The sequence below is a fragment of the Colossoma macropomum genome, unplaced genomic scaffold (assembly GCF_904425465.1).
Source record: "Colossoma macropomum unplaced genomic scaffold, Colossoma_macropomum, whole genome shotgun sequence".
Taxonomy (NCBI): Eukaryota; Metazoa; Chordata; class Actinopteri; order Characiformes; family Serrasalmidae; genus Colossoma; species Colossoma macropomum.
In genome coordinates this window covers 15,720,152-15,792,240 of record NW_023494797.1, presented here as the reverse complement: position 1 = coordinate 15,792,240, position 72,089 = coordinate 15,720,152, and the positions used below count along the sequence as shown (strand labels likewise).

The 72,089-nt window shown below is 39.7% G+C and overlaps 2 protein-coding genes across 2 annotated transcripts in view; both read right to left on the bottom strand.

Moving 5' to 3' along the window:
- The window catches only part of LOC118817599 (B-cadherin-like), an 8,919-nt gene extending 7,744 nt beyond the window's left edge, over positions 1-1,175 (bottom strand). Inside the window, exons 1-2 of the mRNA XM_036584419.1 lie at positions 1,007-1,175; positions 656-773 (exon numbers count right to left, since the gene is read on the bottom strand). Coding sequence (XP_036440312.1) covers positions 656-773; positions 1,007-1,057 — 169 coding nt within the window. The 5' untranslated portion in view covers positions 1,058-1,175. The remainder of the gene's footprint in view (positions 1-655; positions 774-1,006) is intronic.
- Positions 1,176-23,756: 22,581 nt separating this feature from the next.
- Positions 23,757-45,760, bottom strand: LOC118817322 (B-cadherin-like). The gene is made up of 15 exons (XM_036583890.1): positions 45,754-45,760; positions 45,375-45,625; positions 44,619-44,759; positions 44,385-44,537; positions 43,412-43,556; positions 43,124-43,296; positions 42,892-43,020; positions 41,657-41,842; positions 41,317-41,561; positions 41,056-41,198; positions 40,750-40,974; positions 40,138-40,356; positions 24,772-24,902; positions 24,542-24,685; positions 23,757-24,299 (listed from the first exon to the last, which is right to left on the bottom strand). The coding sequence occupies exons 1-15, from the start codon at positions 45,758-45,760 to the stop codon at positions 24,087-24,089; spliced, it is 2,505 nt and encodes an 834-aa protein (XP_036439783.1). The 3' UTR covers positions 23,757-24,086.
- Between the last annotated feature and the right edge of the window lie 26,329 nt (positions 45,761-72,089).

Below are 72,089 nucleotides of genomic sequence, written 5' to 3'. Positions count from 1 at the left end.
ATACAAGAGTCTCCAGGTCAAATCTGATTAGAATCTGATGGCCATGACACCATGAGGCAAAAGACACCATAACTTTGGCTTTAAGTGCTGTTTGAGCTTTAATATTGAAGTGGTGAGTAAACATAACTGCTGATCATGAATAAGCTGCCATTGTGCTGGCAACTAAGATCATAGAGATAAATAAATCTGCTTCTTTACTGTAGTGATTCAATGGCTTCGGAAAACTTGTCAACTGAACATCCATGAGAAATAAATATTCCAAATAAGATAACCTCTTTATAAGATTAAATTTTATTTCAAATTAGCAAAATACTTGAGCAACCTTCTCCTATGGGACTACTGTTTCATTTTCAGATCAAATAAATATTGTGATGCCTATAATGTATCATAAAAATTAAAAAATGAAAGTATTGTAATGTTCTATTTTTGCCATTTTTTGCCCACCTCTATTTCTACATATTTTCAGACAAATTCATATAATGAATCAACTAAAAACAGTATTATGACCAAAACCCCATGGCGTCAGGACAAACCTGCATCAACATGTATTATTGGAGAAATGCCAATAAACCAAACTTTCACCTTTGGCGGTGTGAAATACCTGAGCTAAAGCTCACTTAAAAACAGTCTGAGTGCTGCGTTAGTGCTGCCGTACCTCTGCCGAGCCGTCCGCCTCTGTGAAGCTGCTCTCTGTGCACTTTGAAAATGTACAGCTCAGAATCAAATCCAGGTGAACATGGTGGTGCAAAGTATGCAAAGCCAGGCGAAAGTACCTTCATATGGAGAAAACGGTCTTCATTTATCTCAAACACAGTGATTTACCTTAAAAACTAGACATGTGATACAAGTTGTGAAGAGAGTGTATTTAGTTTGGGGCACCCTGTGTGTTTTTTGTCACCTATCTAAGTTTCCTGGACTTTAATTTGAAAAAAAGCTGTTTGTCAGGATGGCCAATTAAAAAATGAAGGCCAATGTCATGGTGCACAGGTGAAACAAAATAACTTACCTGCAGTAAAACGATCAGAACTCCCAAGCCTACATTCCTTAAAAACTCCATGTGACAAACCTACTCAAGTGGAAGTCCCAAATGTGTTTGCCCTCTGACTGAAACTTCTCTTGGGGCTAAGATGAGAAAATATGTGCCAGCAGACAAAGAAAGCTAGTTTTAAAATAAACAGCAGGCATTGCCTAACATACTGTTCAAGTATAGGCACAGGTCCTCTAGACTCCACCTACAAACAGATGAACTACTTAGGAAACATCACAATAATGCTTCGCTCGACTGAGGTGTTAACCTGCAAAACTTGTTTGTTAAAGTTTAGTCTGACTAGTTTAAATGTAAGGTTCTTATCCAGCCATATGCCAAGGTACTTGTATCAGTGACCCTTTCAGTTCAGTTCAGTTCCTTTTTGGAGTGTAGTTCCTTCTATTCTCCCCAGAAGGGAAATTTGTTTTACACCCAGATATACTAAACATATAACACAGCAAAATAGAAACATAATGTCAGCGACGTCAACAAAAACACACAATACAACTCATACAGTAACCCTTGTGTGGTGTTCAGGTCTGTGGACCCATTTTCAGTGTTTTCCAAAAGAAAAAGTGATGCATTTTATCATAATTTCAACCTCTTCTTGACTTTTGCTCATTTTCTGTGAAGAACATATAAAATGACCCATTTTCAGTGTCTTCACACTGTTCACCCCCCACACATTTATATTACATATTACTCTGTTCTCCTCCTACATGGCCTGCTGTTAGTGTGTGTGTCTGTGTGTGTATGTGTTTGTATATGTGTGTGTGTGTGTGTGTGTGTGTGTGTGAGGGTGGACAACAAGGACAGGCTGCTGACTGGCTACAGCTGCTAAAGGAAAACCGATGTCAAGCTTGTTATAATAGAAGAACCCTTTCTGGTGCTATTTAGATTCCTTTTCAAAAAAGTTCTATATAGAACCATATACAGCTCATTTCCCGTAAATATGAAGGACCCTTTCACAATGCAAAGAACCCTTTAATCATGCAAAGCTCTATACAGAACCATTTTCTTTAATGAAGAACCCTTGAATAACCATCTTTTTTAAGTGTGTGGGATCGGTTGGACAGTACAATGGTCAGATGAACCTAATGGAGGTTTCCTGGATGCTTCTTGGGCCTTTTTATAGACCCTCAACAAAGATCCAGGATTTTGTTTCCCCTCGTTGGGCAAGTGATGTGATGCTGAAAACGGCTGAGAGTCTTTCTCACATTACAGTGATTGAAATCTCTCATTATTTTTATCTTTGATGTATATATTGAATAAGACCGGACCTAGAACTGAACCTTGAGGATCACAAGCCAGTAGAACAGATTTATGGTGTCCCAGGGTCACACACTGGTGCCTATCAGAAAGGTCATTTTGGGTCCAGCTTGTAGCTCTAGCATCAAAGCCAATATTTTGTATGCTTTTTAAAAGTAGTCAAGTCAACATATGTAATATTTATCACTTTGAGATTGTTGCAAGAATATTCAATTATTCAACCCATTTCTAGATATTTATACTTGTTTTAGGTCATTTAAAGCAGCAAAAATATATTCCATTCCATTGGCAGATATTTTTGCTTGCTTTAACATGATTTCTTGAATCAAACAAAAGTTCTCTTGAAACAAGCAAAAATATCTGCCAATGGAATAAAATCATTTCATTTTTGTGGTCTAGAAGTAACTTATATGTCTTATAAAATCTGTGTCATTATGAGACTGTTGTATTTTACACATTTTCATTGGTCTTAAGTAATTTTATTGTAGTAGATTATTTAGCTTTTTACAAACGCTACATCTTCAAAGTTATCAAAAAACGGAAAAAAAAATCAATGGAGTAAAATAATTTCACTAGATAAAATGTTTACAATAAGTAAAAAGATCTAGAAATAGGCTAAATAATCTCTAATCTAATATTAGATATACTGGCTACCCTTTAAGGACCCGTGTTCTACATTTGTGTGTGACTATTTAAGAAAATCAGTCATAATTCATGTCTGCATTACCGTTTACCAACTTCTCTTTATTCCTCAGAATTTAACAGGCTGTATTTGATTACTGTGATTAATGTATGTAAATGAAGCATCTTCTGATTGGCTGTATTATGCCTCGTTCAAAAAAAGGTCCAGGCTGAAACACTCCTTATGACTTCATCATGAAGGGTGGGGCTATACTGCTGCATTGACTGAATATAGGATGTATGTAAATGAGTTGGATTTTGAAGAACTGTGAATTTAACATGGTCTGTTTTTGCAGTTTAGTTTCCACATATGGACTGTATTAACTGGGGAAAGAACAGAATGTTTTGAAACTTGAATCATGTTTACATACATTTATCAGTAAAGAGAGAAAAAATGGGCCCTTTAAGATAATTTCATTTGCTAAGGTTTCAGTTTACAGGATAGACCTGTGACGCTGTTTGTTGTGTCACAAACTGAACTCAGTGCTCACTTTCAGTCTTTAAACCTGGATCCACGTAACACTTCAGTTCCTAAGTTTGAACACCCCAGGTCAAATTACATTGTTTTTTAAGTGTTTGCCAGTGGTGCACAGTAACTAAGTAAATGTAATTTTTTTACTGTACTTAAGTAGTTTTTCGTGTCTCTGTACTTTACTAAAGTATTTCCATTTTGGGTGACTTTTCACTTTCACTCCGCTACATTTCAAAGTCAAGTGTCTTCCTTTTTACTCCACTACATTTTACAAAATCTGTCGTTCCTTTTGGTTTATGTGTGTATAAAAACGTAACATGTCAAAACAAAAGAAGCAAAAAGCAAGATCACCAATCAGGGCCCAGCATGCACTTAGTTTTGAGCTTGTTTTGACTTGTTGGACATACCAACCCAGTGCAAGCACATGGTTCAACGTCAGTGCAGCAGCGTAAAATTTTGGGAGTGTCTATTTAACATAAATTATGAAAGAAACTCCTGACTCTAACCTAACTAAATAGACTACAATATAGAAATATGTACATATGCAGTTGTGACTGACGTGTCTTTTTTCTGAATTACACAAACACTTTCATTTTATAGTAAATTTGTTTGTGCTAGTTTATGTTTATGAACAGAGACCTGCAGATGCAGTTTAGTAAAGGAAAACTCATTTGTGAATTTCAGTTTAAAGCAAGTTTTTATTAAACTTAAACTTGTAACTAAGTTGCAAATAAATCTTAAACTGAAACTTTGCTTGTTTGCAAAAAGTTTCAGAGCCACTCGGTTCTACCTAATGGAAACTGTTTGCCTTCTGTGTTTTGGGCTTATGATAATTTTAAAAGACATCAGCGTCAGACTAATTAATCACATTCTATTAAAAGATTGGTTTAATATTTTAGGAGTATTTTCACCTAAAATAAGTTAAGGAAGCAGGAGTCTTGTTATAAAAATGATAATAGGACATTAGAGCCATAATTAATCTTTTAGTACTTTTACTTTTGATACTTAAGTATATTTGAAGGCAAATACTTTTGTACTTTTACTCAAGTGGAGGTCTAAAGGGAGGACTTTTACTTTTAGTACTTGACTTGCCTGCACAGAGTCCTGACCTCAACCTGATAGAACACCTTTGGGATGAATTAGAGTGGAGACTGCGAGCCAGGCTTTCTTGTCCAACAGTGTCTGACCTCACAAATGCGCTTCTGGAAGAATGCTCAAAAATTCCCATAAACACACTCCTAAACCTTGTGGAAAGCCTTCCCAGGAGAGTTGAAGCTGTTATAGCTGCAAAGGGTGGGCCGACATCATATTAAACCCTATGGATTAAGAATGGGATGTCACTCAAGTTCACATGTGTGTGAAGGTAGACGAGCAAATACTTTTGTCAATATAGTGTATCACAGTACCACCCTGGAATTCACTGAGCTCCTGAGAGCGACCCATTCTTTCACTAATGTTTGTAGAAGCAGTCTGCATGCCTATGTGCTTGGTTTTATACACCTGTGGCCATTGAAGTGATTGGAACACCTGAATTCAATGATTTGGATGGGTGAGTGAATACCTTTGGCAATATAGTGTACCTGAGCCTGTGATAAGGTAGACAGTAATAAAGTAAGACAGTGGTTTGTGTTGCCGCTTTGAGTGCGTTCTGCTCTGTTAATTAGCTGTTGTGTATGTGGTGTTTCTTTGAGTGCTATACTTGTTGCATGTCCAAGATTATACAAAGAGTGCATTATAGAGTGTAGGTCTAATATTTGCTGTGATGTTGTAAAGCTTTAAATTACTTTTATGATTAATTAGATTTTTTTCAGAGCTTTTGCAATGGTGCTTTTGCTATATGTTTGGCTTTTTGTAGCCTAGGTTGTGCACAGCTATGGTTAAAGGCCTCAACAGACTTCTTGTGGAGACAACGTTTGCCTGGCTTCAGCTTTGTTCGGGGTGTTGCGCACATAGGGAATGGGCCCCTCTCCCTTCCTCTCTTATTTCCAGACAGATGATATCATTTTAAAAAGGACCATATGTTCTGTTCCCTTTTTTGAAAACAAGCACCCATATAAGTAGCTGCATGTGTTGGTCTGAAGGGGAACACTTTAGAATTGGCACAAATCCTCTCTCAGGTACTTTATAGTGCTTGATATGATACTGTTTTACTTTGTAATAAACATCTTATACAAGCAAGACGGTGTCAGTGGAGACTTCTTCATCATCTTCACATCATCGCTATTTAATAAACAACAAGAATTTGGCGTCACAAACTCCAGGCGTGTTGTGACTTGCTGCGTCGCCGTCAGCCTTAGCGCACTTTTTCCCGCACCAAGCCGGCAATTAAGGTGAGCTTTTTTTCACATGACGCTGGTATGTTCGTTGGGGCTGTTGTGTGTTTACTGTCTAGTCGCACATTAAAGAATTATGTGTGTGTGCATGCCATGCTGTGTTGATGTTTGGAGTGCTTCTCTGTTCTAAATTGGGTTTTATTGTGTTGTAAACGCTGCAATAAGGGGGGAGTATAATAGGGAAAAGGAAAGCTGATGTAAAAGTGTAAAATAACCTAATTAGTAACGATAAGGTGAGCTTAATAACACCATGCGAGATTAATGAAGGTTGGGCCCTTATCTTCTTAACGGTAAGACGTGTATATTAGTCACTGCATGGAAGCTGGTTTAGAGAAATAGTCAGATTAGGTTAAAAAGGAAAAAAAAAGAAAAGTAACAGCCCAAGGCCCTGGGAAATTAGATTCATGAGAAATTAGATTATTGGGAAAAAATAGGCAAGAAAAAGAGAAATAAGAGAGGTTAAAGAAAAGACAGAGATATGTGTTAAAGAGAAAGGAGAAGCAGATTTGGACCAAAGCCCTCTGGGAAGCAATTTTAGACAGGCCTAAAATCCTGGAAAATCACTAGGTGAATTTCGGGTCAGTTCTAAGGAACTGGAGGTGTGCAGTTTTTGCAAAATCAAAAGGTGTGGAAGAAGCAGGCCCTGGTTATACAGAGTCAGTCTCCGCTAAATCAACCATTACCACAACTGCAGTCGAAACAGGTTCAGCCCCAATCATTCCAGCCATCGGCGGTGGTTCCAGTTGCTGCCTACTCACAGCCAACTTTTGGTCAAGCACAGACATGGAGAGGAAGAGGTCGAGGAAATTTAGGAAGAGGAAGAGGAGGAAGGTTTAATCTGAATTTTCAAGAATCTTTAGAAGTGCATGGACAGTTGGGCCACTTTGCCCATGAGTGCAACAGGCCAGGAGGAAATTTCAGAGGAGGATTCAGGGGCCAACCAAGGCCACTCAGGGGACTGGTGAACCCTTACAGGGGTCCGGAACCAGGATTCTAGACATGCCCAGAGGACCCGAGAGGAGGACAAAATCACACTTAAGGATGTGATTTTAATGCAGGAAGCTGCTCCTGCAATGGATAAACAGTTGTGGCTAGACCGAGGTGCCACTCGAGATTCTAATGGTCTTTGGAGAAATCATGAGGGGCTGATAATAGCACCTCCAGACCTGTTAGGTCTGATGATTCAGGAGGCGCATGGGTTAGCTCATGTGGCAAGGGGGGAAGTTAGACGAAAGATTACAAAGGAGTATGGTTGTTGGGCACCATGCTTGCTTGAACAGATTGATTATCTTATAGGCAAAAGCACTATCTGCTTGAAAAATAATGTTCGAAGGTGTGTGATGGTTTCTCCTGGTCACATTCCAACTCCGAGGGGTCCTATGCGTGAGTTAGTTGTGGACTTTGTTGACATGACAAAACCAGTTGAAGGTAAGAGATATATGTTAGTCGTTGTGGATAGATTTTCACGATGGCATGAAGCTTGTCTGACCAAGCGGAAGGATGCTGAGTCGGTTGCCAAGTTTCTGTGTAGAGAGGTCATAAGCAGGTGGGGACTTCCAGATCAGATATCCTCAGATAATGGGAAATATTTTGTGGATAAATACGATGAAATTGATTTTGCAAAAACTGGGAATTAAACAGTGCTTTGGTGCAATCTATCATCCGCAAAGCCAAGGGATTTGTGAAAAAATGAATGTTGTTCTGAAAAATCGCATTGTTAAAATCTGCCAGCACACAGGTTTGAATTGGATAGCGGCACTTCCACTGGCGCTAATGGTGTGTCGCTCAAGTGAGCTGTGTGATTTGCATATGACACCTCATGAGTTGGTTACGGGAAGACGAATGCCAATGCCTTGTTTGCGTACAAGTGGTAAGGGTCCAAGCTTAGCCCTTTTGGAAGATGAAACTAAAGCCCAAGAGAGCCAGAAGAAAATGTGGAACAACATGCAGAAGAAGAAGAGATACATAAAGATCTCCAGAGTCAAAATCCAGAAGAGGAGATTGTCCATGTTGTGGACAACATTGATGATTCTGTGCACCTTTCTGATGATGCCAGAAATGACTCTGCAGTTAATGGACAGGAAAGAAAATTTGATGACATTGATTTTCAACATGTCCCAGAAACAGCAGAGCCTATTTGAGTGGAGTGCAAAGCGCCAAAGGATTCAAAGGGCTGTGATTCCACTGCAGGAGAATTCAGAGATTCAGTTAGACAAAGGAGTCCAAGACCAGTTCGGAAAAGGGTCAGACCAAAATGTTATGAGGACTAGGGTTGAAGTGACCTCAGGGAATTGTACTCTTTTAGCATTGAAGGTTACTGAAGGTATAAATGTGTTGCATTTAATTACGTTGGCGCCTCAGATGATTTCAACAACGTCAACTCCTTTGAAGACAGTAGTCAGAGCTAAGTTAGGAAGAGCGGTTCATCTCCATTGTCGATGTGGAAGATTTAATGTTGGTGGTAATAATTCTCCTAAGTGGAAAAATAGTCAGGGTAAAGATGTGTTGTTAACAGGACCTGAAGTTGATACTGTGCCTCGTCATCAGAGGAAGTATCTTTTGTTTAATGACTGGAGGAGGTTGAAAGGGATGATTGCTCACATTTTGTGCGTAATGTTACATGGGAAGATCAAGGGGAATACATATGTACTTATTTTGAGCCAGAGTTTAAATTTGTTCCATTTCAAAATGTGTGGAGAGAGGGTTATATAACTCGTACGGTAGTAGTTGTGATAAAAGATTTGAGTTCTACTGGAATAGAACTGTTTCTATTTGCCAATAAAACAGTGACGACATTTTTGTCACCTACAAAATTTGTAAATGAGACACAGACACCTGACATGACATCTTTGAACTTTAAAGAAATAGTAAATATAACCCAGAAACCTATGTTAAAAATAGAGCTTAGTGTGAATAGTAGTAATGAGATTTTTGAACCTAGAGAACAGAAGGTGGAAGAGCGTGATGCAGATTCATCTGTGACAGCTCAGAGGACTCTTTTAGACGTGGAAGATGAGTTTTTTGCCTTTGACTGGACACCCAAAGATGTGACTGACCATTATCATGTATTACAGAAGAGAGAAACTAAGTGGAAGGCATATGGATTTGATTCTTCGGTGTTACAAATCGCAGACCCATGGGCAGGTAGGAACTTCCAGCAGTTAACTCATTCTGTAAGGTCGGTTAGGAAATTGAATTGTCCATGTGTGGTGAAAGTTCCAACACCAGGCACATGGCCTTCAATTTTAGAGACGGTACCAGAACCATTAAGTGCTAAATGTCAATCTTATGCATTATCGTGGCTGTTATACCAGCAGCAATCAGCAGAAGATAAGGTGATGGCTCTGTCAGTGCATCTATTTAGACCTAAACATAATTGTTCTTGGTTGAGGGAGTTATCATATGTGAATTTACTTGATCAGCATGAAAATATGATAACACCGATCCCTGATCTGTTGGAAGTGAAATCTGTGAGGGGCTAAAGACTGTTTTTGTTCAGATGATATTCATAATGGGCCTGGAAAGTTTATGGGAATATCAGACTGTAACAACTATATTATGGACTTGGGCGAGCATAAATATGAGGCTATGGATGACTTGTATAAAGTGACTTTTCAGGTACCACATTGCAAACTGAGTAGAACTTTGATGGTGCAGAACCAAAAGTTGCCTGGGAATTTTAAGGATATTTGGTGGGTTTGTGGTGATAAGGCATATATTTCTACCATATGGGTGGATAGGATGCTGTTATATGGCAACGTTGAAGCTTCCATATGAGGTTTTTACTGTTGAGAAGGGAAAAGTATCTGATGAGGTTCAATCTGATACTATTTCTGGAAGTAGGAAGAAAAAGGAACTGGCACAATTTCATAATCTGGAGTCCTATCATTGGAGGATAGGTCTAGGAGAGAAGTGGGGTATAGGATTGTTTCCATGGTATGGTGTGGCCTTTTTTTCTGCAGATCACATTGATAATATTACTTATACCCTACAGTGTTTTGCAAATGAGACTATGAGAGGTTTTGAATACTTGTCAAATACTCGAAAGAGTCATAGACTGACATTGCTGAAACATGACATGGCTCTTGATTATCTTTTGGCCAAACAAGGTGGCCTATGCGTGCCTTTGAACTTAACTGGTGATGCCTGTCATACTTTGATTCCTGATAGTTCTGACAATATGACTAGTGTCACAGATGCATTGAAGCACATAAGGGATGCGTTTGGCCCATCGGAAGGAGCTGGATGGTCTGCAGGAGAAATTAGGACCGTTAGGAGCAGTGTTGGTTCAGATTATGGTAGCAGTTCTTATATCATTGAATGTGATGTTCTGTTTCTGTACGTTGTTGTTGACCTTTGCGAAGGCTATGGTATTGAGATGGGTTGGAGTTGTGATGCCTGGAGATCAAGTTCAGATGCCATTACTACATAGGACTGATACAGACGATGACGAGGAAGTGGTGATAGAAGGTGAACTGATGGAGAAATATCCATTTTGAATATCTACTCTTATTATAGTCTCTTACTATAGAGTGGGATGATAGCAGGGGGAAATGGAAAGGTGACTTATAACTTGGAATAATGTGAAAGTATGAGGAGCTGCAGTGTGATACATTTTTATGTCTTCTTATATATGTTTGCATAGTATTGGATTTTGTTCTATTATATTGTAATTTGTGATATTGATAGAGGGCATTTATAAGGTAGTGATAATCTTAGTAAGACATAATAGTTGGATCGAGTGTTTGAGTTGTTTACTGCACAAGTTAACTGCACAAGTACACTTAAGTAGTACTTAAATTTATAACACTGTTTTTGGTTTAATTGCTGATGTTTTCTGTTATGGGTAAGTACATTGGGATTGTTTTTTTTCTTTTCTCGGTGCTTAGGGATATTGGTGTTAGGCAGGGAAAGGTCCATTGGAAGATCCAATGGGTCGACCAGCCTGAATGTGGACATTATTTTGATTTTATTTTCTGAGGTTTCCATATGTATTTGCTTAAGTCATATCCATACATGATTTGTCAAAATTCCTCCTTTTCAAAGTGGGCTGGAGTACTTTATGTGGTCGCCTAAGGCAGAGGGACCATGAGAGAATTTTTCCTGTCTAGATTGTTTGATGGACATTTCAGGAATGATAGCTGCCTGACAGGCTTTTTCGCTCTCACACTCCATAAAGTTGTTGCATTGCTAAGGTTACGCTGTAGGAAGCATGTGTAGGAGGAACTGTTATTTTGTTACAATCGCAAACATGTATGCATTATTTTTTTGTTTTTCGAGACTTTGCGGAAGCCTCGAAGGGGGGAAATATGCGGTGTCTGTTCCATGTGTTCTGTTTTTGCAGGTTTGGAATGTTTAAGTTAGGGGGCCCCTGGTCCAAAGGTTTAAGGGTAAAACTCCCATATGGAATGGGCCCCTCTTCCTTCCTCTCTTAGTTCCAGACAAATGAGATCATTTTAAAAAGGACCATATGTTCTGTTCCTTTTTTTGAAAACAAGCACCCTATATAAGCAGCTGCATGTATTGGTCTTAAGGGGTAACACTTTAGAATTGGCATGAATCCTCTCTCAGGTACTTTATAGTGCTTCACATCATCTTCACATCATTGCTATTTAATAAACATACATACATACATCATCTAAACCGCTTATCCTTCTGGGTCGCGGTGGGGTGCTGGAGCCTATCCCAGCCGTCATTGGGCGGAAGGCAGGATACACCCTGGACAGGTCACCAGTCCATCGCAGGGCAGACAGGCAGACATACACATTCACACCTAGGGGCAATTCAGCATGTCCAATCAGCCTAACTGCATGTTTTTGGACTGTGGGAGGAAACCCGGAGGAAACTCACGCAGACACGGGGAGAACAGGCAAACTCCACACAGAAAGGACCCCGGTCGGGAATCAAACCCAGGCCATTCTTGCTGTGAGGCAACAGCGCTACCCACTGCGCCACTGTGCCGCCCTATGTAATAAACAACAAGTACTAATTAGTACTAAGCACCAAAACATAGGTTATACTATATTTATCTTCACAAGAGGACGAGGCTGGAGTTGCCTTCTGCAACAGGCAACATAAAACTGTAGAAGGTGTTTTCAGCTTTGCGCATACCTCGAGAATTTTGTTTTGCAGGAAGTATGCTGAGGCCTTAAGAAAGCAATATTACCATTACAGAGCCTCCCCTGAATTCACAGCACTACACCCCATGCTCAAAAAACCTTCCCACAGCTGTGGCAGCGTCCAAAAACTTTTACTACTGCTCTTGTCCTCCCTCTCCCTTCCTACTGCTCCTCTCCTACCCAGGAAGACTGTGGAAGAGTCAAGGAAAGGAAAGGAGCAGGAAAAACTAAAGGAATGAGCAGTTATGTGGGAATGGGACAACTAATCCATTTCAACATCACCAAACCTACCTTCACTTGAAAACACATTCCTAGAACACTGCATTTATGTTTTGTTTTACAAAATGCACAATGCACAAAATATTGAGATTGTATAAATAACAACAAAACATGGAATGAAAACAAAACATGGCCTCCTCTGTGTTGCTTGCTTTCTATGGGCATGTGCAGAATGGGTTGCACACTCTCATATTTTCCACCCAAAGACACTATGGTCAAAGCTGCAGCCCGCATGATTTTATGCGCTGCTGCCACACAATTGGCTGATCAGACAGGATGCAAACCAAAGAAATGACTGTGCCCTTTTTACGACAAGCTCAAACACATTCTGGGTGATAAGCCAAGCTGTCAGCTGTTGGAACTGCATGACCGGTCCTGTGGCGCTGGCGGAGTTGAAGCTGAAACCTCCAGGAGCAGACCTGCATTCGTTGGCAGCCATGATTGTTTACCTGTGTATGAGCGCGCCACATGAAGCATTGCTCCTTTGCGCATGCGGGTCAGTTTAGTAGCGTGATCTGTGCACACGAATGTCGCATATAGGTCACATTTAAAAGATATTGTGAACAGCCATACGAAAAAATGGATTTGGTGAGAAAATCTGGAAAAGCTTCTCTCATCTCCTGTCATACTGGGACAGCTGGTTAGATGACATCACCAATGTTTTAGGGTATCTGTATGCAGCCCCTCCCATCCCATTATCCCCTCTAATAAATCATGTGTCTACAGCCTATGAATTGCTTCTTGTTAAGATTAAACTTCAAAAGCTTTTTTGTTTTTTAATAATTGATGAAATCATAATGTAAAACTCTTTTAAGACCCCATTAATGTATTGTAAGGAGAGCCATTCTGTGTGTGGAAGGCTGCTGCACTGCTTTATCAGTTTAACAAGCACAACAACATTGGCTGGGGTAAAAAAACATCTGCCTTGTGCTGCCACAGAATATTCTAAAGCCAGACTCACAGAGCAGTTTGTTAGGAATACCTGTACACCTTCTCATTTAAGCTGTCTGATCAGCCAACCGTGTGGCTGCAGTGAATAAAATCATGCAGATACAGGCAGCAGCTTCAGGGAACCTTCTTATCAAACATCAGAATGTAGAATTCTTCAGCGTGTCTTTAATCTGAGCTGCATCTGGAAAACAAACTGGATTGGCAGTCAGTATGTCTCAGTATGTGCTAGTATAGGATAAAAAATATACACAAAATTGCAAACGTACTTTGCTTCCCTTTAAGCTTTAGCTATAACCACTTTTCTCACATCTCCAGCAGGAAACTTTTCCGCAAATGTAGAATAGTTTCTTGTAAAATGTCTCTTTCAAAGTTTGTCTGTCTGTGTCTCATTCACCAGCTTCTTGTTCAAATTTTCCCATTCCATCATAAATGCCACCTGACACCCCAGAATGTAACTGCTGCACGATTTAAGGTGGAACAGGAAACTGACTTCAGCTTCACACATTTTTAGTGTTTGACAGTTTCTTGCCGCAGATTAAACATATCAGGAAACCAGCTGGAGTGATTATAAACGCAAATAAAGTCTCAATATTATCGACATCTGTCTTAAATCTTTCTCTTTGCCTTTTAATTAGCTACTAGCTAGGCGAGATTGTTGTCTGTGTTGCTATGGTGACCAGCAGTCTAAGCGCCAGTCCTCAGGGTTAACGGGTGAATTAGCAGTTAGAATATTTATTGTTAAAAGTGTGTTAGAACAATTTTACTGCAAAGGAGGATTATTTTGTTTTTTACCTAAAAACCTAATTCTGCTGTGGATCCACAGCAGGGCAGTAAAAGAGCCATGTTGCCAACCCATGGTCTAGGGCATTATTACTGTTGCATAGCAATAACTTGTGTGTTGTGGAACTACTTTTTGGTGGAAAGTATTGTACATATTCAGTACAATTTTCAAGGCTTCTTTGATTTATTTTGTTTCTTTATTTTGCAAAAAGGGAAATTGAAGTGTTACAGTAGCAAGACATATAATTAAGCGATAGAACACTTTGTGACAACACACTCCGTCTCGTGTCCTATTGCTTAATTATATGTCTTGCTACTACTATGATCGTGCCAGACAAGCTAGTTTTAATATTTCTGTAACTGCTAATCTCCTGGGATTTTCACACACAGCATTCTGTAGAGTTTACTGAGAATGATGCAATAAAGAAAAAACCCAGTGAGTGGCAGTTCTGCAGATGGAAATGCCTTGTTAATCAGAGAGGTGGCTGGATTTGTTTGTGCTGAAAGAAAAGCTACGGTAACGCAGATAACCTCTTTGTACAATTGTGTTGAGCAGAAAAGCATCTCGGAATGTACGACACATTTAACCGTCAGGTGGATGGGCTACAACAGCAGAAGACCATGTCTGGTTCTGCTGCTGTCAGACGCAATACAGTTTATATCCGATTGATCGAGGTGAGTAATCCTATAAATAATACGTTAAATAGAAGAATAATAGCCATGTAAACGCCTGTATGCGATTACATTCCCAATCGGAACATGTAAGTATGCGCATGTGCGTCGCGTCATAGTAAAATTTTATACTGTTCAACATGGTGGACCAAAACTGGTCTGCAGAGGAGCTTATGTGTCTCAGAACACGATGTCTTCCTATTGCTGCTTCCTCAATAAGTACATGTGAGGTACACTTTTCTGAGTCTGACATCATTTTAAAGTAATTAAAAACACAAATGCGCCACCTGAAAACTCATCTCACTCTGACTGGACTTGATGTTCGCTGTCATGGTAACGCCTACTCTAAGCGGTACTGCACGCATGCATGTCTCTTTTGATCGGATTACTTGTGGTGCGCATGTAAATGAAGATTTTCCATCAGATTGTTGAATAGAGTGGGCATAAACACCATAGTCTAATCTGTAATCAGAATGTATTCAATCGGATTGGCAAAAATCTTTGCATGTAAACACAGCCATTGCTCGAATGCCACATCCTATCGGAGTATTAGTGTTGACCATGTGCATCCCTTCATGGCCACAACTTACCCATCTTCCCAGTGACTACTGTGTTGAATACATGTTTTCTAAGGTTATGCACTGTGTTTACTGGCAAAAACTCACTAACCAATAAATGTTTTATTTTTTTGGTAAGACTTTTGCATAGTTCTGTGTTCTGAACTGAGCTTATTACAGCCGCCAGACAGCTGCCAATGTTTAGTTTGACTTGTAATCAAAACAAGAACTGAAACTGGAATGATTTAAATCTGAAGTCACAAATCGCTGCTGTCATTTGAAAATGCCTGTTGCTTTTTACATTCTAGGTAAATTTCATGATGAATGGATGAAAGGAAACGGCCCAAAATGACTTGGAAAAAAGTCTGGTTCTATTGACTTACATTAAAAATGAAGTAAGTTCTTTGCTTCTCCTGTAAAGTTACCATTTTGGAGATAATGAGATTTTGTTCCGACAAAAGCAAAATGAATGTCATATATTAATAACCAGATTAAATTACTAATGCATGTTCTAATGAATGAAGAGGAAGGTAATAAAGCCTTTCTTCAACATCTGAATTTTTAGGAATTCATGTGTTAATTAAGTACAAGACCCCCCTGATGCACAGTGCTCTGGATTATTGTGTCTATTAAAGTCAACTGTTTTTTTCTGTAGCTCCATCCTCCATTTTGTCCCTCTGTGTCTGCTTCCCCAAGTAGTTTGAACTTACACTGACATCTTTTGCTACTAGTCCTCATTTGTGAAAGTTGCCATCATCAAAATTAAAACAATAAAATGTAAATGCAAACCTCTTTTTGCCTTTTCCTTTCCAAACATCTGTGCAAATATCCTGCCAAAATTGAAAATGAAATGAAATACCTACATTTGCAATTTCATTTTTTCACATAAGCACAAGTCATTAGTGAAAAAAATTCATTTAAAACAGCTACTTGTCATTTCATTTTAGTCATTATTCTGGTTTTTCATGGCCAAATCTAAAACGAAAAAGCTAATAAAAAAAAATACAAGCTTCACTTTGGCTTTGCCTTTGTGTCAAAACTAAAATCAAATGTTTACGTTCTTATTTCTTTTACATAGAAATCAGCTGCATATCTGATCAAATTAAAATGAAAATGTAAAATGGATAAATCAACAGCAAAGTGACAAAGTTCGTGATTCAGTTTTGGACACGCTTCAAGTGTTGGAATATAAAGGCAAATGCAAATGAACACAGGCGCCACCTGCAGGTGATTTACTTTTCATGTCCCACTTTGCTTTTTCATTTTCAAATTGACCAGCTTTACAAATGGCCACTTTGCTGCTGATTTATCTATTTTGTATTTTACATCATTTTACATTACCCCACATTTTTATGGTTTTCCTCATGTAGTACACCTGATTGAACTCATTAATTTGCAAACTCCTCTTGTGCTGGTTGAGGTGTGTCAGAGTGAGGAAAATACAATACTATGCAGAGTCAGTTCTCAATTCATTATAATCAAAGCACTGATTACTGATCGTTCATAATGAATTTATAAGGTTTGTACCCCCTAAAGTGATGAACCATTCACACTTTATTACTGGTAAATAAATCATTTATGATGACTTTACATTGTTTGCGCCCTCCTAAAGTAAGACAGTTAATTATTCTGACTTTATCACTGATCAAAAGCTAACAAAATAGTAGGGGTTATTCATTACATTATCAAAATAACAGTTATTCTTTAGCACTAGAACAGTGATGAATGATATGTACAATAAGTCTCATATAAATGGGGATATTGACAAAATTTATAGGAAAGGGTACATGAATATGTCAGCGTAGCACACTAAAATGAAGAAGAGCCAATCCAAACTGACTGCTGTTCCACAACTGTCTGTAAAATGAACAGAACTGCCAATTAATGTCATGGAAATATTCATATTGCAGCACGGTGGCGGGGGGGGGGTTGTTTTTTAGACAAGTTGAAGATTGAGTCCATGACTCATCTTCACTGAAAAACTCTGAACAGTGTACAAAAGAAAAAGGTAGAACACAGCTCTGAACCTGCGCTCGGCTATTTTTTATACTGAAGCAAAACATTTTACAAATGTATACATGTATAATAATATACATATAACAGTGTACACATACATTAAAACAGTTTCTAGGAGGATATATATATCTACACAAAAATCTTGAAGCACATATGTGCTTTAACAGTTTTAATAACTCTTTGTTTAAAGAAGCATAGCATTATGACCACCTCCTTGTTTCTACGCTCATTGTCCATTTTATCAGCTCCACTTACTATATAGGTGCACTTTGTAGTTCTACAGTTACAGACTGTAGTCCATCTGTTTCTCTGCATACTTTGTTAGCCCCCTTTTACCCTGTTCTTCAGTGGTCAGGACCCCATGGCCCCTCACAGAGCAGGTACTATTTGGGTGGTGGATCATTCTCAGCACTGCAGTAACACTGACGTGGTGGTGGTGTGTTAGTGTGTGTTGTCCTGGTACGAGTGGATCAGACACAGCAGTGCTGCTGGAGTTTTAAACACTGTGTCCACTCACTGTCCACTCTATTAGACACTCCTACCTTGTCAGCCCACCTTGTAGATGTGAAGTCAGAGACGATAGCTCATCTGCTGCTGCACAGTTTGTGTTGGTCATCCTCTAGTCCTTCATCAGTGGTCACAGGACACTGCCCACAGGACGCTGTTGGCTGGATATTTTTGGTTGGTGGACTATTCTCAGTCCAGCAGTGACACTGAGGTGTTTAAAAACTCCAGCAGCACTGATGTGTCTGATCCACTCAGACCCACACTTACACACCACCACCACGTCAGTGTTACTGCAGTGCTGAGAATGATCCACCACCCAAATAGTACCTGCTCTGTGAGGGGCCATGGGGGTCCTGACCACCGAAGAACTGAAGAACTGTTGATCAATTAACCTCAGTTGCCTTGCATAATACCTCTGCATAATCCTCCGGTGTTACAGGAAGATTATACTGAGTCAAAAACTCCTCATAGGAGAAAAGAAAAGAATCAGAATTAAACAACTGATCAACTGGTAGGATATTTTTATGAACTCCAAAAAGAGAGGTTTATGCTTGTATCAGACAACCTTATTGTTCCACATAAAGTAACTATGTGGTGAAAAATTATGCTAGTAAATTAGACTCCATGCTAAGAAGGCGATGAAATGCAAACATTTAACCAGGTATCAATGTTGTAACTGCAAATTACGAACAATTCCAGACCACCTAGGCTAGATAAGAGGAATATTATTCCAGATTGAGCAAGGAGTCCTAAAGAGCTCTCAAATCCAGTTAATTTTATTATATATTTATAATAGTTTTGTTCACACCCAGCCTTTCAGAATAAGAGTCCCTGTAAAAGAAGGCATAACAAATGAACCAAACAGCCTGAAATCAACATGTAAACCGTTCTCATTTCAAACAAACAGAACAAACATGCCTGACGCCACAATATTAATAGTCACACGATGCTCCTGAGAAACACAAACTCCTTACTACTCTTGAAACAGAAAAAGGTTTACTGCAAATATGTAAGCAACAAACCAAACAATTAATATACTTTACAATGATATCAGTAATAACAGCATCTAAAATCTGTTGTTTCACCACAGATAATCCAGTACATGTATGCATTATTTCACCAACTCAACTGTAAAAATAGGAAAAATATTTTAACTTTTTTCATTCTTGAATGAACGGTTCCATGGTGATTTTCACTCAAAACCCTATGGCTGCCTATTAGTTAACAACTACCGCAATTACTGCCACCTACTGGCGAAGAAAAATATCTGTAATTTCCAGTTGGAAGCAGTTGAAGAGTTTTGTTCCAACACGTTGTTTCAATTACTAAACATTTTGGATATAACAAATCTTTGAAAAGGATAACAGATATATAACGATAAACATATTTTAATTTTTCTAAAGGTATATATTTTTCATAACAATGGTATATAGCAGGGGTCTTTAATTAAAGTTCAATAAGGTCCAAAGAAAATTTCCTCAAGCAAAGGTCCAGAACATCATAATGTCTGACTCGAATTATGATTCAGTGCCATAGACTGTTCACTGAAGTAGCATAGTAGGTATATCAACATCTTACACAGTCAACAACTGAATGTCAAATCAAATAATGTACAATTCAATAATATTTCAACATTTATTGTCAGTTTTCTCTTTTTATAGAACCCCATGTAAAATAATCTGACTCACTTTCTTCTCTGACAGCTGTGTCTCACCTCGTCCCTCCCCTGTGTGTGGCGTCATTCACTCAAGTCTCAGTGCTCTTAGTAATGCACAGATCTGATTGGCTGAGTAGCATCACGTGTGATTTTTACAACGCATGCGATTGGTCCCCGGGGCGCTAAACCGGTACTGTAATGACTAGAAATGATACGCCGATTAAAATAGGACCACCCTATCAAAATAAAATAATTCTCCATAGTTCATCGGTTATATGTCCAGGTCTGCATAGGACAGTGTCTGAGTCTGGACTCGGACCGTGGTCCACCTATTAGTGATCTCTGGTATATAGTATATAATTCGCAGTTTTAATGAATTAAAATGCATATTTTCAGTAAATAAACACAACAGTTTACATCTATATTGCAACAGTGTTACACTGCACTATGATATAGGTAATAATATAAATTGCATATATAGAATGAAACTAACAGAGCTTCTAACAGCAGGTCAAAGTGGACTAACTTATGTTTAATTAACACATGAATTCCTGATAAATTCAGACATTAAACAAAACCTTTATTACCTTCATCTTCATTCATTAGTACATGCATTAGTAATTTAATCTAGTGGTTGTTAATGTATGACTTACTCATTTGTTCCTAAGTAATGACCCTTAATATAGAGTGTTACTAAGTAATTATATATAACTGCTTGACTTGGTCCTCCCTCATATCTATGTGTAAATTATTGACTTCAATATCAGCCTGCCTCTACATTTGGGATACCACAAGGGACCCACAGTTACTCGTCCTGGTCTTGGCATTTAAACGTACGAAAACATGTTACAACACTGTCCTGACCATGTGGTAGAAAGTATTTTGGTGCCATCTAGTGATGCAAAGTTGCTGTGTATAAAGGCAGTTGGTCACCAACCCCTCCTTCTTGTGTTTTAGCTTTAACTCTAATATAGCACACTTGATCAAGCTAATTTTTGAAGGCCCTGCTTGGCTGAAAACTGCAAGAAGGTAGGACAGTAAAAATCGGTGCTGTGGGCAGAACTCCTCTCATATCACAGAGTGACATGGCTTGATGCAGCCAATTACAAATGCCCTGGTCACATGAAAGACACCCTCTAGGAATCTTCTCATAGACTGGGACTCACTTAGAGCCTGAGGTGACAACGTCCAGGCTGTAGAGCACGGGTCAAACACAAGGCCCGCGGGCCAAGTCAGGCCCATGGCACAATCCTATTCGGCCCGCAAAATTATTTTAATTTTCTATTAATATTAGCTCATTTCACCATGATCGGCACTACAATTCCCAGCATGCACTGGGAACTTTGATTTAATCAAAGCATGTCATCCTGATCTTTGCTCGTGAGAATTAATGGGCTAGACCAGCGGTCAGCAACATGCGGCTCTTTTACTGTCCTGTTGCAGCTCCACAGCAGAATTAGATTTGAAGGTAATAATAAAATAATCCTCCTTTACAGTAAAATAAAGCTCTGCTGGTCGTTCAACACAGTTTAACAATAAATGATCTTAAACGCTGGAGTTAATGTAGCCTATATCTACATCGATAATTTGGAGACTAACGGACTTATTTGCTTTTATAATCACTCCAGCTGGTTTCCTGATACGTTTAATCTTCAACGAGAAACTGTCAAACACTAAAAAGTCACAAAGCTCAAGTCGCTTCTCGTTTACCAGCTTCTTGTTCGAATTGTCCCGTTCCACCTTAAATGCATGGCGCAGCAGTTACATTCTGGCACCTCAAGCACCATTTAAGGTGGAACAGGAAAATCCAAACGAGAAGCTTCAACCTGACAAAATGTCAAACGTTGAGAGACATTTTACAAGAAACTGTTCTACTTTTGATGTAATGTGGCAGCTTGCTAGAGGTGGGATTAGAACCCAGGTCGCCTGGATGGTATTTCAGAGGCCAACCAGGTGAGCCACCACAGGTTTTGGTAAGGTAGGTCCCAAACACTGAGCTTCTATACGACTGGAAGGTATTACTAAAATAATGTATATAACCGCGGATGCCAGGGCTCGAACCCACACCGCGCGTTAATAAACCGGTGCCCTACCATTGCACTATGGAGGTCGTGTCACGTGGTGCAGGAAGGGTTCACCTTTAAAGGGAACGCCGAAAACGGGTGGAAAACAAAAGGACGTATGAAAGCCCACCTGCTAAGGCTTAGGCGGGAACAAAACAAAGGACGCCAGGGGAAAGACTGGCTCTCTCAAACACTGAGAAAATGATAACTGAAAACCACTTTCCCAACAGAAAAGAATGCACGAAGGAGAACGAAAAGGAGAAAGGGGCAAACTTGTCCCTTCTCTAGCTTTAGATTTAGTTCTTTCTCTCTCTCTCTTTTGAGGACAGGTAAAGCAAGGAAAGCACTTTAGAGACTTGAGCGTAAGGAAGCAATGAGGGGAAGCCGCAAGGCTTAGCCCTCTACCATTTACCGGCTCAAAGCTCAAAAGCTCCAGCAACTGCGAACAAAGACACAGCAAAGTGTATCTTCTTCCCAGCCCTTATAAAGCCCACTGAGCAGGTGTGGCTCATTTGGGTCGTTGATTCCCCCTGGTGGCCGGCGGTGGCCTAGCCCTGGAGCCAACCCTTACATTTGAGGAACAGTTTCCTGCTGGAGATGAGAGAAAAGCGGCTACAGCTGAGCTAAAGCTTAAAGCAGAGCGAAGACCATCTGTGTTTTTGTTTATATTATATTTTTTAGCCTATACTAGAACATCAGCACATACTGAGACATATTTACAGCCAAGATGGTAAAATGGACATAAAATGTTGTGGCTCTCAAGGTTTGAATTTGTTGATAGGACAAACTGGCTCTTCTTAACATTTGGGTTGCCGACCCCTGGGCCCCCTGGGCTAGCCTCTCTCTCTCTCTCTCTCTCTCTCTCTCTCTCTCGCAATATATATATATATTGCTGCCTCGTATTTCCATTTTTCTGATGAATGGACCAAAAGAAATGGCCTTTTTAAAAAAGTCTGGTTCCATTGACTTACATTAAAAGTAAAGTAGTTTTTTTCTCTCTCCTGTAAAGTCATCATTTTGGAGACAACAGTGATATATTTTGTTTATTTGTACTGGAGTCATTATGTAGACTGACATTTTTTTAGCACATTGCTCAAAGCCCCAGCAAATACTGTAATAACAGAATGCAGTTACTTCCATTCTACTTGGGAGTGGTGTATTTTAAAAGAACAGGACAAAATAATATAATATGCTTATTCATGTTCTGATCACATACAGTACCAGATACACATTTGTAATCAAGCGGTAATCATGCATGTCCTTTCTTTGTCAGTCATTTCCATTTTAAAGTAATTAATTAAATGCAGTTGCAGTGACAGAAGGTAGAAGAAACTGGAGAGGAGGTGAAAACAAGCAGCACAGAGAGAGGAGGAGGTGGGAGCTGAAACAAACAGACAGTGTTGATAAGGTAGAAAAAAGTGCATACTTGTAATGACTTATAATGTGAGAATATAACTGCTGCTGTTATGACTGATGGAGATGATAAGTGTTTATAAGAATATTTGACCTCAGTATTTTCATTTTGCCTTAACTGGTACTGATGAATAAAGAACTGACAGGATTACTTTGAGAAATAGATTTGCAAATGCAGTTGAATACAGTAGTGTATTATAGATTTCCCATGTACAGATGGTTTGCAGAGGGGGCAGGGTGAGGTATCAGTATGGAAAATATAACTGGTGAGATTTATTTATTATTCATTTGAATGCTGATAACTCTTTAAAGTCAGGCAGTAAAGGCCAACTTTAAGCCAACTTGTTTATTAACAAAAAGTACTAAGCATTTGGCACATTTAGTGGTCAGCTGAACCTATGATGATCTAAAATGGACAGAGGTAGAACCCTAATAATTCCAAGGGGACGAATTGCTCTGGTACCAAACACAGACGCTTTTTATAGACACTTGCCCAGAGCGGTGGGCAGCCCTATCCGCAGCGCCCAGGGAGTCGTTGGGGGATTAGGTGCCTTGCTCAAAGACACCTGAGTCATGTACTGTTGGCTCTGGGGATCAAACCGACAACCTTCCGGTCACAGGGCCAGTTCCCTAACCTCCAGCCCATAGTTGTTTGGTTCTAAGCACCAATGCAGGAACTAGAGGAGACTGGCCACATTGGTGAGTAGGGAAGAAATAACTACAGGGTCTATACACACTCCATTTTGACCAATCTTTGCATTCATCTATTTAGGCCAACAGCCACACTGAAGGTGTAATAAAGGCACTGCTTTACAGAGGCTTCACTGAATTGATGCACACATTCTGTCTCGGTGCTATTTTTATTTTTTATTTAACCTCATGTCTGACAGAGGGAGAGTAATTTGCCTTGAAGAAAAATAGAGACAGATAAATGGTGAGCATTTATTTAATAATTCATCTGCATAAACAACTTACAAATGGCTACACATAAATGTTAAAGTACATAGTACAGAAAAGAATAAGGGGAATTACAGACTGGCTTGTTATATAAGAACAGCTAGAACAAACAGAGGTGCTTCACAAATTTTTCATAAAGCATTAACTGATTGCTTTGATTGTTAAATCTGTACTGCTTTGAAAACCGAAAGATCAGCCATTAATTAATTCAAGGGAAAAAAAATGCCTATATTGCTGTTCCAGTACACATCACACACTACAATAATTATAAAACTGTCCCATATTTACACTTAACCATTCATTCATCCTCTTCATGCCAAAGTAGAACTGAATCTAAAGTAGCTCGTCTTCTTCTCCCCCGTACATGTCAGCGAGCTTCTTGAAGCGTGGGCCCCACTCACTCAGGCAGTTGTAGTCCTGGTCCCCAGAGCTGGAGGAGTTCAGGGAGCTGAGAGAGCCAGCGTCTGATCCACCCCCCTCGTAGTCAAACACCAGCAGGGAGTCGTAGGGGGGAGCCATGGGGTCGTTGTCTGCCGCCTTCAGATTCTACAGTACGTATGTATGTAAATGTAAGTGCTACGTATACATTCATTTCACTATTAGCTAAATCTGCATTTTTTTAGTTCTGAAAAAAGCGTCATGAACTTAATTTCTAATTATGGCTTGCTACACACAAGAAATCAACCTTTTTTAATTGAAATGTATTACAATTGTAAATTATGCTTAAATTTCAGTATTTCAACAGAGAGAGGGGTAAAATGAAAAAAATGCAGTGTTTCACCACTTACATCATCAACAAAAGTGCCAATCTCCTCAGGGTTGGTGGGACGAGGCCGGTACTGGGGTGCAGGCATAAAGGTTGGAGCCACATCATCACGGAACACATCAGGACGGTTGTCGAGGCCCCTGTGCAGCACACTCAAGTCATAGTTCTGTGCAAATGGAAATCCATTATAAGAACATGATGGGGACCAATCGTGGATGAACAACAAACAAAACAAACATCCAATGAGCCAACCTGATCATCCTCTCCACCACCCTCTTCATCATAGCAGTAGACATTGTCCCTGACAACATCATCAGCAAGCAGAGGCTCTTTTTTCACTGTCCTCTTCCTCCTTACAAACAGGAGCAGCAGGAGGAGCAGCACTGCATGGAGAAGCACATTACACACCAAAATCAAATCCAAACCATCTAAAATCCAAGTACACCTTGTAGTTCTACAATTACAGACTGTAGTCCATCTGTTTCTCTGCATACTTTGTTAGCCCCCTTATTCAATGGTCAGGATCCTCACAGAGCAGGTATTATTAGGGTGGTGGGTCATTCTCAGCACCGCAGAGACACTGACGTGTCTTAGTGTGTGTTGCGCATGTTTTGTTGTACACATGTTTATTTCCTTTGTGTGTATTGGAACAACACAAAAAACAGAGAAAAAAGCCACAAAATTATTGGCTCCTTTTCAAAATTGTGGGTAAATAACTTTGTTTCAAGCATGTTTAAACTCACCTGTGGCAAATGAAGTATATTTAAAAAGGAACATTTTGATAGAAGAAGGTAAAAACACTTTCAGCATGAATTTGGGGCCTGAAGTTCTCTGTGTGCTCTGTGTGTGCAGGGGCTAGGAATGTGAATTGGGGGGCCCCTTGGTCCATTGGGAGAGGGCCTCTCACTTTCTCCCTTCTTCACTTAGGTCCAAATAGATGAGATCATTTTAAAAAGAACCATATGCTCTGTCTCCTGTTTCAACAACAAGAACCATATATATATGCTGTTGGTCAGTCTGTTCGGGAGGGGACATTTAGAATTGGCACAGATCCTCTCTCAGGTACTCTATAGTGCTTGATATGATACTGTTTTACTATGTAATAAACCTTCTACTGGCAACTCAGTATCGGCGGAGTTTTTCTTCACAACATCTAAACACCATCGCCACTAAATAAACAACAAGAATTTGGCGTCACGAACTTCGGAGGTGTTGTGGCTGGCTGCGTCGTCGACAGCCTCAGCGCACTGACTCCCGCTCCAGGCCGGCTATTCAGGTGAGCGCTGGTTTTTTCGTTGAGGCTGTTGGATGTTTGCTGTCTAGCTGCACCGTGCGGACGGTGTGTGGGGGCGATGCTGTGTTGATGTTTGGAGTGCTTCTCCGTTCTAAATTGGGGTTTATTGCGTTGTGCACGCCGCAATAAAAGGGGGGAGTGTAATAGTGAAAAGGAAAGCTGATGTAAAAGTGTAGAATAGCCTAATTAGTAACGATAAAGTGAGCTAATTAACACCATGCAAGATTAATGAAGGTTGGGCCCTTATCTTCTTAACGGTAAGACATGTGTATATCGGTCACTGCGTGAAAGTTGGCTTAGAGAAATAGTCAGATCAGGTTAGAAAATAAAAAGGGACGAGAAGTGAAAAGTAAAAGACCAGGGCCCTAGGAAATTAGATTAAAGGGAAAATAGTTTACTGGAAAAAAAGAAGTTAAAGAAAATAGAGAAGAGATGTGAAGAGTTAAAAAGAATAGAAAGGATAAGAATTAAAGAGAATAAAAGAAGTTAAAGAGCATAGAGATGATATGAGTGAAAAGAGAAATAAGAAAAGGGAAGAGAATAGAGATGATAAGAGTTAAAAGTGAAAAGGAGCCGCAGATTTGGACCAAAGCCCTCTGGGAGGCGGTTTTAGACGGGCCTAAAATCCCGGGAAAATCACTAGGTGAATTTCTGGGTCAGTTCTAAGGAACTGGAGGTGTGGAAGGGAAAATTCAATTATAAAGTTCCCACTCGAACACTAGTTGACGAACAGTGTCTGAAGCAGCTTTTTATTGAATATTCACACCTCATAAAGGGAGCATAAATTTAGAAGAAAAAGAGGAAAAGGAGTGGCAGGAAAAAGCATGCTATAGGATAAATGTTGTTCTTTGTCTTCTGTGTCTGTGAGAGAGCTGTGTGCTTCTGTGTGAGGGGGATTGGCCCCCCCCTTACCGGGAGTGTGCGGAGCTGGCTTCTCCGTATGCGTATGTGTGTGTGTGTGTGTGGTGCTTGACTTGAAGGTGCTCCAGCTGTGTGACTGGCTTTAAGCATGTATAAATGATAATTTGTATATGAACCTCTATGAGAGGGCATTTCTCTGATATCGTTAATACCATGAGCTTTCCTGGGGGACATTGTTAGATTTAAGATTTAAGATAAAGTTAAGATTTATGAGCCTCATAAAGAATAAGAGAACTTTATAAATTAGTATCCATGAGCCTCATTCAGGGGACTTGATAATAATAATAATAATAATAATAGGCTTCATGAGCCCCCAAGAAGGACGTTTATAATTTTGGAGATGAGTGGAGAGACCAGTGCGGATGTTTGTGTGTGTGGGTGAAGGAAATTGAATGAGCATGTGAGGTGTTAGAGTGAAATAAACTGAAATGTCTTATTTGATGATAATTTGGTGTTTAAAGGAGGAAAACATTTGTTATAGATAAAAAATGACCTAAGAGTGGGCAGATAATGGGCGTAAATCATATTGGTTAGTTTTTGTGTGGTCCATAATACCTAGTGGGTTCATTTGATACTTGATTCTGATCTGTTTTTTCCTTTGTCCACCTATGGTGTGTGAGGATTGGAGGGGACAGAGAGAAAGAGAAGAGGGGGGAGCCCAGCAGCTCCAGTGCTCACACGGATTGACCGCATGCCCATCTGGCTCCAATCTGATTAAGGCCAGTGTGTTTTATCCACAAAACTCTTTTTGACCAATACCTGCATTTTAAATATATGTATGTATACTTATTTATAGTCATTATTGTTGATATATATACAATCTGCTTCATTTATAGGCTATTATAAGAATATTTCTCTATGGGGGGTTAAAGAGTATAACTTTGTTTATATGATACTATGGGCTGTAGTTTAAGGGAAAAAGAGAGGTTTGGCAACAGACTGACTGTTCAATGCATTTAATTAATTAAGGGAATATACTTATTTGGTTTAAATTCTGTTAAGACTTGCAAATATGAGTTTTATTGTTTGTGCATGGTTTATTCTGATTTGAGCGGCACGGGGGATTCAACAGTGTGACTATTTGATGATTTAAGGTGCAGGGGTTTGAACATTGGGTGATAAATAGGTGATTGTCTTGTTGCAAATAGGAACACATCGGGTGATAGCTGGTCCCTTGTGGGTGTGTGATTACTTTGAGCTTTATATAGGATTAGATTTTTATTTGTTGGATATTTGAGGAAATTTTATTTGCAATTAGGCCGACTATTTGTGTGTTTGGTCCATATTATAGGTGGATTTATTGAAGTGAATTGTTAATTACATTAATGTTTCCGATTTCTTTGGAGTTGGCAAATTTCTTTCATTTTTACTGATGTGATAAATTAGTGGTTTGAAAAAGAGAGAAAGGGAGAAGTAATTTTAATACATAAATATATTAATACATAAGGGAGCAGTTACAATGTCGACAAAGGACATTAAAATTTCGAAAGTAATCACGCCTGTTGATGTAGTGCAGAAGAATAATCCTTTAGTTAAAGGCATTGCAAAGATATCAGAGAAATGGCATAAGCGTTGGTCTGAAATTGACCAACCATGGCCAGTGGAGGGGACCCTTAACCCAGATGTATTTAAAACAATGCAGGTGCTTGTGTCCACATATAAAGCAGATCAAAAGAAGGGTAAAAAGGGGGAAAAACATAAAGAAAAGAGACAAATAGAGCTTGGTATTCTCCAGTTGTTTGAAAACGAGGGACAGAAAAGGATAAAAGCGGCCAAAGATAAGAGAGATAGAGGTTCAGAAGAGATAGGAGAAAATGTAAAGGAAAGAGAAAAATTAATGGCAGAAATTAAAGCACCTTTCTCACATATGGATCCAGTAAAGAGACCCCCACCTTATGAGAAGGAGGTGAAGTTTAAGGAAATCTATCCCCAGCTCCCATTGATCAGCCCGGAAGGTGAATATCGCATCAGAGATGAGGATGACCGGATAATTGAAACAGGTCAAGCGGAAACAACTATAAAGATGTATCCAAGTTCCAAAAGTAAGAAGAAAATGGCACGGTTGGAAACTAAGGGTGAACTGAGGATCAGGAGGATGGAATCGGGAGATGATGGCGATCAAAGTGACCTGGAAGGGATCAGGGGTGGATATGACCCTGCAGTCAGGCGAATATTGATGAGAGCGGAACGGAGGGGAGATAAAACATGGAGGAAAGAGGACTTAGGAGATAATAGTTCTAATGAGAGCGAGGATGGAGACAGTGATGAAGACTCAGAGAGTGAGGGTCTTTTGTCTTCGAAAGGGTTTTTTTCCAGCGGCATCTAGTACCAGAATAGGAGAGGATAAAAAGAGAGCTTTAAGAGAGGTTGAGAGAAGTATAGATCAATGCCTTTCGTACTTGGATAAATCCATTAAACCAGAAAGCCGAAAAGCACTGGAGAACCAATTAAAGGAGCTGCAAATTCAGAAGAAAGAGTTGCGGAAAGGAGGCTCCCAAAAATTGGATGTGAAATATGCATTGTGCACAAGAAAAGGGAAGACACACAAGAAGATGTGTCCAGTGGTCATCCGAGGACAGAGCTTGGAATACAAGCCTTGACAAAACACAGATATGTCAGATATACTTGAGAAGTTACCTACTCTTCAGGATGGAGCACATCCTTGGATTTCAAAGTTGGAAGAGATTATGGTGGGAACACAGCCCGCAATAGGAGATATTAAGAGACTTTTGGCTAACCTCCTTGAAATCCCAGCCATGGAAGAGATTCTACAGAAAGCAGGACTTAATCGATATGTGGGCACTGCTGTGAATGATCCGGAGCTGTTTTCTGCAATTAGAGGTCGAGGTTGGAGAGCGCTGAGAGACACATTTCCGACAAATGTTCATCCTGATAATATTCTTATTGAGCCACTGGGACAGGAAGAAAATCCGAGGGCCTATGTGTCAAGAGCCCATCAAGTGTGGAGAAATGTTACAGGAAATGACCCGGATTTGAATCAAATGGAGCAGTCAATCTTGCGAGCCAAAATACAGAAGGGGCTGCCCCTACCAGTGAGGAGTAAACTGGCAGAGGTGGTTGGTCTTGGAAGTATGGCAAAGGGTGTTTATACGGATCACATAGCCCATCAAGTGGAGCTATATAGGAAAAAGAAACATGACCAGAAAGAACAGGACCAAGAAACCCTCAGAAAACTGAATCAAATACAACTGGTGGATAACAAGAAGAAAGAGAAGAAGCAGGCCTTGGTTATACAGAGTCAGTCTCCGCAAAATCAACCATTACCACAACCGCAGTCGAATCAGGTTCAGCCCCAGTTGTTTCAGCCATCGTTGGTGGTTCCAGTTGCTGCCTCCCCACAGCCAACTTTGGGTCAAGCGCAGACCTGGAGAGGAAGAGGTCGAGGAAATTTAGGAAGAGGAAGAGGAGGAAGGTTTAATCCAAATTTTCAACAGTCCTTAGAAGTGTGTTATAATTGTGGACAGTTTGGCCATTTTGCTCGTGAGTGTAACAGACCAGGAGGACATTTCAGAGGAAATTTCAGAGGAGGCTTCAGGGGCCAACCAAGGCCATTTGGGGGGCCGGTTAACCCTTATAGGGGTCCGGAACCGGGATTTTAGAGGTGCCCAGAGGACCCGAGAGGGGGTGTCAGCTGGTAGCATCAGGGCCGGAGAGAGATTCGACAATAAAGGTGAAGGTAAATAATCGACCACTGGAAGTGATGGTGGATAGTGGAGCTGCTTTCACCTGTATTCGGCCTGAAGAAGCTATACATCTCCCCATGTCTGGCCAATGGATTCGGACAATCGGGTTTGAGGGAGTGAAACAGCTGATTCCTTTCACAGAACCAATTGAGCTCTGCTATAAAAATATGAAGACGACTTTACCTATACTGGTATCAGAACATACACCTATTGCACTTTTGGGAAGAGACGCTTTGTGCAGATTGAACTGTACAATAAAGTGTACACCTGACGGCTGTCTGGTGGAAGTGCCAAATGATATTGCTTACCAATTATTGATGACAACGGAGACTGAAGCTTCTTCAGTATTTTGAATTGGAAATCTTAGTGCAGATTTTTTGGAGCCAGCTAAGTTGTGGGAGAAGTTTCTTGTAGCGAACATGCCTGATGCAAAGCTTCCAGAGTATCCATTTCATTGCACGCTCAAGTATTTCAAGGATGCGGCTCAATCAAACTCGGAGGAATGGTTGAGTTGTCAACCAAAGCAAGTTCAGCTTCGGTCATGCTGCATAATTTTGGGACCACAAGGAGCAGCTATGAAGATAGATAAAGATGATTATTTGGATAAAGGGTTTGACATTGAGAAGAGTGTGCCACATGTGACTTTGTTGGTGGCTGAAGAATATGAGCAGCAGCACATAGGAGAAATGATGACAAAAGCAGAGGAAGCTGTTTTTGAACCAGTGAAAGAGAATCTTGCCATCTGGAGGAGTAAGGATCAGCGGTTTGTTAAGATTATGATTACTGCTCAAGGACAGGGACAGCCACAAATGACACATGAGTCAATTTGCAGTGTTAAGATGGATTCAGACTCTTTGAAAGAAGAGATGTTGCGACAAGTTCCAGAATGTTTGTGGTCACGGCATAGTACTGATATTGGACTTGTGAAGTCAGCCCAACCAGTGAAAGTTGAACTTCGACCAGGAATCAAACCTCCTTGGAAGAACCAGTATCCACTGAAAGAAGAGGCAATCAGAGGGATTGAACCACAGATTGAAGGACTTGTGAAAGCAGATGTTTTAAAGATACCACAGAATCCTCAGAGTAACACGCCTTTGCTGCCTGTGAAGAAGCCGGATGACTCGTATCGCCTGGTACATGATTTGAGAGCGGTGAATGAAGTGGTAGCTGATTTTCCAGCAGAAGTGCCGGATCCGCATACTTTGTTAGCCCAAATTCCTCCAGATGCGACACATTTCACAGTGTTAGATTTATGTGGTGCATATTTCAGTGTTCCACTTAGCATAGAAAGTCAGGGTTTATTTGAGTTTACATACAATGGACAGTTCTATGAGTATAAGAGATTACCACAGGGATTTAAACATAGTCCTCATATTTTCAATAAAGTATTGAAGGATGATTTGGTAGGGATAGATCAGCTATTAAAAAGTACAGTAGTACAGTATGTGGATGACATTATTATTTGTTCACCAGATGAGGAAACATGTCATAAGGATTCAATTAAATTGTTACAGATATTGGCAGAAAAGGGACACAAGGTCTCTTTGAAGAAGTTGCAGTACTGTCAGGAGAAAGTAGTTTATTTGGGTCAGACAATAATGCAAGGACACAGAAGCATTTCTGATAGTCAGTTGGAAGCTGTTCGCAAGGCGCCTAAACCCAGAACAGTCAGAGAGATGATGACATTTCTTGGTATTGCTGGTTATTCTTCAGCATGGGTAGAGGATTATGCTAGTTTAACAGGGCCTTTGAGAGCTATGATTAAAGATACTGGGAATGCTCAACTTCATTGTAACCTTTCTTGGACACAGGATGGCCTTTTGGCCTTTGAGACGATCAAACAGAGGTTACAAGAGGCTCCAGCGCTAGCGCTTCCGGACTATTCTAAGAATTTTTTGTTATATGTGTCTACTTCTACTGGGGGTAAATATGCATGTGCAGTTCTTTGTCAGCCAACAGGTACGGGGACAAATCCTCAACCTATTTCTTATTATTCTGCTGCTTATTCAGAAGTAGAGCTGGGGCTACCGCTGTGCTACAGAGCACTGGTGGGAGTTTTTTTAATGTATGAGAAGGCATTGTCTGTCACAATGGGCTATCCAGTGACAATTCTTACCCATCATAGTCTTAGAAATCTTTTGAATTATGGCAAATACACATTGACTATGTCTAGACTTAGAGAATATCATAGGCTCTTGGAGCAGGAAGATGTTACCCTAGCAAGGTGCGTGACAGTGAATCCAGCTGAGAATTTGCCAACTCCAGAGGATGGTGAACCACATGATTGTGTTCAAGAAGCAGAGAAATACTCGAAGCTTAGATCGGATTTGCAAGCCCTCCCATTGCGTGAGGCAGACTTGGAGTATTGGACTGATGGGTCCTGTTATCGTGTGGGAGATAAATTGAGTGCTGGTTATGCAGTAGTAAAAGCCCAAGGGACTGAATTTGTCGTTGAGAAGGCTGGAGTAGTACCACAGCCTGCATCTGCACAGCTTGCTGAACTTGTGGGATTAACTGAAGCATGTTTGTTAGCAGAAGGTAAGCGTGTAAACATATATTGTGACTCCGCCTATGCTCAAAATGTGTGTCATTTATTTGGAGCGGTGTGGAAGAACCGAGGGTTTAAGAAAATGGATGGTTCTCCAATACAGCATCACCATCAGATAATGAAATTGTTGCAGGCTATGATGAAGCCTAAAGAAATAGCGATAGTTAAGTGCGCAGCACATAAAATGGATGTGTCGAAGGTCACACAAGGGAATAAAGCGGCTGATGAAGCTGCCAAAGCAGTTGCAGGAGCTGATAAATTGGGCAAAGTGTTTTTGGTCACTCATGAAGTAGACGTGGAAGACAAAATCACACTTAGGGATGTGATTTTAATGCAGGAAGCTACTCCTGCAATGGATAAACAGTTGTGGCTAGACTGAGGTGCCACTCAAGATTCTACTGGTCTTTAGAGAAATCATGAGGGGCTGATAATAGCACCTCCAGACCTGTTAGGTCTGATGATTCAGGAGACACATGGGTTAGCTCATGTTGCAAGGGGGGAAGTCAGACGAAAGATTACAAAGGAGTATGGGTTTTGGGCACCATGCTTGCTTGAACAGATTGATTATGTTATAGGCAAAAGCACTATCTGCTTGAAAAATAATGTTCGAAGGGGGGTGATGGTTCCTCCTGGTTACATTCCAACTCCGAGGGGTCCTATGCGTGAGTTAGTTGTGGACTTTGTTGACATGATAAAACCAGTTGAAGGTAAGAGATACATGCTAGTTGTTGTGGACAGATTTTCGCGTTGGCCAGAAGCGTGCCCGACCAAGCGAAAAGACGCTCAGTCAGTTGGCAAGTTTCTGTGTAGCGAGGTCATAAGTTTGTGGATAAGACGATGAAATTGAAAAATTGGGAATTAAACAGCGTCTTGGTGCAGTTTATCATCCGCAAAGTCAAGGGATTTGTGAAAAAATGAATGGGGTTCTGAAAAATCGTATTGTTAAAATCTGCCAGCACACAGGTTTAAATTGGGTAGCGGCACTTCCGCTGGCACTAATGGTGTGTCGCTCAAGTGAGCTGCGTGATTTGCATATGACACCTCATGAGTTGGTCACAGGAAGACGAATGCCAATGCCTTTTATTTGCGTACAAGTGGAAAGGGTCCAAGCGTAGCCCTTTTGGAAGATGAAATGCGAGCGTACGTTAAATATATGGCTAATTTGCATAAAAGAATATATACGTACGTTTCTGACAGGCAAAGAAAAGAGGAAGCTCAGGAGAGGCTTGATGAGCAAAAGAGGAGCACAGTGCAACCTGGAGACAAGGTGTTCGTGAAGGTGTTTAGAAGGAAGTGGTATAACGAACGCCGTGAAGGACCATTTGAAGTTGTTCGCAGTACGGGAACGGCGGTCCAGGTTAAAGGGTCTCCAACGTGGTATCATTTATCGCATTGTGTCAAAGCGCTGAGGGAAGAGGCGCCACGCTTACAGGGAAGAGATGTTGAAGGCTCAAGAGAGCCAGAAGAAAATGGGGAAGAACATGCAGAAGAAGAAGAGATGCATACAGATCTCCAGAGTCAAAATCCAGAAGAGGAGGGTGTCCAGGTTGTTGACAACGTTGATGATTCTATGTACTTTTCTGATGATGCCAGAAATGACTCTGCAGTTAATGGACAGGAAAGAAGATTTGGTGACATTGATTTTCAACATGTCCCAGAAACAGCAGAGCCTATTTCAGTGGAGAGCAAAGCGCCAAAAGTTTCAAAGGACTGTGATTCCGCTGCGGGAGAAATCAGAGATTCAGTTAGACGACGAAGTCCAAGACCAGTTCGGAAAAGGGTCAGACCAAAACGTTACGAGGACTAGGGCTGAAAAGACCTTAGGGAATTCTACTTTTTTAGCATTGAAGGCTACTGAAGGTATAAATATGTCACAGTTAATAACGTTGGCGCCTCAAAAGATTGCGACGACCTCAACCCCTTTGAAGACAGTAGTCAGAACTAAGTTAGGAAGAGCGGTTTCTCTCCCCTGTAGATGTGGAAGATTTAATGTGGGTGGTAATAATCCTCCTATGTGGAAAAATAGTCGTGGTGAAGATGTGCTGTTAACAGGACCTGAAGTTGATATGGTGCCTCGTGATCAGAGGAAGTATCTGTTGTTTAATGACTGGAGGTGGTTGAAAGTTAGAGATGATTGTTCACTTTTAGTGCGTAATGTAACTTGGGAAGATCAAGGGGAATACATATGTACTTATTTTGAGCCAGAGTTGAAATTTGTTCCATTTCAAAATGTGTGGAGAGAGGGTTATATAACACGTAAGGTAGTGGTTGTGATAGAAGATTTGAGTTCTTCGGGAATTTTCAGGGTGGCTACAAGAGTCACCACAGCAACCACTCCAAGAGTGAATATTACATTGAGGAAGCTTATTACTTTAGCTCCGGAAACAACTAAGAATGTTAATACATCAATTCAGGCTGTTACTTTAGCTACAATTTTGAAGGAGATGAATGCTACTACAGAGAAGATGACAATTTCTTCTTTTGTTACTGGGGGAAATATTACAAGTGAGGTTGGGCTAAGGGCAACCTATGCTAATAAAACAGTGACGACATCTCTGTCGCCTAGGAAAGTTGTAAATATAACACAGACACCTGGTATGACATCTTTGAGCTTTGAAGAAGTAGTCAATATAACTCAGAAACCTATGCTAAAAAATAGAGCTTAGTGTGAATAGTAGTAAGGAGATTTTGGAACCTAGAGAACAGAAGGTGGAAGAGCGTGATGCAGATTCATCTGTGACAGCTCAGAGGACTATTTTAGACGAGGAAGAGGGGTTTTTTGACTGGGACTGGACACCAGAGGACATGACTAACCAGTATCGTGTATTACAGAAGAGAGAAACTAAGTGGAAGGCATATGGATTTGATTCTTCGGTGTTACAAATCGCAGACCCATGGGCAGGTAGGAACTTATGGTTCCAGCAGTTAAGTCATTCTGTAAGATCGGTTAGGAAGCTGAATTGTCCATGTGTGGTGAAAGTTCCAACACCAGGCACATGGCCTTCAATTTTAGAGACGGTACCAGAACCATTAAGTGCTAAATGTCAATCATATGCATTATCGTGGCTGTTATATCAGCAGCAAGCAGCAGAAGATAAGGTGATGGCTCTGTCAGTGTATCTGTTTAGACCTAAACATAATTGTTCTTGGTTGGGAGAGTTACCATATGTGAATTTACTTGATCAGCATGAAAATATGATAACAGCCGTCCCTGATCCGTTGGAAGTGAAATTTGTGGGGGCTAAAGACTGTTTTTGTTCAGATGGTACTCATAATGGGCCTGGAAAGTTTATGGGGATATAAGACTGTAACAACTATATTATGGACTTAGGTGAGCGTAAATATGAGGCTATGAATGACTTGTATAAAGTGACTTTTCAGGTACCACATCGCAAACTGAGTAGAATTTTGATGGTGCGGAACCAAAAGTTGCCGGGAAATGTAACTATAGGGAATTTTAAGAATATTTGGTGGGTTTGTGGTGATAAGGCATATATATTTCTACCGTTTCTGATGAGGTTCAATCTGAGGCTATTTCTGGAAGTAGGAAGAAAAGGGAACTAGCACAATTTCATAATCTGGAGTCCTATCATTGGAGGATAAGTCTAGGAGAGAAGTGGGGTATAGGATTATTTCCATGGTATGGTGTGACATTTTTGGCAGATCACATTGATAATATTACCTACACCCTACAGGGTTTTGCAAATGAGACTATAAGAGGTTTTGAATACTTGTCAAATACTCAAAAGAGTCACAGACTGACATTGCTGAAACATGACATGGCTCTTGATTATCTTTTGGCCAAACAAGGGGGCCTATGTGTGGCTCTGAACTTAACTGGTGATGTTGTTATACTTTGATTCCTGAGAGTACTGATAATATGGTCTAGTGTCATAGATGCATTGAAGCATATAAGGGATGCGTTTGGCCCATCGGAAGGAGCTGGATGGTTGGCGAATGCTTGGTTGCAGGAAAAATTAGGACCATTGGGAGCAGTGTTGGTTCAGATTATGGTAGCAGTTCTTATATCATTGAGTGTGATGTTCTGTTGCTGTACATTGGTGTTAACTTTTGCGAAGGCAATGATATTGAGATGGGTTGGAGTTGTGATGCCTGGAGATCAGGTTCAGATGCCATTACTACATAGGACTGACACAGACGATGACGAAGAAGTGGTGATAGAAGGTGAACTGATGGAGAAATATCCATTTTGAATATCTACTCTTATTATAATCTTAACATTTATTTCTGTTACTATTTAGGGTATTTAGTAGTCTCTTACTATAGAGTGGGATGATAGCAGGGGGAAATGAAAAAGGGGATTTATAACATGGAATAATGTGAAAGTATGATACTGCGAATTTCACATTTACTTATAAGGTGTTAACCCATATGTGCTGTTTCAATTTGCATCTGTTGTTTTTGCAAAAGATACTGGTTGGTGGTTTTCTTTCTTTTCTTCAAGGACGATGTTGGGGGAAGACCACTGCAAGAGTGGCTGGATCTTTGGGGACCCCGATGTTCATGGACAATAAGATTGGACTGAAGGACTTTGAATAAGGACACTGTGATACGATGCCCAGAGTCAACACATCACCGACACTACACTGGGAGTCGACGCTGCTGAGGAGATGCAGTGTGATACATTTTTATGTCTTCATATGTATTTGCATAGTATTGGATTTTGTTATGTCATATGGTAAGGGGTGATATTGATAGAGGACATTTATAAGAAAGTGATAATCTTAGTAAGATATACTAGTTGGATTGAGTTGTTTAGTGCATGAGTAGTACTTAAATTTATAATATTCTCTTTGTTTAATTGTTTGAAGACGGATGTTTTCTGTTATGGGGTAAGTACATTGGGACCTCAGATGTTTTTTTCTTTTTTCGGATGCTTAGGGATAGGGGTGTTAGGCAGGGAAAGGTCCATTGGAAGGTCCGATGGGTCGACCAGCCTGAATATGGACATTGTTTTGATTTTATTTTCTGAGGTTTCCATATGTATTTGCTTAAGCCATATCCATATACAATTTGCCAGAATACCTTCTTTTAAAGTGGTCTGGAGTACTTTATGTGGTCGCCTAAGGCAGAGGGGCCGTGAGAGAATTTTTCCTGTCTAGACTGTTTGAGGGACATTTCAGGAATGATAAGCTGCCGGACAGGTTTTTTCGCTCTCACACTCCAGAAAGCTGTTGCATTGCTAAGGTTATGCTATAGGAAGAATTGTTATTTAGTTACAACTACAAATATGTATAAGCTACCTTTTTGTTTTTCGAGACTTTAAGGAAGTCTCGAAGGGGGGAAAATGAAGTATATTTAAAAAGGAACATTTTGATAGAAGAAGGTAAAAACACTTTCAGCATGAATTTGGGGCCTGAAGTTCTCTGTGTGCTCTGTGTGTGCAGGGGCTAGGAATGTGAACTGGGGGGCCCCTTGGTCCATTGGGAGAGGGCCTCTCACTTTCTCCCTTCTTCACTTAGGTCCAAATAGATGAGATCATTTTAAAAAGAACCATATGCTCTGTCTCCTGTTTCAACAACAAGAACCATATATATATGCTGTTGGTCAGTCTGTTCGGGAGGGGACATTTAGAATTGGCACAGATCCTCTCTCAGGTACTCTATAGTGCTTGATATGATACTGTTTTACTATGTAATAAACCTTTTACTGGCAACTCAGTATCGGCGGAGTTTTTCTTCACAACATCTAAACACCATCGCCACTAAATAAACAACACAAGTAACAAGTGTGGGCAATATAAAAATCACACCTGAAACCAGACAAAAAGGAGAGAAGTTGACTCAATCTTTGCATTGTGTGTCTGTGTGTGCCACACTAAGCATGGAGAACAGAAAGAGCACTTCAGAACCAAAATTGTGGAAAAATATCAACAATCTTTAGGTTACAAGTCCATCTCCAGAGATCTTGATGTTCCTTTGTCCACAGTGCGCAACATAATCAAGAAGTTTACAACCCATGGCACTGTAGCTAATCTCCCTGGACGTGGACGGAAGAGAAAAATTGATGAAAGGTTGCAACACAGGATAGTCCAGATGGTGGATAAGCAGCCCCAATCAAGTTCCAAAGAAATTCAAGCTGTCCTGTAGGCTCAGGGTGCATCAGTGTCAGCGCGAACTATCCGTCGACATTTGAATGAAATGAAACGCTATGGCAGGAGACTCAGGAGGACCCCACTGCTGACACAGAGACATAAAAAAGCTAGACTGCAGTTTGCCAAAATGTACATGAGTAAGCCAAAATCCTTCTGGGAAAACGTCTTGTGGACAGATGAGACCAAGATAGAGCTTTTTGGTAAAGCACATCATTCTACTGTTTACCGAAAACGGAATGAGGCCTACAAAGAAAAGAACACAGTACCTACAGTCAAATATGGTGGAGGTTCAAAGATGTTTTGGGCTTGTTTCGCTGCCTCTGGCACTGGGTGCCTTCACTGTGTGCATGGCATCATGAAATCTGAAGATTACCAAAGGATTTTGGGTCGCAATGTAGGGCCCAGTGTCAGAAAGCTGGGTTTGCGTCCTAGGTCATGGGTCTTCCAGCAGGTCAATGACCCCAAACATACTTCAAAAAGCGCCCAGAAATGGATGGAAACAAAGCGCTGGAGAGTTCTGAAGTGGCCAGCAATGAGTCCGGATCTAAATCCCACTGAACACCTGTGGAGAGATCTTAAAATTGCTGTTGGGAGAAGGCACCCTTCAAATATGAGAGACCTGGAGCAGTTTGCAACAGAAGAGTGGTCCAAAATTCCAGTTTAGAGGTGTAAGAAGCTTGTTGATGGTTATAGGAAGCGACTGATTTCAGTTATTTTTTCCAAAGGGTGTGCAACCAAATATTAAGTTGAGGGTGCCAATAATTTTGTCCAGCCCATTTTTGGAGTCTTGAGTGAAATTATATCATTTTTGGCTTTTTTTCCTCTGTTTTTTTTGTGTTGTTCCAATACACACAAAGGAAATAAACATGTGTATAACAAAATGTGTGTAATTGGAATAATTTTCTGGGAGAAATACTCCATTTTCTGAAAAAATTTCAGGGGTGCCAACACTTTCGGCCATGACTGTACATATATATATATGTACAGTCTGTATATGTATATATATATATATTTCAAGTGGAATAGAGCACCTTACCTAGCAGAGCCAAGATAGCCCCAAGTATTCCAAGTATCCCAGGCAGGCCAAAGCCTGCCACGGCCTTGTTGCTGCATTGAACGTTGTCTCCTGTGCAGTCACATACTGAAGCTTGGACGGTGTTGTTCTGGTAGAGGTTCATATTGTCATACACCCTCATAATAACATTGTACTGTCCATGTTCCAGTTGAGTCTTAAGCCTAAGGAAAATTCCAGTTTCTACACAAAAGAGGGAAGAAGACATACAACACACCACACACACAAACACACAAGCAAGAATTACTTTAAGTAGTTCAAATAAGCTAATCTTTTCAAAGCGCATTACATTTTAAAAAATATCAACAGTTCTAAAAAAATTGGTGATTGGGGCTAAGCAAACAAACTTGCAGTAATATTTTACAAACGTTGACAAAACTTTCTGTTCAGACTGAGTAAATAAAAATTGTTAGTGGATACCTGAAGTGTTGCGAGAACCACTCCAATAAAAAAAAGTGTCATGTGACCTTTTTCACTACATAAACCATTTCTATCACAAAAAAGAGTATTTGGTGGACACGTAGCTATTGAGGCCAAAAAATTACATTGCATTTCCAACAAAAAAGGAGGGCATACTTGTCTCATTCATCGTGGCAGTCCAGTTTTTCTTGCTGTCACCCAGGAGTTCCACTTTGTATGGAGCTGCAAAGCCAGGCCCATCGTTATCAGTCACAGACAGCAGCACTGGAGCTGACTGCTTATTGCACACTGTGATCACTGTCTCCTCAATGGAAGGAGCGTTATCATTCACATCCTTCAACTCAATCACAAGGGTTCCTGTACCAGTTGCTGGAACTGGATCTGCAATCATGTTGAAGGCTGTTAGAATAATCTACACCACTAAACATTTCCTTCTAATATAGCATGAGGAAAAGGGATCACCATCATCCATGGCTACTATCAGAGCTTTGTATGTGCCATCTTGCACAAAAGGAGACTCCCTGTCCATGAGGCTCCTCACTTTGACCAGTCCGGTCTCTCCATCAACACTCAGCCACTCAGCAGGATCAGAACCTACACGATACCTGCAAAACAAAACATGATACCAAATTACTACCTCAGGGCTTATGTACCTGAGTGAAAGCACAACACCCAACACCACCACACAGTGTGTCCATGTAGTAACACAGAACGATATCTTACGTCACTTTCTGAGTCTTCGCTGTGTCTGGATCAGTGGCGGTGTACACTGTTAGTTCACTACCAACCACCAAGTCTTCAGGTTTAGAAATGATTTTCTTCTCTGGATCAAAAACTGGAGCTTCATTCACATCCAGAACATTCACAATGACCGTGGCAGTGGAAGTGGGCAGAGGTTTGGCAAACGGAACATCGTTCTCCGCAACAACCAAGAGGGTGTATTTGTTATTGTGCTCAAAATCCAATGGCTGAAAAGACAACACAGAGCAAAAAGTCAGTGAATACAAGAACTGAGACCCCCACAGCCACATGAAATGTGAAAAGAAACGGGGGACTGTGCTACCTTAACAGTAGTGATGATGCCCTCCTGTTTGTTTGGTCCTGTGCTAACATTGAAAAATCCACCATTGTTGCCACTAACGATCCTGAACTTGGCTGTCCAGGCAGGAGACTGAGGGTCATCTCCATCAGTCACTGGCATCTTCACCACCACAGCTCCTACTTTATTCTCTGCGACAGACACGTTGTACTGAAGGACACATGCTTGTGTTAATACTACAATAAAAGTAACCACATCTCCTGGTTTGAACACACATGAACAGTAAATCAGATTAAATGCACTACAGTTACAACAACTAAATCAACATAATTGATCATTTTTGGAAACAAATCCTAATTAGGTGGCTTGAAATTTTAGATCCTCTTTTTATGTGATTTATTAAAAAGAGGGAAAATACAAATTGAGTGAAAAAAGTAAAAAATAAGATGTATTTAATCCAAAAAAGTCGGAAAATTCATGAAACTGAGCTTATCTGGCACGACAGCACAACTTGTGTAAGCATCTTTGATAAAACACTAAATCCACAGCAGAAGCTCATCACTGTGAGTAACTAAGATAATAAAACCTTATTAAAAACCAGTATACTGTGTCACTGCTTTTCAGATGTGTTACATCGCAAATACTAGGCTAAAACAACAATCAGCTGTATGTTAGAATAGTTGGTTAAGTTGTGCATTTCAGAAACCCTTTGCGTTTTGCTTTGCCATCACAAACAAAACAGATTTTTGAAGTCACTGAAAACATCAGGTTTTATTAAAGTATTTCCAACACACAGAAACTTTAAAAAGCTTGGCTTAATTATTAGATGGAAATTAATGTTTTTTCACACTGATTAAAATGGCAATTTCGAAGTAATATAAAAGATCTGTCTCCCTTAATAAAACCCCTTATAGTTATAAATGTGCAGAAGTTTATGATAAAAATATGATTTCATATTTGAAAGAGCACAGAAGTTGAAGTATTAGTTTAAACAAATAATTGTTTTTAATTTTAAATATTCACTGTTAATGACTGACAACTAATAGTCACGCTTTCTTATTGGTTAATAGAAATCCCAGTGGACTGATCAACAGATTATGGAAATAATCTTTACTTGCAGCTCTGAAATACACATTTCTAGACCGGATCAATAACCTGGTTAATGTTTCAGGATTAAACACATTTAAATAAAAGGCATTCAGGTCAGTTTATTGTAAATCGTACTCTCTGTAAGCCATGGTGTTTCATAACTGCCTTACCGAGTTCTTTTCAAACTGGGGTGCATTGTCGTTGCTGTCCGTTACAGTAATAACAGCTGTTCCAGTGACTACATGTTCTTCACCCTTCGAGTCTGCAGCAGTAATCTTCAATGTGTATTCAGGATATTTCTGTAAGAGATGATGTTCATTACACTGATCTTCTGAAACTGCTTTCATTTATTACCTCATTCCACATCAACTCAACATTTATTAATCTGATATCTGCTCTCACCTCTCTGTCCAGTCCTGTAGAGTTCACCCTGATTGCTCCGGTTTCAGAATCAATGACGAACATGTTTGGATCTGGCAGTTGTGGATTCTGACTGACGATGGAGTATCTGACATCAGCATTGTCAGTGTTGGGGTCATCTGCATCAGTGGCTGTGACAGTCATGAACTCAAACCCTTAAGAGAAAGAGAATGAAATGTTCAGAACACAGTGAAAGAACACCAATACAGACTATGATAAATAGCCGATCTTGGCCTCTTTAAACCTATTTAGTACACTTATTATAGATACCTATTGGTGAGGCTTCTGGAACACTGCCAAGGAAAGGGTCTTGGGTGAAGACAGGCGAATTATCATTCTTATCGAGCACATTGACAATAATCTCCATGGGCTCTTCCTCATCCTCACCATCAATTGCAACAGCATGGGCTTGAAGCTGGAGTTGGCAGAGAAAAAAATACAATTAAATGAATAATGCCTGGACTGATTTCTTGAGTTTTATTCAATTAAAGTTGCACTATGATTTTTTGGTGATTTAGAGACTGGAAGTGTTGCAATTGAATGCAATGTGTGGAAGAAGCTTTTGTGACACCAGCTGTGCTTTGGACACACTGCATTTGTGAAGTGAACTGCTTCGCTTGCTGCCTGGTGGCCAACTTGGGGGACGTGTCAATAAACACAAGCAGAAGTTGTAGGCTATTTCTGTGCCTCAATGCAGCCTAATATTGTTTTAAAAATATGATTTTTTCAGCTAGAGTAATTATTTCTCACTTCTATTACCCACTGTAATAATCTTCTGCTAGATGTGCACATGTAGCTTGACCTTGTGCGTGACACGCAGGTTCCGCAACAGCAATCTGATTGGTCTGTGCTAACCTAATTTGCATAAAGTTCGACCTACAGGAGAGAGCAGAGACAGTAGGGTGTGCATCAGCAGTTGCTGTGCTGGTTATATGTGCGTATCTCTCCGCACTATGATACGCTCAGTTTCACGTTAATTATCCAAACAATTCAAAGGGGAAAGAAAAAAAAGAAATTCAACACTCCCAACTTGAAATGGCATCCCGCATCCCTGTACTTTTCAATTTTATCAACAAGAGGAATCTTATGTCATTACATAATAATATGTAACATCTAATAATAATAATAATAATAATAATAATAATAAAAACAGTAATCCATAACCATATCAGCAACCTATGCAAATACAAGAGGAAAACAAGAACAAAAATCCAGCCAAACCAGCAGAACTAAAGTCTCTTACCACATATTTGTCTTTGGCTTCTCTATCCAGGGGCCTTGTAACATAGAGCGAGCCATTCTTTCTATTTACGGTGAAAAGTCCTTTTGGATCCAGGTTTGCTCCTTCACCAGTGATGTTGTACAAAATTTGAACCGTATCACGATTGGACTTGATCTGGACACAAATAAGGTACTTGGTAAAAAAAAATACAATAGTTGTAAGGACTGCAGCTTAAATTAGAGATTAATTACACACCTGCACTATAAACTTGGGGAAAGGTCCATGGTCATTCTCTGAGACGTACTGTGGTGGAATCACCCACTCTCTCTTTCTCCTCCTCAACCCCCTTGAAGACTTTGGAAACTCCAGAACTGGGAGAGCCGAGGAAAATTCACTCTGAAGAACAAACATAACATGATTCTGTAATGATCCTCAGACATGATTGTGTTTTTCTCTTTAATTTGAGTTATGCAAATACAAGCAGACACTCTCCCATGTTAACTTAACAAAAAGGACCTACACCAAAAAACACACCCACACGCATGAACATGTGACAACTTATTTTTCTTCATGAGTAAAAAGTTCCTCACATCTCAAAGCCTTTTGTTATTTTAATCATTGCCAAAAGCAATACCACCAGATCTCTTTAGCAGTATTCAGGGAGGGAATGTTCTCCACATCATTAAGACCAAAGTAACGCAGCCGTCACAATCTGAGGCACAAATCATGGGGTAGATCACAGCTCAGCTGCCCTCCATGTAACAAGGGTTCAGTTCCCTGTCGGTGCAAGCACACCCCGCTACACCAGTAAGAGTCCTTGGGCAAGACTCCTAATACTACATTCACCTCTGGATAAAAGTGTCTGCCTGATGTAAACGTAAAGGCGTGTGTCATTAAGTCATTAATGTCATTCAAAACTACGCCAAAGAAGCAACACATGAAAACACAATTACCAATAAGACTGTCGATTCCACATACATCCACTAGAGGTCAGACTAGCTTTAAGTATACCTGTGCAGGGCTGAGTGCCTCAGTGTCTTCCTGCTGGTGACGGTGGTCAGTCTTGGCCTCATGTTCTACTCTTACAAACGCAGTGTGTTTCTTGCCCTTGGAGTCCCAAACATAGACAGAGAACACGTTATGACCCTCGTGTAGAGTGACCTGTCTCTTCAGTATCACAGTGCCATCAGCGTCCACTTGAAACCGCTTGTCTGCAGAGTCAAAAACTGTCCTTGATCTTGTGCTGCAGTTGTTGAAAACAACTGGAATAAAAATGAAAGATAGAAACATTAAAAGACAAGAACAAGATGATGTCTTGGGATGGTCAGAAAGCATGCACTCAGATAGAAATCTGGACCACCAACCTTTAGTTTGATAACATGTACAATACTTCTCATTTTCAGTCACATATTACTCTTATGTCAGTTAAAAAGTACCTTTATACAAGAGTCTCCAGGTAAAATCTGATTAGAATCTGATGGCCATGACACCATGAGGCAAAAGACACCATTACTTTGGCTTGAAGTGCTGTTTGAGCTTTAATACTAAAGTGGTGAGTAAAATAATGGCTGATCATGAATGAGCTGCCATTGTGCTGGCAACTAAGATCATAGAGATAAATAAATCTGCTTCTTTACTGGAGTGATTAAATGGCTTCGGCAAACTCGTCAACTGAACATCCATGAGAAATAAATATTCCAAATAAGATAACTTCTTTAAAAGATTAAATTTTATTTTAAATTAGCAAAATACTTGAGCAACCTTCTCCTATGGGACTACCATTTCATTTTCAGATCAAATAAATATTGCGATGCCTATAATGTATCATAAAAATGAAAAAATGAAAGTATTGTGATGTTATATTTTTGCCATTTTTTGCCCACATCTAATTCTACATATTTTCAGACAAATTTAAATAATGAAACAACTAAAAAACAGTATTATGACCAAAACCCCACGGCGTCAGGACAAACCTGCATCAACATGTATTATTGGAGAAATGCCAATAAACCAAACTTTCACCTTTGGCGGTGTGAAATACCTGAGCTAAAGCTCATTTAAATACAGTCTGAGTGCTGCGTTAGTGCTGCCGTACCTCTGCCCAGCTGTCCGCCTCTGTGAAGCTGCTCTCTGTGCACTTTGAAAATGAACAGGTCGGAATCAAATCCAGGTGAACATGGTGGCGCAAAGTACGCAAAGCCAGGCGAAAGTACCTTCATATGGAGAAAACGGTCTTCATTTATCTCAAACACAGTGATTTACCTTAAAAACTGGACATGTGATACAAGTTGTGAAGAGAGTGTATTTAGTTTGGGGTACCCTGTGTGTTTTTTTTTGTCACCTATCTAAGTTTCCTGGACTTTAATTTGAAAAGAAAGCAGAGCTGTTTGTCAGGATGGCCAATTAAAAAATAAAGGCCAATGTCATGGTGCACAGGTGAAACAAAATAACTTACCTGCAGTAAAACGATCAGAACTCCCAAGCCTACATTCCTTAAAAACTCCATGTGACAAACCTACTCAAGTGGAAGTCCCAAATGTGTTTGCCCTCTGACTGAAACTTCTCTTGGGGCTAAGATGAGAAAAGGTGTGCCAGCAGACAAAGTTAGCTAGTTTAAAGATACCCAGGGAGCATTGCTTTACATACTGTTCAAGTATGGGCACAGGTCCTCTAGACTCCACCTACAAACAGATGAACTACTCAAGAAACATCACAATAATGCTTTGCTTGACTGAGGTGTTAACCTGCAAAACTTGTTTGTTAAAGTTTAGTCTGACTAGTTTAAATGTAAGGTTCTTATCCAGCCATATGCCAAGGTACTTGTATCAGTGACCCTTTCAGTTCACTTCAGTTCCTTTTTGGTTCAGTGTAGTTCCTTCTATTCTCCCCAGAGGGGAAATTTGTTTTACACCCAGATATACTAAACATATAACACAGCAAAATAAAAACATAACATCAGCGACGTCAACAAAAACACACAATACAACTCATACAGTAACCCTTGTGTGTTGTTCAGGTCTGTGGAACCCATTTTCAGTGTTTTCCAAAAGAAAAAGTGATACATTTTTATTATAATTTCAACCTCTGATTCTTGGCTTTTGCTCATTTTCTGTGAAGAACATATAAAATAACCCATTTTCAGTGCCTTCACACTGTTCACCCCCACACATTTATATTACACATGTGGTGTTGGGCTGAACCCACGGGGAGTAAAAGTGTGGAGGTGCTGTGTCCTTCACTCTGTTCTCCTCCTACATGGCCTGCTGTTGTATGTGTGTGTGTTTGTATATATGTGTGTGTGTGTGTGTGTGTGTGTGTGTGTGTGAGGGTGGACAACATGGACAGGCTGCTGACTGGCTACAGCTGCTAAAGGAGAACCCTTCGCTGGCCACTTGTGATATATTAAACATCTGGTATTTTTACATAAGCTGTTATGGCTGTATTGATTTAATAAAACAATAATGCAGTGGGTCCACCAGACCACCGAGTAACACACACATCAACACCACACAAGGGTTAAATCCAACAATATAAAAATACATACTCAGACTGAATAGCCCTATAGCCTCGGGTATGAAAGAGTTGTTTTTTTTACTTTTTACCCAAAATCTGTGTCCAGAAATAAGAAGCCAAAACTCAAAATTAAGGGGACGCTCAGAAAAACTCAGTATCGATCTCACTTTCTGAATAATGTGACAGACGAATGTGACATTTAAGGCTGAGCTTGGATAACACCAATTATTTTGTTTGCCACTTTAAAAATGCAGTCGTAGAAAAAGGGTTCTTCTATTATTATGATGTCAAGCTTGTTACAATAGAAGAACCCTTTTTGGTGCTATTTAGATCCCTTTTCAAAAAGGTTCTATATAGAACCATATACAGCACATTCCCCGTAAATATGAAGAACCCTTTCACAATGCAAAGAACCCTTTAATCATGCAAAGCTCTATACAGAACCATTTTCTTTAATAAGGAACCCTTGAATAACTATCTTTTTTAAGTGTGTGGGATCAGTTGGACAGTACAATGGTCAGATGAACCTAATGGAGGTTTCCTGGATGCTTCTTAGGCCCTTTTTATAGACCCTCAACAAAGATCCAGGATTTTGTTTCCCCTCGTTGGGCAAGTGATATAATGCTGAAAACTGCTGAGAGTCTTTCTCACATTACAGTGATTGAAATCTCTCATTATATATATCAATTGATGTATATATTGAATAAGACCGGACCTAGAACTGAACCTTGAGGATCACAAGCCAGTAGAACAGATTTATGGTGTCCCAGGGTCACACACTGGTGCCTATCAGAAAGGTCATTTTGGGCCCAGTTTTTAGCTCTAGCATCAAAGCCAATATTTTGCACGCTTTTTAAAAGTAGTCAAGTCAACATATGTAATATTTATCACTTTGAGATTGTTGCAAGAATATTCAATTATTCAACCCAATTCTAGATATTTATGCTTGTTTTAGGTCATTTAAAGCAGCAAAAATATCTTATTCCACTGGCAGATAATTTTGCTTGTTTTAACATGATTTCTTCAATCAAACAAAAGTTCTCCTGAAACAAGCAAAAATAAAAAAAACACGTAAAACTTCAGCCAATGGAATAAAATCATTTTAATTTTGTGGTCTACAAGTAGCTTATATGTCTTATAAAATCTGTGTGTCATTATGAGACTGCTGTATTTGAGTTTTTACACATTTTCATTGGTTTTAAGTAATTTTATCGTAGTCGATTATTTAGTTTGTTACAAATGCTACTTCTTCAAAGTTATCAACAAAAAAAAAAATCAATGGAGTAAAATAATTTCACTTGATAAAATGTTTACAATAAGTAAAAAGATCTAGAAATAGGCTAAATAATCTCTAATCTAATATTAGATATACTGACTACCCTTTAAGGACCCGGGTTCTACATTTTTGTGTGTGTGACTATTTAAGAAAATCAGTCATAATTCATGTCTGCATTACCGTTTACCAACTTCTCTTTATCCCTCAGAATTTAACAGGCTGTATTTGATTACTGTGATTAATGTATGTAAATGAAGCATCTTCTGATTGGCTAGTCTGTATTATGCCTCATTCAAAAAAAGGTCCAGGCTGAAACACTCCTTATGACTTCAGCATGAAGGATGGGGCTATACTGCTGCAGTGACTGAATATAGGATGTATGTAAATGAGTTGGATTTTGAAGAACTGTGAATTTAACATGGTCTGTTTTTGCAGTTTAGTTTCCATATATGGACTGTATTAACTGGGGAAAGAACAGAATGTTTTGAAACTTGAATCATGTTTACATACATTTATCAGTAAAGAGAGAAAAAATGGGCCCTTTAAGATAATTTCATTTGCTAAGGTTTCAGTTTACAGGATAGACCTGTGACGCTGTTTGTTGTGTCACAAACTGAATTCAGTGCCCACTTTCAGTCTTTAAACCTGGATCCATGTAACACTTCAGTTCCTAAGTTTGAACACCCCAGGTCAAATTACATTGTTTAAGTTACTAAGTGAAAATAAGTTAATACATCCTCTGAAGAGAACACAGTTAAATATGACATTTTTCTGCAGATTTTACTGCACAGTTTATTCATTTGCTGAGTTTAACATATTAGAAAAAGATAAAACATTAAACATTACTATGTGTTAGCCAGTAGTGGACAGTAACTAAGTAAATGTAATTTGTTTCTGTACTTAAGTAGTTTTTTGTGTCTCTGTACTTTACTGATATATTTCCATTTTGGGTGACTTCACTTTCACTCCATTACATTTCAAAGTCAGATATCTCACTTTTTACTCCACTACATTTTGTGAAATCTGTCGTTCCTTTTGATTTATGTGTGTATAAAAATGTAACGTCAAAACGAAAGCGCAAAGCAGTAACACCAATCAGGGCACTGCGCACACTTAGTTTTGAGCTTGTTTTGACCTGTCGGTCATACCAACCCAGTGCAGCACACGGTTCAACATCAGTGCAGCTGCGTAAAATTTTGGGAGTGTCTATTCAACATAAATGATGGAAGAAACTCCTGACTCTAACCTAACATTGTGTAAATAGACCACAATGTAGAAATATGTACACATATGCAGTTGTGACTGACGTGTCTTTTTTCTGAATTTATACAAACACTATTTCATTTTATAGTAAATTTGTTTTTTGCTAGTTTATGTTTATGAACAGAGACCTACAGATGCAGTTTAGTAAAGGAAAACTCATTTTATTAAACTTAAACTTGTAACTAAGCTGCAAATAAATCTTAAACTGAAACTTTGCTTGATTGCAAAAAGTTTCAGAGCCACTCAGTTCTACCTAATGGAAATTGTTTGCATTCAGTGTTTTGTGCTTGTGATAATTTTAACAGACATCAGCATCAGACTAATTAATCACATTCTATTAAAAGATAGGCTGTCCAAGAGTGACACTGGAGTATTTTTACCTAAAACGAGTTATTGAAGCAGAGTCTTGTTACAAAAACAGTAGTAGGACATTAGAGCCATAATTAATCTTTTAGTACTTTTACTTTCAATACTTAAGTACATTTAAATGCAAATACTTTTGTACTTTTACTCAAGTGGAGGTCTAAAGGGAGGACATCTACTTTTACTGGAGTAATATTTTACCTTGGGTATCTCTACTTTAACTCAAGTACATGATTTGTGAACTTCATCCACCACTGGTGTTTGCACATTACAATGTGTAAAAGTATGTTCTCTGTTGAGGGTTTGTTCTTACTTTTACTTACAATATCAACAAAACATGATTTCACAAGGTGCCCAAACTTTGCAGCTCTGATATGAGGAGTATTCGCAAATCCAAAACACTTCATAAAGGTAGATACACAAACGCTTGATGCTCCCAAGAGAGTGTAATGCAACGCTGCACGGTCTGTGAACCTCAAAACACTTTATCTAGCCATCATGACATCATCAGTCCAGCTCTGTGCACCCTAGACAGTTTCACTGCAATCATGATTAACACAGCTTCCATATTTTTACATTCTTAAGCCGCTGCCACACCCAACGTGAGTTAAATCTGCCTGGTGAGAAACACAATTCAGTTGAAAGTGAAAGGACACCAGAGCACAAGAACAGAGTTTGAGTTCATCTAGGTCAGAGATCGGCAACGTGCGGCTCTTTTACTGCCCTGTTGCGGCTCCACAGCAGAATTAGATTTTAGGTAAACGTAGAATGTTCAGCAAAGCTTTATTTTAATGCAAAGGAGGATTATTTTAACACACTTAAATGCTGGAATTAATGTATAACTGCTAATTCACTGACTTTTAACCCTATAGGATGGTGCACAGACTGCTGGTCATCACAGCGACACAAACAACAATCTCACATAGCTAGTAGCTAACAAAATGGCAAAGAGAGAGATTTAAGATGAACAATGATAATTTGAGGACAGAGCTTGGAGTACAAGCCTTGGCAGAACACAGATATGTCAGATATACTTGAGAAGTTACCTACTCTTCAGGATGGAGCACATCAAAGTTGGAAGAGATTATGGTGGGAACACAGCCCGCAATAGGAGATATTAAGAGACTTTTGGCTAACCTCCTTGGGGTTCCAGCTATGGAAGAGATTCTACAGAAAGCTGGACTTAATCAATATGTGGGGACTGCTGTGAATGATCCAGAACTGTTTTCTGCAAATAGAGGTCGAGTGTGGAGAGCGCTGAGGGATACATTTCCCATAAATGTACATGCTGATAATATTCTTATTGAGCCACTGGGACAGGAAGAAAACCTGAGGGCCTATGTGTCAAGAGCCCATCAAGTGTGGAGAAATGTTACAGGAAATGATCCGGATTTGAATCAAATGGAGCAGTCAATCTTGCGAGCCAAGATACAGAAGGGGCTGGATCCGGACAATCGGGTTTGAGGGAGTGAAACAGCTGATTCCTCTCACAGAACCAATTGAGCTCTGCTATAAAAATATGAAGACTACAATATCTATACTGGTATCAGAACATACACCTATTGCACTTTTGGGAAGAGATGATTTGTGTAGATTGAACTGTATATAAAGTGTACACCTGACGGCTGTCTGGTGGAAGTGCCAAATGATATTGCTCACCAATTATTGATGACAACGGAGACTTAAGTTTCTTCAGTATTTTGGATTGGAAATCTTAGTGTAGATTTCTTGGAGCCAGCTAAGTTGTGGGAGAAGTTTCTTGTAGGAAACATGCCTGATGCAAAGCTTCCAGAGTATCCATTTCATTTCACGCTCAAGTATTTCTAGGATGCTGCCCAATCAAACTCAGAGGAATGGTTGAGTCGTCAACCAAAGCAAGTTCAACTTCGTTCATGCTGCATAATTTTGGGACCACAAGGAGTGATTATTTGGATAAAGAGTTTGATGTTGAGAAGAGTGTGCCACATGTGACTTTGTTGGTCTCTGAAAAATATGAGCAGCAGCACATAGGAGAAAATGATGACAAAAGCAGAGGAAGCTGTTTTTGAACTGATGAAAGAGAATCTTGCCATCTGGAGAAGTAAGCATCAGCAATTTATTAAAATTATGATTTCTGCTCAAGGACAGGGACAGCCACAAACTGTGCAGATGACACATGAGTCAATTTGCAGTATTAAGATGGATTCAGACTCTATGAAAGAGGAGATGCTGCGACAAGTTCCAGAATGTTTGTGGTCTCAGTATAGTACTGATATTGGACTTGTGAAGTCAGCCCAACCAGTGAAAGTTAAACCAGTGAAGTCACCAGACCAGGAGTCAAACCTCCTTGGAGGAACCAGTATCCACTGAAAAAAAGAGGCAATCTGAGGGATTGAACCACAGATTGAAGGACCTTTGAAAGCAGATGTTTTGAAGATAACACAGAATCCTCAGAGTAACACGCCTTTGTTGCCTGTGAAGAAGCAGGTGATTCTTATCGCCTGGTACATGATTTGAGAGTGGTGAATGAAGTGGTAGCTGAATTTCCAGCAGAAGTGCCGGATCCGCATACTTTGTTAGCCCAAATTCCTCCAGATGCGACACATTTCACAGTGTTAGATTTATGTGGTGCATTTTTCAGTGTTCCACTTAGCACAGAAAGTCAGGGTTTATTTGGGTTCACATACAATGGACAGTTCTATGAGTATAAGAGATACATATAGACATAGTCCTCATATTTTCAATAAAGTATTGAAGGATGATTTGGCAGGAATAGATCAGATGTTAAAAAGCACTGTGGTACAGTATGTGGATGACATTATTATTTGTTCACCATATGAGGAAACATGTCATAAGGATTCAATTAAATTGCTACAGATACTGGCAGAAAAGAGACACAAAGCCTCTCAGAAGAAGTTGCAGTACTGTCAGGAGAAGGTAGTTTATTTGAGTCAGACAATAATGCAGGGACACAGAAGCATTTCTGATAGTCAGTTAGAAGCTATTCGCAAGGCTCCCAAGCCCAGAACAGTCAGAGAAATTATGACATTTCTTGGTATTGCTGGCTATTCTCCAACATAGGTAGAGGATTGTGCTAGTTTAACTGGGCCTTTGAGAGCTATGATTAAAGATACTGGGAATGCTCAACTTCATTGTAACCTTTCCTGGACACAGGATGGCCTTTTGGCATTTGAGACGATCAAACAGAGGTTACAAGAGGCTCCAGCGCTAGCGCTTCCGGACTACTCTAAGAATTTCTTGTTATACGTGTCTACTTCTACTGGGGGTAAATATGCATGTGCAGTTCTTTGTCAGCCAAGAGGTACGGCGACAAATCCTCAACCTATTTTTCACTATTCTATTGCTTATTCAGAAGTGGAACTGGGGCTACCACTGTGCTACAGAGCAATGGTGGGAGTTTTTTTAATGTATGATAAGGCATCAGCTGTCACAATGGGTTATCTGGTGACAATTCTTACCCATCATAGTTTTAGAAATCTTTTGAATTATGGCAAATACACATTGACTATGCCTAGGCTTAGAGACTATCATAGGCTCTTAGAGCAGGAAGATGTCACCCTAGCGAGTTGTGTCATGGTGAATCCAGCTGAGAATTTGCCAACTCCAGAGGATCGTGAACCACACGATTGTGTTCAAGAAGCAGAGAAATACTTGAGGCTTAGATCAGATTTGCAAGCCCTCCCACTGCATGAGGCAGATTTGGAGTATTGGACTGATGGGTCCTGTTATCGTGTGGGAGATAAATTGAGTGCTGGTTATGCAGTAGTAAATGCCCAGAGAACTGAATTTGTCATTGAGAAGGCTGGAGTAGTACCCAAGCCTGCATCTGCACAGCTTGCTGAACTTGTGGGGCTAACTGAAGCGTGTTTGTTAGCGGAAAGGTAAGCGAGTGACAATATATACCGACTCTGCCTATGCATATAATGTGTGTCACTTGTTTGGATCAGTGTGGAAGAACCGAGGGTTTAAGAAAATGGATGGTTCTCCAATACAGCATCACGCTCAGTTAATGAAATTGTTGCATGCTATGATGAAGCCTAAAGAAATAGTGATAGCTAAATGCGCAGCACATAAAATGGATGTGTCGAAGGTCACACAAGGGAATAAAGCAGCTGATGAAGCTGCAAAAGCAGTTGCAGGAGCAGAAAAATTTGGTAAAGTTTTTTGGTCACTCATAAAGTAAACTTGGAAGACAAAATCACACTTAGGGATGTGATTTTAATGCAGGAAGCTGCTCCTGCAATGGATAAACAGTTATGGCTAGACCGAGGTGCCACTCGAGATTCTACTGGTCTTTGGTCCTGTTAGGTCTGATGATTCAGGAGGCACATGGGTTAGCTCATGGTGCAACGGGAGAGGTTAGGAGAAAGTTTACAAAGGAGTATGGTTTTTGGGCACCATGCTTGCTTGAACAGATTGATTATGTTATAGGCAGGTGCACTATCTGCTTGAAAAATAATGTTCGAAGGGGTGTGATGGTTCCTCCTGGTCACATTCCATCTCCGAGGGGTCCTATGCATGAGTTTTATCATGTCTTTGTTGACATGATAAAACCAGTTGAAGGCAAGAGATATATGCTAGTCGTTGTGGATAGATTTTCGTGATGGCCTGAGGCTTGTCCGACCAAGCTGAAGGACACTCAGTCGGTTGCAAAGTTTCTGTGTAGAGAGATCATAAGCAGGTGGGGACTTCCAGATCGGATATCCTCAGATAATGGGAAAGAGTTTGTGGATAAGACGATGAAATTGATTTTGCAAAAATTGGGAATTAAACAGTTTATCATCCGCAAAGCCAAGGGATTTGTGAAAAAATGAATAGTGTTTTGAAAAATCGCATTGTTAAAATCTGCCAGCACACAGGTTTAAATTGGATAGCAGCACTTCCACTGGCACTAATGGTGTGTCGCTCAAGTGAGCTGCGTGATTTGCATATGACACCTCATGAGTTGGTTACGGGAAGACGAATGCCAACGCCTTGTCTGCGTACAAGTGGAAAGGGTCCAAGCTTAGCCTTTTTGGAAGATGAAATGCGAGCATACATTACATATGTGGCTAATTTGCATAAAAGAATATTAACGTACGTTTCTGACAGGCAAAGAAAAGATGAAGTGCAGGCGAGGCTCGATGAGCAAAAGAGGAGCACAGTGCAACCTGGAGACAAGGTGTTCGTGAAGGTGTTTAGAAGGAAGTGGTATAACGAACGCCGTGAAGGACCATTTGAAGTTGTTCGCAGTACTGGAACTGCGGTCCAGGTTAAAGGGTCTCCAATGTGGTATTATTTATCGCATTGTGTCAAAGCGCCAAGGGAAGAGGCGCCACGCTTATGAGTCAAGATGTTGAAGGCTCAAGTGAGCCAGAAGAAAATGTGGAAGAACATGCAGAAGAAGAAGAGATGCATACAGATCTCCAGAGTCAAAATCCAGAAGAGGAGATTGTCCATGTTGTGGACAACATTGATGATTCTGTGCACTTTTCTGATGATGCTAGAAATGACTCTGCAGTTAAAGGACAGGAAAGAAAATTTGGTGACATTGATTTTCAACATGTTCCAGAAACAGCAGAGCCTATTTCAGTGGAGTGCGAAGCACCAGAAGTTTCAAAGGACTGTGATTCCGCTGCAGGAGAATTCAGAGATTCAGTTAGATGAAGGAGTCCAAGACCAGTTTGAAAAAGAGTCAGACCAAAATGTTATGAGGACTAGGGTTGAAGTGACCTTAGGGAATTGACCCCTTTAGCATTGAAGGTCACCGGAGGTATAAGTGTGTCATATTTAACTACGTTGGCGTCTCAGATGATTCCGACAACGTCAACTCCTTTGAAGAAGGTCATCAGAGCTAAGTTAGGAAGAGCGGTTTATCTCCCCTGTTGATGTGGAAGGTTTAATGTTGGTGGTAATAATCCTACTAAGTGGAAAAATAGTCGTGGTGAAGATGTGTTGTTAACAGGACCTGAAGTTGATACTGTGCCATGTGATCAGAGGAAGTATCCTTTGTATAATGACAAGAGGTGGTTGAAAGTTAGGAATGATTGTTCACTTGTTGTGCGTAACATTACATGGGAAGACCAAGGGGAATACACAAGTACTTATTTTGTGCCGGAGTTTAAATTTGTTCAGTTTCAAAATGTGTGGAGAGAGGGTTATATAACTCATAAGGTAGTAGTTATGATAGAATATTTGAGTTCTACTGGAGTTTTCATGGTTGCTTCAAGGGTTCAGGAATGATTCACCACAGCAACCACTCCAAGGGTGAATATTGCATTGATGAAGCTTACCACTTTAGCTCCGGAAACAACTACAGCTCAGAGGACTATTTTAGACGTGGAAGATGGGTTTTTTGACTTTGACTGGACACCAGAAGACATGACTGACCATCATCGTGTATTACAGAAGAGAGAAACTAAGTGGAAGGCATATGGATTTGATTCCTCGGTGTTAAAAATCGCAGACCCATGGGCTGGTAGAAACTTATGGTTCCAGCAGTTAACTCATTCTGTAAGATCAGTTAGGAAACTGAATTTTGCATGTGTGGTGAAAGTTCCAACACCAGGCACATGGCCTTCAATTTTAGAGACGGTACCAGAACCATTAAGTGCTAAATGTCAATCTTATGCATTATTGTGGCTATTATATCAGCAGCAATCAGCAGAAGATAAGGTAATGGCTCTGTCATTGCATCTATTTAGACCTAAACATAATTGTTCTTGGTTGAGGGAGTTATCATATGTGAATTTACTTGATCAGCATGAAAAGTATCTGATGAGGTTCAATCTGATGCTATGTCTGGAAGTATGAAGAAAAGGGAATTGGCACAATTTCATAATCTGGAGTCCTATCATTGGAGGATAGGTCTAGGAGAAAAGTGGATATAGGATTGTTTCCATGGTATGGTGTGACATTTTTGGCAGATCACATTGATAATATTACCTACACCCTACAGGGTTTTGCAAATGAGACTATAAGAGGTTTTGAATACTTGTCAAATACTCGAAAGAGTCACAGACTGACGTTGCTGAAAAATGACATGGCTCTTGATTATCTCTTGGCCAAACAAGGTGGCCTATGTGTAGCTTTGAACTTAACTGGGGATGCCTGTTATTCTTTGATTCCTGATAGTTCTGACAATATGACTAGTGTCATAGATGCATTGAAGCATATAAGGGATGCGTTTGGCCCATCGGAAGGAGCTGGATGGTCTGCGAATGCTTGGTTGCAGGAGAAATTAGGACTGTTGGGAGCAGTTTTGGTTCAGATTATGGTAGCAGGTCTTATATCATTGAGTGTGATGTTCTGTTTCTGTATGTTGTTGTTGATCTTTGTGAAGTCTACGATATTAAGATGGGTTGGAGTTGTGATGCCCGGAGATCAAGTTCAGATGCCACTACTACATAGGACTGACACAGACGATGACGAGGAAGTGGTGATAGAAGGCGAACTGATGGAGAAATATCCATTTTGAATATCTACTCTTATTATAGTCTTAACATTTATTTCTGTTATCATTTTGGTATTTAGTAGTCTCTTACTATAGAGTGGGTTGATTGCAGGGTGAAATGAAAAAATGTGACTTATAACATGGAATAATGTGAAAGTATGATACTGTGTATTTCACATTTACTTATAAGGTGATAATCTGTATTTGATGTTTCAGTTTTCATCTGTTGTTTTTGCAAAAGATACTCGTTGGTGGTTTTCTTTTCTTTCCTTCAAGGACGATGTTGGGGGAAGATCACTGTAAGGGTGGTTGGATCTTCAGGGACCCCGATGTGCATGGACAATAAGAATGGACTGGAGGACTTAGAATAAGGACACTGTGATACAATGCCCAGAGTCAACACATCATCAACACTACACTGAGAGTCAACGCTGCTGAGGAGCTGCAGTGTGATACATTTTATGTCTTCTCATATATATATTTGCATAGTATTGGATTTTGTTTTATTATATTGTAATGTGTGATATTGACAGAGGACATTTATAAGATAGTGATAATCTTAGTAAGACATAATAGTTGGATTGACTTTGAGTTGTTTATTGCATGAGTAGTACTTAAATTTATAACACTTTGTTTTAATTGCTTGAAGACTGATGTTTTCTATTATTGGGTAAGTACATTGTGACCTCAGATTTTTTTTTCTTTTTTCGGTGCTTAGGGATATTGGTGTTAGGCAGGGAAAGGTCCATTGGAAGGTCCAATGGGTCGACCAGCCTGAAGGTGGACATTGTATTGATTTTATTTTCTAAGGTTTCCATATGTATTTGCTTAAGTCATATCCATACACGATTTGTCAAAATTCCTCCTTTTTAAAGTGGGCTGGAGTACTCTATGTGGTCGCCCAAGGCAGAGGGACCGTGAGAGAATTTTTCCTGTCTAGATTGTTTGATGGACATTTCAAGAAAGATAGCCGCCTGACAGGTTTTTCACTCTCACACTCCAGACAGTTGTTGTATTGCTAAGGTTACGTTGTAGGAAGCATGTGTAGGAGGAGCTGTTACTTTGTTACAACTGCAAACATGTATGTGTTACTTTTTTGTTTTCGAGACTCTGCGTAAGTCTCGAAGGGGGGAAATATGTAGCATCCAAGCTCCAGGTGTAATCTGACGTTGCAGGATTGGAATGTTTAAGTGAGGGGGCCCCTCGTCCAAAGGTCCATTTTCACTTTAGTTCCAGATGAATGAGACTATTCTAAGAAGGACTATATGTTTCCATCTCCTTTTTCCATAACAACCACCCTATATAAGCAGTAGGTCATACTGCTCGGGAGGGGACACTTCAGAATTGGCACAGATCCCCTCTCAGGTACTTTATAGTGCTTGATATGATACTGTTTTACTTTGTAATAAACATCTTATACAAGCAAGACGGTGTCAGCAGAGACTTCTTCATCATCTTCACATCATCGCTATTTAATAAATAACAGGGCACGGCCCCTTAGTTTCAGTGAAAGGAACTCTTAATGCTTCAGCAGACCAAGAGATTTTGGACAATTTCATGCTCCCAACTTTGTGGGAACAGTTTGGGGATGGCCCCTTCCTGTTCCAACATGACTGCGCATGAGTGCATAAAGCAAGGTCCATAAAGACATGGATGAGTGAGTTTGGTGTGGAAGACCTTGACTGGCCTGCATAGAGTCCTGACCTCAACCCGATAGAACACCTTTGGGTTGAATTAGAGTGGAGACTGCGAGCCAGGCCTTCTCGTCCAACATCTGTGTCTGACCTCACAAATGCGCTTCTGGAAGAATGGTCAAAAATTCCCATAAACAACTCCTAACCCTTGTGGAAAGCCTTCCCAGAAGAGTTGAAGCTGTTATAGCTGCAAAGGGTGGGCCGACATCACATTAAACCCTAAGGATTAAGAATGGGATGTCACTCAAGTTCATATGCATGTGAAGGCAGACGAGCGAATACTTTTGTCAATATAGTGTATCACAGTACCACCCTGGAATTCACTGAGCTCCTGAGAGCGACCCATTCTTTCACTAATGTTTGTAGAAGCAGTCTGCCTAGGTACTTTGGTTTTATACACCTGTGGCCATGGAAGTGATTGGAACACCTGAATTCAATGATTTGGATGGGTGAGTGAATACTTTTGGCAATATAGTGTACCTGAGCCTGTGATAAGGTAGACAGTGATAAGGTAAGACAGTGGTTTGTGTTGCCGCTTTGCAGCTTGCGTTCTGCTCTGTTAATTAGCTGTTGTGTATGTGGTGTTTCTTTGAGTGCAATACTTGTTGGATGTCCGAGATTATACACAGAGTGCATTGTAGAGTGTAGGTCTAATATTTGCTGTGATGCTGAAAGCTTTAAATTACTTTTACGATGATGTAAATCTTTCTTTCGCCAAGGAAGAGAACAGGAGAGCAGGTTTGCAGAAAATGCGAATTTATTGTCAATGTGCACTGAACATCTCCCAATGCCTGTCTGACACCAGCAGCTTACAACAGATTCTTATACTGTAGCTAGTACAACCCTCACCGTCGTTGTTTCAGTCATAAAAGGCCTAAGGCAGTGCTCTCATCCTGTCCTGGATCCTGTCGTAAAACAACCAGGGTTGCTTCCTCAAGGACTCGGATCCTGTCGTAAATACTTTAGTGTTGTACCCTTTGTGTTCTGTCCCAAGAAACACCTAAATCCTGTCCTTAGATGGGGTCATAAAATGCAATTTGGACTGTTGTAAATGAATGCCGGTCAGCTAATCTTAAGGAGAATGAGTAACACTTAGTAGAAACATAACAAAGAGAACAACTAAAGGAAACATTAAACAAAAATCCCAACAATGATTGACTTGATTTTCTTCAGTGCTTTTGCAATGGTGCTTTTGCTATACGTTTGCCTTTTTGTAGCCTAGGTTGTGCACAACTATGGTAAAGGTCTCAACAGACTTCTTGTGGAGACTACGTTTGACTGGCTTCAGCTTTGTTCAGGGTGTTGCGCACATGGCAGCAGGGCGAACTCTGTGGACGAAGACGCTACATGACAAAGCCTCTGATTGGTCAGTAAAAAAGAGGTGTGCCATTAAACAAAGATGGACAACTTTTAGGAGCCTCAACTTTGGCAGACACACTAATATTTCACTGTGAAACGTGCATTTGTTAAATATATAATGAATATCTCCTAAATGAAAGACGTTAAGGTTATTCAGTAGTACTAATTAGTACTAACCACCAAAACATAGGTTATATTATATTTATCTTCACAAGAGGATGAGGCTGAAGTTGGCTTCTTATTCACCAGCTTCTTGTTCGAATTTTCCTAAATTTTCCACCTTAATTGGTTGCAGTATTCCGAACTCAAATGTCACCATAGTTAGAACTATAAAAGAATCGTTTTTCAGCAGTCTTGAAACTTATCATAACATGTCATAGCGTCAAGTGGAGCATCTGCAACAGGCGACACGAAACTGTAGAAGGTTTTTCCGGCTTTGCGCATACCTCGAGAATTCCGTTTTGCAAAAACGTATGCTGAGGCCTTAAGAAAGCAATATTACCATTACAGAGCCTCCCCTGAATGCTCATTCACAGCACTGCACCCCCTACTCAAAAAACCTTCCCACAGCTGTGTCAGCATCCAGAAACTTTTACTACTGCTCTTGTCCTCCCTCTCCCTTCCTACTGCTCGTCTCCTTCCCAGGAAGACTGTGGAAGAGTCAAGGAAAGGAAAGGAGCAGGAAAAAATAAAGGAATGAGCAGTGGGAATGTGGGAATGGGACAACTAATCCATTTCAACGTCACCAAACCTACCTTCACTTGAAAACACATTCCTAGTACACTGCATTTACAAGATAAGATAAGATAAGATAATCCTTTATTAATCCCACAACGGGGAAATTTGCGGTGTTACAGCAGCACAGAAGACAGAGCAGCAGGAAATATACAAACAATATATAAAATAGAATAAACAATAAAAATATAAAGATATATGTATATGTACAAAAATTACAAGAAAAATATACAAAGTATTAAATTTAAATTTAGAAATGCAGAAATGTATGTATTGTAGTGAGTATTGCACAGTGAATAAAATAGCAAATAAATAAACAGTAATAAATGGAGAAATATTGCACTTGACATAATTGCACATAATGGTGGTAAACATGTTGACAATGATCTGCAGTGAATATACTATGCATGGTGGATTGAGATATTGCACACAGTAAAGTGCTGTGGCAGTGATGTTCTTGCACATGGAAAGTAATTGTAAACTACTGTCTACTGAGTGCCGTGACTGTTATAGAGTCTGACAGCGGCTGGGAGGAAGGACCTGCGGTATCTCTCCTCCGCGGGTGCCGCAGCCGGGCACTGAAGGAGCTGCTCAGTGCTGTCTGAGAGCGGTGCATGGGGTGGGACAGGTTCTTCAGCATGTTTGTTAGTTTAGTGCTCATTCTCCTGTCCCCCACCACCTCCACTGGGTCAAGAGGACATCCCAGGACAGAGCTGGACTTCCTGATAATCTTATTCAGTCTCTTCCTGTCAGCAATGGAGATGCTGCTACCCCAGCACACCACTCCATAAAAAATGGCTGATGCCACCACAGCGTCAAAGAAGGTCCTGAGAAGTGCCCCCTGCACGCCAAAGGACCTGAGTCTCCTCAGGAGATGTAGCCTGCTCTGGCCTTTCCTGTAGAGGGCAGCTGTGTTGTCAGTCCAGTCCAGCTTGTTGTTGAGGTGAAGACCCAGGTACTTATAGGACTTCACAATCTCAATGTCCATTCCCTGGATGTTCACAGGCACTGGAGGAGAATGTTTGGACTTGCGGAAGTCCACCACCAGCTCCTTGGTTTTTCCTGCGTTGATCTGCAGGCAGTTCCTCTGGCACCATTCCACAAAGTCCTGCGTCAGTTCTCTGTACTCCCTGTCATCTCCGTCTGTGATGAGGCCGACGATAGCAGAGTCATCAGAGAACTTTTGCAGGTGACAACTGGCAGAGCTGTACTTGAAGTCCGCAGTGTAGAGGGTGAAGAGAAAGGGAGCGAGGACAGTTCCCTGTGGAGCCCCCCATGCTGCAGACCACCGCGTCCGACTGACAGCCCTGGGTCCTCACATATTGCGGTCGGTTAGTGAGGTAGTCCAGGATCCAGGTGGTGAGGTGATGGTCCAGGCCCGTGCACTCCAGCTTGTCCTTCAGCAGTGTGGGTTTGATGGTATTGAAAGCACTGGAGAAATCAAAAAACATGATTCTCACAGTGCTCCCAGCATTCTCCAGGTGAGAGAGAGAGCTGTGTAGGAGGTGGATGATGGCATCCTCCACTCCAATGCCAGTGTTTTGTATTACAAAATGCACAATGCACAAATTATTGAGATTGTATGAATAACAACAAAACATGGAATGAAAACAAAACATGGCCTCCTCTGTGTTGCTTGATTTCTGTGGGCATGTGCAGAATGGGTTGCACACTCTCATATTTTCCACCCAAAGACACTATAGCTTTGTTCACATACCAGCTAAAAGTCAAGCTGCAGCCCGCGTGATTTTATGCACTGCTGCCACACAATTGGCTGATCAGATAGGACGCAAACTAAAGAAATGACCGCGCCCTTTTTACGACAAGCTCAAACACATTCTGGGTGATAAGCCAAGCTGTCAGCCGTTGGAACTTCATGACCTCTGGGAGCAGACATGCATTCGTTGGCAGCCATGATTGTTTACCTGTGTATGAGCGCGCCGCATGAAGCATTGCTCCTTTGCGCATGTAGGTTTAGTAGCATGATCTGTGCACACGAATGTTGCACATAGGTCACATTTAAAAGATACTGTGAACAGCCATATGAAAAAAATTGATTTGGTGAGAAAATCGGGAAAAGCTTATTTCATCTCCTGTCATACTGGGACAGCTGGTGAGATGACATCACCAATGTTTTAGGGTTTCTGTATGCAGCCCCTGCCAGCTTAAATAAGAGAAAATAAAACAAGCTTCCTGCTTAAAAACTTTGTTCTTGCTATGTTTTGGTAGTTTTTGCTGTAGGTTTAATAAATCATGTGTCAACAGCCTATGAATTGCTTCTTGTTAAGATTAAACTTCAAAAACGTTTTTGTTTTTTAATAATTGATGAAATCATAATGTAAAAAAAAAGAGACCCCATTAATGTATTGTCAGGAGAGCCATTCTGTGTGTGGAAGGCTGCTGCACAGTTTTATCAGTTTAACAAGCACAACAACATTGGCTGGGGTAAAAAAACATCTGCCTTGTGCTGCCACAGAATATTCTAAAGCCAGACTCACAGAGCAGTTTGTTAGGAATACCTGTACACCTACTCATTTAAGCTGTCTGATCAGCCCACAGTGTGGCTGCAGTGAATAAAATCATGCAGATACAGGCAGCAGCTTCAGGGAACCTTCTTATCAAACATCAGAATGTAGAATTCTTCAGCGTGTCTTTAATCTGAGCTGCATCTGGAAAACAAACTGGATTGGCAGTCAGTATGTCTCAGTATGTGCTAGTATAGGATAAAAAATATGCACAAAATTGCAAACGTACTTTGCTTTCCTTTAAGCTTTAGCTATAACCACTTTTCTCACATCTCCAGCAGGAAACTTTTCCGCAAATGTAGAATAGTTTCTTGTAAAATGTCTCTTTTTCAAAGTTTGTCTGTCTGTGTCTCATTCAACAGCTTCTTGTTCAAATTTTCCCATTCCATCATAAATGCCACCTGACATGCCAGAATGTAACTGCTGCATGATTTAAGGTGGAACAGGAAACAGGAAAATTCAAACAAGAAACTGACTTCAGCTTCACAAATGTTTAGTGTTTGTTTGACAGTTTCTTACTGCAGATTAAACATATCAGGAAACCAGCTGGAGTGATTATAAATGCAAATAAATTTATTTGTCTCTAAATTATCGACATCTGTCTTAAATCTTTCTCTTTGCCTTTTCGTTAGCTACTAGCTAGGCGAGATTGTTGTCTGCGTTGCTGTGTGACCAGCAGTCTAAGCGCCAGTCCTCAGAGTTAAAGGGTGAATTAGCAGTTAGAACATTTATTGTTAAAAGTGTGTTAGAACGATTTTACTGCAAAGGAGGATTATTTTGTTTTTTACCTAAAAAACTAATTCTGCTGTGGATCCACAACAGGGCAGTAAAAGAGCCACGTTGCCAACACATGGTCTAGGGCATTATTACTGTTGCATAGCAATAACTCATGTGTTGTGGAACTACTTTTTGGTGGAAAGTATTGTACATATTCAGTACAATTTTCAAGGCTTATTTGATTTATTTTGTTTCTTTATTTTGCAAAAAGGGAAATTGAAGTGTCGCCAGTCCATCACAGGGCAGACAGACAGACATACACATTCACTCACACCCACTCACACCTAGGGGCAATTTTAGCATGTCCAATTGGCCTGTCTGTCTGCTCTGCGATGGACTGGCGACCTGTCCAGGGTGTATCCTGCCTTCCGCGCAATGACAGCTGGGATAGGCTCCAGCACCCCACCGCGACCCAGAAGGATAAGCGGTTTAGATGATGGATGGATGGATGGAAATTGAAGTGTTACAGTAGCAAGACATATAATTAAGCAATAGAACACTCAGAAAAAACCTAGTGAGTGGCAGTTCTGCAGATGGAAATGCCTTGTTAATCAGAGAAGTGGCTGGATTTGTTTGTGCTGAAAGTAAAGCTACAGTAACGCAGATAACCTCTTTGTACAATTGTGCTGAGCAGAAAAGCATCTCGGAATGTACGACACATTTAACTGTGAGGTGAATGGGCTACAACAAAAGAAGACCATGTCGGGTTCTGCTGCTGTCAGGTGCAATACAGTTTATATCCGATTGAACAAGGTGGGTAATCCTGCAAATAACATGTTACATAGAAGAATAATAGCCATGTAAACGCCTGTATCTGATCACATTCCCAATCGGAATGTGTAAGTACGTTCTGCGCATGTGCGTCGCGTCATAGTAAAAGTTTATACTGTTCAACATGGTGGACCAAAACTGGTCTGCAGAGGAGACGAAGTTTATGCTCTGATCTTTAAAAGACGGCAGTGGGATGGATGTCTAGCTTATGTGTCTCAGAACACAACGTCTTCCTCTCACTGCTTCCTTAATAAGTACATGTGAGGTACATTTTTCTGAGTCTGACATCATTTTAAAGTAATTAAAAACACAAATGTGCCACCTGAAAACTCATCTCACTCTGACTGGACTCACTTGATGTAACATCTACTCTAGCAGTAACGTCTACTCTAAGCGGTACTGCACGCATGCACGTCTCTTTTGATCGGATTACTTGTAGTGCGCATGTAAATGAAGATTTTCCATCAGATTGTTGAATAGAGTGAGCATAAACACCACAGTCTAATCTGTAATCGGAATGTATTCAATCGGATTGGCAAAAATATTTGGGTGTAAACACAGCCTTTGCTCGAATGCCACATCCTATTGGAGTATTGTTGTTGACCATGTGCATCCCTTCATGACTACTGTGTTGAATACATGTTTTCTAAGGTTATGCACTGTGTTTACTGGAAAGAACTCACTAACCAATAAATGTTTTATTTTTTGTTAAGACTTTTGCATGGTTCTGTATTGTGAACTGAGCTTATTACAGCCGCCAGACAGCTGCCAGTGTTTAGTTTGACTTGTAATCAAAATGATAACTGAAACTGGAATGATTTAAATCTGAAGTCACAAATCGCTGCTGTCAGAACAAAACGTCGTATCTCCATTTTTGTTGTTTTTCAGTTTTTGACATAATTTGAAAATGCCTGTTGCTCTTTACATTGTGTGTTAATTTCATGATGAATGGACCAAAAGAAACTTGGAAAGTCTGGTTCCATTGATGTACATTAAAAATAAAGTATGTTTTTTGCTTCTCCTGTAAAGTTACCATTTTGGAGATAATGAGGTTTTGTTCCAACAAAGGCAAAATGAATGTCATATATTAATAACAACAAGATTAAATTACTAATGCATGTTCTAATGAATGAAGAGGAAGGTAATAAAGCCTTTCTTCAACATCTGAATTTTTAGGAATTCATGTGTTAAGTACAAGATCCCCCTGATGCACAGTGCTCTGGATTATTGCGTCTATCAAAGTCAACAGTTTTTTTCTGTAGCTCCACCCTCCATTTTATCCCTCTGTGTCTGCTTCATGTTGTATGAACTTACAGTGGCATCTTTTGCTACTAGTCCTCATTTGTGACAGCTGCCATCATCAAAATTAAAACAATAAAATGTAAATGCAAACCTCTTTTTGCCTTTTCCTTTTCCAAACATCTGTGCAAATATCCTGCCAAAATCGAAAATGAAATGAAATACCTACATTTGCAATTTCATTTTTTCACATAAGCACAAGTCATTAGTGACAAAAAATAAATTTAAAACAGCTACTTGTCATTTCATTTTAGTCATTATTCTGGTATTTCATGGCCAAATCTAAAATAGAGAAAAGAAAATCCAAGCTTCATTTTGGCTTTGCCTTTGTGTCAAAACTATAATCAAAACGCAATGTTTACGTTCTTATTTCTTTGACATAGCAATCAGCTGCATATCTGACAAACTTAAATGAAAATGTAAAATGGATAAATCAACAGCAAAGTGACAAAGTTCGTGATTCAGTTTTGGACACGCTTCAAGTGTTGGAATATAAAGGCAAATGCAAACGAACACAGGCGCCACCTGCTGGTGATTTACTTTTCATTTCCCACTTTGCTTTTTCATTTTCAAATTGACCAGCATTACAAACGGCCACTTCGCTGCTGATTTATCCATTTTGCATTTTACATCATTTTACATTACCCCGCATTTTTATGGTTTTCCTTATCTAGTACACTTGATTGAACTCATTAATTTGCAAACTCCTCTTGTGCTGGTTGAGGTGTGTCAGAGTGAGGAAAATACAATACTATGCAGAGTCAGTTCTCAATTCATTATAATCAAAGCACTGATCACTGATCGTTCATAATGAATTTATAAGGTTTGTACCTGCTAAAGTGATGAACCAGTCACACTTTATTACTGATTAAACAGATTGTTCATGATGAATTTACATTGTTTGCGCCCTCCTAAAGTAAGACAGTTAATTATTCTGACTTTATCACTTATCAAAAGCTAAAAAAATAGTAGGGGTTATTTATTACATTATCAAAATAACAGTTATTCTTTAGCACTAGAACAGTGATGAATGATAAGTACAATAAGTCTCATATAAATGGGGATATTGACAAAATTTATAGGAAACAAAAATATTTTACTATCATCTTATGACTTTTACACAATATATAGATCCAGGGTACATGAATATGTCAGTGTAGCACACTAAAATGAAGAAGAGCCAATCCAAACTGACTGCTGTTTCACAAATGTCTGTAAAACGGACAGAACTGCCAATTAATGTCATGGAAATATTCATATTGCAGCACGGGGGGGTGTTTCCAAAGAACTCGGACAAGTTGAAGACTGAGTCCATGACTCATCTTCACTGAAAAACTAGAACACAGCTCTGAACCTGCGCTTGGCTATTTTTTTACATTGAAGCAGAAAATTTTACACATAATATCATATGCATATAAAAATATACATATAACAGTGTACACATACATTAAAACAGTTTCTAGGAGGATATGCATAACTACACAAAAATCTTGAAGTACATATGTGCTTTAACAGTTTTAATAACTCTTTGTTTAAAGAAGCATAGCATCATGACCACCTCCTTGTTTCTACGCTCATTGTCCATTTTATCAGCTCCACTTACTATATAGGAGCACTTTGTAGTTCTACAGTTACAGACTGTAGTCCATCTGTTTCTCTGCATACTTTGTTAGCCCCCTTTCACCCTGTTCTTCAGTGGTCAGGACCCCCATGGACCCTCACAGAGCAGGTACTATTTGGGTGGTGGGTCATTCTCAGCACTGCAGTAATACTGACGTCGTGGTGGTGTGTTAGTGAGCGTTGTGCTGGTACGAGTGGATCAGACACAGTATACACTAACAAAGTATGCAGGGAAACAGATGGACTACAGTCTGTAACTGTAGAACTACAAAGTGCACCTATATAGTAAGTGGAGCTGATAAAATGGACAATTAGCATAGAAACAAGAAGGTGGTTATAATGTTATGCCTGATTGGTGTGTATATATATATATATATATATATATGTATGTATATATATACATATATATATACACACCACACTGATTGATACAGTGCCAAAACAGGCGAATCGCTTTCCCTGGATAGTTACTACACAATAAACAAGTTATGTTTAAATTTTAAGTAATTTTTAGCTGAATAGATTTTATGTACAAGTTTATTTGACACTTCTTTAACCCTATTAGTTATTAGGTATCTGTTAGGAATTTGCAAGATCGTCCATTGAATGTCTTTAAAAAACTGATTCCAATATGAAATATCATGAGGTAGTGTAACATCATCATTTTGGAACAAATTTCTTATAGATCTATTATTGATACGAGGCTAAAAAGAAAAAAAAATAATCTACAGGAGAATCTATTGGTGTAAGATTAGGTAACTGTTGATCAATTAACCTCAGTTGCCTTGCATAATACCTCTGCATAATCCCCCGGTGTTACAGGAAGATTATACTGGGTCAAAAACTCCTCATAGGAAAAAAGAAAAGAATCAGAATTAAAGAACTGATCAACTAGTAGGATATTTTTATGGACCCAGAATTCCAAAAAGTGAGGTTTATGCTTGTATCAGACAACCTTATAGTTCCACATTAAGTAACTATGTGGTGAAAAATTATGCTTATAAATCGAGTCCATGCTAAAGAGGCCTGGCGATGAAATGCAGACATTTTACCAGGTATTTTATCAATGTTGTAAGTGCAAATTACGAACAACTCCAGACCACCTAGGCTAGATAAGAGGAATAGTATTCCAGATTGAGCAAAGAGTCCTAAAGAGCTCTCAAATCCAGTTAATTTTATTATATATTTATAATAGTTTTGTTCACACCCAGCCTTTCAGAATAAGAGTCCCTGTAAAAGAAGGCATAAAAAATGAACCAAACAGCCTGAAATCAACATGTAAACCGTTCTCATTTCAAACAAACAGAACAGACTCCACAATATTAATAGTCACACGATGCTGCTGAGAAACACAAACATCTTACTACTCTTAAAACAGAAAAAGGTTTACTGCAAATATGTAAGCAAACCAAACAATTAATATACTTTACAATGATATCAGTGATAACAGCATCTAAAATCTGTTGTTTCACCACAGATAATCCAGTACATGTATGCATATTTCACCAACTCACCTGTAAAAATAGGAAAAATATTTTTATAATCACTTTTCATTCTCTTGTCTCAAACGGTTCCATGGAGATTTTCACTCAAAACCCTATGGCTGCCTATTAGTTAATAACTACCGCAATTACTGCCACCTACTGGCGAAGAAAAATATCTGTAATTTCCAGTTGGAAGCAGTTGAAGAGTTTTGTTCCAACACGCTGTTTCGATTACTAAAAATTTTGGATATAACAAATCTTTGAAAAGGATGACAGATATATAACGATAAACACATTTTAATTTTTTTAAAGGTATATATTTTTCATAATAACAATGGTATATAGCAAGGGTCTTTAATTAAAGTTCAGTAAGGTCCAAAGAAAATTTCCTCAAGCAAAGGTCCAGAACATCATGATGTCTAACTCGAATTATGATTCAGTGCCATATACTGTTCACTGAAGTAGCCTAGTAGGTATATCAACATCTTACACAGTGAACAACTGAATGTCAAATCAAATAATGTACAATTCAATAATATTTGAACATTTATTGTCAGTTTTCTCTTTTTTATAGAACCCCATGTAAAATAATCTGACTCACTTTCTTCTCCGACTGCTGTGTCTCGCCTGAGTAGCATCACGTGTGATTTTTACAACGCATGCGATTGGTCTGTAAGTTTCCCGGGGCGCTAAACCAGTACCGTAATGACTTGAAATGATACGCCGATTAAAATAGGACCACCTTATCAAAATAAAATAATTCTCCATAGTTCATCGATTATATGTCCAGGTCTGCATAGGACAGCATCTGAGTCCGGACTCGGACCGTGGTCCGCCTATTAGTGATCTCTGGTATATAGTATATAATTCACAGTTTTAATGAATTAAAATGCATATTTTCAGTAAATAAACACAACATTTTACATCTATATTGCAACAGTGTGACACTGCAGTATGATATAGGTAATAATATAAATTGCATATATAGAATGAAACTAACAGAGCTTCTAACAGCAGGTCAAAGTGGACTAACTTATGCTTAATTAACACATGAATTCCTGATAAATTCAGACATTAAACAAAACCTTCATTACCTTCATCTTCATTCATTAGTACATGCATTAGTAATTTAATCTAGTGGTTGTTAATGTATGACTTACTCATTTGTTCCTAAGTAATGACCCTTAATATAGAGTGTTACCAAGTAATTATATATAACTGCTTGACTTGGTCCTCCCTCATATCTACGTGTAAATTATTGACTTCAATATCAGCCTGCCTCTACATTTGGGATACCACGAGGGACCCACAGTTACTCGTCCTGGTCTTGGCATTTAAACGTATTAAAACATGTTACAACACTGTCCTGACGTCACCAAAACCATGTGGTAGAAAGTATTTTGGTGCCATCTAGTGATGCAAAGTTGCTGTGTATAAAGGCAGTTGGTCACCAACCCCTCCTTCTTGTGTTTTAGCTTTAACTCTAGTATAGCACACTTGATCAAGCTAATCTTTGAAGGCCCTGCTTGGCTGAAAACTGCAAGAAGGTAGGACAGTAAAAATCGGTGCTGTGGGCAGAACTCCTCTCATATCACAGAGTGACATGGCTTGATGC

Bases quoted from the DNA above. Each gene is read 5' to 3' on its own strand.
- LOC118817322 (XM_036583890.1), bottom strand. The intron at 43,297-43,411 runs GTATCTATAATA...CTTTCTCTTAAG, and splicing joins TCCAGAAGCCTCACCAATAG to GGTTTGAGTTCATGACTGTC. The intron at 41,843-42,891 runs GTAAGGCAGTTA...TGTGTCCTTCAG, and splicing joins CCCAGTTTGAAAAGAACTCG to TACAACGTGTCTGTCGCAGA.